Here is a 72,089-nt window from a genome sequence, read left to right on the forward strand (position 1 = left end):
CAGATATTACTCTTTAAACCTGTGCAAAAAATCAAGACATCATCGGCATATAATATATGAGTTGGAAGAGTAGTACCACGGCAGTAAGACATAGGAATGAGGCGGCCTCTTGCTGCTGAAGCCGAGAGCGCCCTACTAAGCACCTCCTCTGCTAGACAAAAAAGAAGAGGAGATAGAGGATCTCCTTGACGAACTCCACGAGAACAACTGAAAAAACCCACCGCTTTCCCATTGATCAAAATAGACAGGCGAGCTGATTTTAAAATTTCCAGAATCCAATTAACAAACACACTAGAGAATCCGAAGTTGTTCAGCACCAATACTAGAAAATTCCAATCTAACGTGTCAAATGCTTTTGCAATGTCAACTTTGAGAGCAATGTTACCACCGTATTGTTTCCGATCAAGAGAATTTATCGCTTCTGAAGCAAGAATGATGCACTCTGAAATATTTCGATCCCGCACAAAACCCCGTTGCTCAGCAGAAATGATCCTAGAGGTTATAATAGAAAGCCTATCCGCCACAATCTTTGTAACTATCTTAAACTGAAAATTTGCGAGAGCTATAGGTCTGTAGTCTCCCATAGAGTTAGCCCCAGGAATCTTCGGAATTAGAACAATCATATTAGAATTAAGATTTGCGGGAAGTATACCATTCAAAAAGAAATCTTCAACCAAATGCACCACATCATCGCCAATAATATCCCAAAAGGTTTGGTAGAAATGCCCACCGAAGCCATCTGGACCCGGAGCCCCATCACCATTAAGGGAAAACACGACATCTTTAATCTCTTGTCGCAAAGGAAGTCGCAACAACATATCATTGTCAGCATCAGTCACCAAACGTGGAATAACCTCATCCACCAAAGTATTTTGACCACAATTGTTATCCATGCTGAAAATTGCCTGAAAATAAGAATGAGCATGCAATTCTATCTCCGTGGGGTCAGTAAGAACATTGTCATCATCCTGTAAAAAAAAATAGACTTTGTTGCTGCCCGAATTTTAGCTACCCTATGAAAATAAGCATTGTTGCGGTCACCATTGACAAAATTTTGATCACGGGCCTTTTCCTTCCACAATTGCTCCTGCAAATTTAAAGCTTTCGTTAGAAGAAGCTGCGCCTCAAGGTCTTGCATATAGAGCTGATCTGAGAACCCTTCAGAGTCAATTAAGTGCTGAATTCGGTTCACTTCATCCACAGCAAGTTTCACCTGTCTATCAACATCACCAAATACCGTACGGTTCCAAACTTTAAAAACATTTTTTACATTGCGAAGCTTTGCTTGTAACCGAGCCATACCCTGCCCTCTAACACCTTTAGACCAAGTCTCCAGCACCATTTTGCGACAATCATCATGTGCTGTCCACATTTGAAAAAATTTGAAAGGGGTTGCGTGTTTCACCACAGAGTACACAACCGATACCAATAAAGGATTGTGGTCGGATTGATGTCTCACCAAAGCTGTACAAGCGGAGTTACGCCAAAAATTTAATCATTCATCATTACAAACAGCCCTATCGAGTCGAAGTGCTACATTTACATCACCAAATCTGCCGTTAGTCCAAGTGAAAAAAGAACCCAACGTTGGAAGATGATGGAGAATATTTGCATTTGACCAATTTAAAAAATCTTCACAAGATAAATTTGGTGGAGGACGCCTACCCCTTTTCTCATGAGCTCCTAAAACCGCATTAAAATCAGCAATAAACATCCACGGCCCTTGGAAACAACCTTGAAGATGAGTAAGATCTGACCATAGTTGCCGACGATTCAAATAATAGGTACTCGCATAAACCGCAGCAATAAAAATAGTTGACTGATAGCAGGAGATCTCCAAAGCAATGCATTGGTCAGACACAAATATAACTGTAACTAATAAATCATTTCCCCAAAGGGCCCAAAGATTAGGTAACAAGGGACCCCTATTATTAATGCAATATTTAGAAACACCTATAGACGGCCAATACCAAGAAGGAATACTATCAAAATTAACCATTGGCTCCGCAATAAAAATAACCATAGGTTTGTGAGACAAAAATAAATTTTTTAAAGCAATCCGAGTATCATTGTTACCGATACCTCTAGCATTCCAATAAAGAAAATTCATTGGGCAGGCGGTTGCTTGTCTCCCCGAGCACGGGGTTTAGGTGTCTGCTGATGTAGGACATGCTGAACCTTAAGCTTCTGTTTCTGATTTCTTGTGAGAACAGGCAGGTGACCCTCCGAAGCTTCAGCTGCTGATCGTGCATCATACTCACGAAATCGCTCCCACAAATCTAACCCATGTTGGATGTTCTTACTGGGGTGGACCTCCTATTTTTGCAAAACCACCACAGTCTGTTCCTGAGTTGCGCTCATGCCCTCTACTACAACACTAGCAGTAGCTACGGGTGGCCTAGGTGGAGTAAATGAATGAAGATCAGGAATCATGTCAATTGCACCTTCCGAAGACCCATCAAAAGTCGCAATAGAGTCATTAATATTTCGAGCAGAATTTTCATGGTCTTCCTGGAAATCATCCAACTCTTCGTGCATGTCCTCTTGTTCATCCGGGGATGGCCTTGAAACAATTTCACGAGCACCCATGGGACTCTCCTCCAGCTCCCGTGGGCTCACATGATCATGTTCCACACCACCCTGAAGTGTTTCAGACGTATCATCGATCACGGGGTTCTCCAACACCTCCCGCGATGTCTGATGTGTCTGAGCCACTCCGTTGGGCCGTACGTCCTCACGCCCAAGAGGGGATGAGTGTACGTCACGCTCATTAGAAACCTTAGGACTCTCCCCCAGCTCCGTAGGTCTCTCATGATTGTGTTGCACACTATCCAGAAGCGGCTTGGCCACATTAGTTACGACGGGGTTCTCCAACACCTCCCGCGGTAGCTGATGTAACCTCCCCACTTCTACAGGTTGCACGTCAACGTGCTCTTCAGGGGAAACAACTTTCTCCAACACAGGTGCAAATAATTCTTCAGTCGGAATACGATCAATGCGGTCAAACACGTTATGAAGTGGTAAACTGAAAGAATTGGACGAAATGTCTGATACCGATACTACCGGCAATGAAACCGGAATTGATTGAGTAAAAGTGTTGGCTGGAATCTGTATATCCTGTGTTGTCTGTGGAACTGGAACCGTAGCCCTGGAAATGGTAGTGACTGTGGAGTTGATAGAAATAGGAACCCACGAACTATTACCTCCGGAGGCCGAGGTCGAGGCACCCCCCACAAAGTGTTGCGGTTTGGGGGCTGCCACAACAATATCTTTGGCAGGTTGTTTCCCACGATCTCCTTTATCCGTTGGAGCAGCTTTTGGCTTTAACCATCTGCAATTGGCTAAATTGTGTCCAATGGAGTAACAATGATTGCAAAACAAAGGTCTACGCTCATATTGAACCTCCACCATGAAAGCAAAACCATCTCGTTCGACAAGAATCTCATCATATGCTGTCCTCGATAAATCAATGTCTACTAGAATGCGAGCATAATGACCGAAAGAACGATTTCTTGTTGGGCCATCGATATCAATGGGCGTACCAACTGCACTTGCAATTTCCTTCAAAATTCTCTCCCGCCAATACTCTTGCGGTAGCTCCACCAATCGAATCCAAATCGAAGCGTGAGTTTGCTTTTGCTCCATAAGTTTAAAATCTTTTGTCCATTGTGAAAACCTCAACAGTCCAGGCTTTAGATTGATAGTGCCAGAAGCCCAGATTCTCTTACGGTCATCCGACGAATCAAAGTGAAAATCGTAATATCCTTTGCCCAAAGGCACCATCTTCCACCCCGCCGCAGTCTTCCAAATTTTATCAATTTTGATGCTTAGGTCGCGAGCAGAATAGGGCTTATCCCCTTTGCTAAGAGTCAGCCGACCCCTTAACACCATCTGACAATCCTCAACTCCCTTACAATATTCATCCTGACAAATTTTTATGCTCAACGCCCCACCTTTAAGACATGGAGAAGGATAGGGCCTGTCATCGGATACCTTCTTTCCCGCAACCGCTGCTGCAAAGGAAATTGCTGGGGCTGAAACTGAATGCTGCACCAGAGTTGTAGTTGGACCAGAATTCTGCACAGGAGCTGTCGACTTATTCACCTCCGAAACACATGGCCATTGACACTCAAAAGCCATGAATGGTGCTGCTTGAAAACCACCCAACCGATTCTAGTAATGGTACACGCGTGAATCAACCTTTGTAATGCCAAAAGGCATTAACGCGGTTGCGCGACCCCAAAATTGAAGAACCAGTCGTAGTGAGTACAATTAGGTCACATGAATGGAAAAAAAGAGACAGGAATTCTTTAATGAATTGCAGTTTTGAAGAATAGAAACAATGAAGGAACACGTTTCCACCACTAATGAGAGGAAACAGATCAAAAACGATGGTCACCAAGGAAGAAGATTGCTTGCGATAGAAACCCTAACAGAGCCATCAAACGTCCAATCCCGAATCAAAAATTAACAGAGCCATCGATATTATGTTGTGTTCAATGTTTCTTTTTGTGTTTTCTAAAAGGAAGGCTTTCAAGATATCAATAGTAAAGTAGTGATGTTATCTTGCATTCCATATTTCCGATTCAGGGGTTTATTTCTTACAAGTAAGCTTTAGTGTGGAGAATTTCTTTATTTTTTAAGAAGCATGTTGACTGAGAGAGTAATGTGTTGTATAGTTGCTTAAAATTACATAGGCTAAAATATGGTTTTGGTCCCTGCAAAATAGGCCAGTTTTGGTTTTAGTCCCTGCAAATTTTTTTTTTATAGCTTTTTGTCCCTGCAAAAATAGGCCAGTTTTGGTTTTAGTCCCTGCAAAAATTTTTTATAGCTTTTGGTCCCTGCAAAAATAGGCCAGTTTTGGTTTTAGTCCCTGCAATTTTTTTTTATAGTTTTTGGTCCCTGCAAAAATAGGCCAGTTTTGGTTTTAGTCCCTGCAAATCTTTTATAGTTTTTTTTTAAAAAAAAAAACTAAAAATTCTGGAAAATTGAAAAATTAATAAAAAAATTTAAAAATTCTGGAAAAATTAAAAATTAATAAAAAAATTGAAAAAAATATTAAAAAATTCTGGAAAAATGAAAAATCAATAAAAAAAATCTAAAACATAATAAAAAATTGAAAAAATATTAAAAAAATCTGGAAAATTGAAAAATTAATAAAAATGAAAAAAACGGAAAAAATTAAAAAAATCTGGAAAAAATAAAATTTCGAAAATTTTCTAAAAAAATTAAAATTCTGGAAAAATGAAATTTTCGAAATTTTAAATTTTAATGAAATTCTGGAAAATAAAAATTCTGGAAAATAAATTTTAATGAAATTTTAAATTTTCGAAAATAAAAATGAAATTCTGGAAAAATGAAATTTTTTTGAAATTTTCATTAGTATTTCTCAAAAATTTTCCGAGAATTTTTGTGTATTTATAAACCGAGAATAAGGGAAAAAATATGTGTATTTATAAACCAAGCTTAGGTTTTTTATGTATTTTTTCGAAATTTCGAAATTTTCATTAGTATTTTTTCCGGGAATTTTTGTGTATTTATAAAGCGGGAACTTTTGTGTATTTATAAACCGAGAATAAGGGAAAAAATATACTGAAAAAACCTAAGCTCGACATATATACTAATCAAAATTTCAAAATTTCGAAAAATACATTTTTTCCGGAATTTCGAAATTTCGACATATATACTAATCAGAATATTTTTTATTTTCCAGAATTTTTTCATTATTTTTCATTTTATTAGATTATTTTATTTTTTTAATCATTTTTTATTTTTATTAATTTTTCCAGATTTTTTTAATTTTTTCCGTTTTTTTCAATTTTTTTCATTTTTATTAATTTTTCAATTTTCCAGAATTTTTTAATATTTTTTCAATTTTTTTATTGATTTTTCATTTTTCCAGAATTTTTTAATATTTTTTTCAATTTTTTTATTAATTTTTAATTTTTCCAGAATTTTTAAATGTTTTTAAATTTTTTTATTAATTTTTCGATTTTCCTGAATTTTTTAATATTTTTTTTCAAATTTTTATTAATTTTTAATTTTTCCCGAATTTTTTTATTAGTTTTTCAATTTTCCAGAATTTTTTAATTTTTTTTTTTAAAAAGAAAACTATAAAAAAAATTATAAAAGATTTGCAGGGACTAAAAGCAAAACTGACATATTTTTGGAGGGACCAAAAACTATAAAAAAATTTTGCAGGGACTTAAACTAAAACTAGCCTATTTTTGCAGGGACCAAAAGCTATAAAAAATTTTTGCAGGGACTAAAACCAAAACTGACCTATTTTTGCAGGGACCAAAAGCTATAAAAAAAATTTGCAGGGACTAAAACCAAAACTGGCCTATTTTGTAGGGACCACAACCATATTTTAGCCAATTACATAATATGTTTTAGGTATGGTGAAATCGATAGGGATACTTGATAGAATTATATTCTATTCAACTTTCGGTCAAACTCTGAATACCAATACCTCTTTCTCCAAATCGAGAATCACAGGGTTAAGGAAAAAAAAATCCAACTTATACTATTTTAACACATAGGCTAAGTTGATAATGTAAGGAAAAAAAGATGTTGTAGGGTCATTTTTTGAATTTGTGTGATCCAAAATTGGAAAGGTAGTGAAGCTACCAAACAAACAAGGATTCCACAAAGTCAACCTATAATTAAATGATAAGGTCTACTTTGAATGCTTTCAATCTTTATGGGTCTTGTTCAACTTAACTTTTTAAGATCTGATGGTTCACAAGCTAACTAGGAAGTATAGTATTCAAGGATTCAATCTGAACAAAGGAAACCAAAATATCAATAGCGAACCCACCCATATTCGGCTGACTAGTCATGGTTACAACTGTGAATGTTAATTTTGGTACATGACTTGGTTCATTTCCATAATTCATAGTAGTAGTTTAAATTAGTGTAATTAGGTTCAATGCATCAGTGTAATTATATAAAATCTTAAAAGACATTTTCACCAATCAATACTCTCCTTGGTCTTCAAAATAAACAAAAAATTAAATATATTTATTTAAAATTTGGACCAAATACATTTGACTTTTTATTTATATTAAGACCGGAGGAATATGAATTGGTCTTAATCTTTTGTCGTGAGATCACAAATCAAAATCACGAGGGGACAAAGATGGGTTCCTAAAAAAGAGAAACGGAGCTTCACAAACTATATAGGCACACTAACCATAAAAAATCAAAAAGAAAAGGATTTCATGCAATCATTTATAGTCGCATAGTAAACAATCTCAATTGATGACGAATATCAGACAATTGAAATTATGATTTTTTTATTTTACCGAATTATAATTCGAGTCATTTGATCTGTATCCAACAACAAAAATCGCACGATCTAACACATGATCCTAATATGACTCATAAAATGAACGACAACAACTAAAAATCAATAGTGAAAAACATAAACATTGTACTCAACAATAGCATCTCCAGTTTTGAGATCAAACCAATGAGTACTAGCTTGAGCATACCCTCTAGCAAATCTGAAAAGTCCACTACCACCAACAATAGGCATCTCCCTAGCCTTATTAATACCAGAATTCATCCCCAAGATAGTAATAGTACTACCATTATACTTTCCTTCAATGAAAGCAAAATTCATAGCCATGAGAAAACCAAAATCATCTTGTGATGCAGATGCATAGAAACCTTGAGCTTTTCCAACAAGCTTTGAACTCAATTGTGGTCCTAAAGTCAAAGGGTCATCAAACATGTTGACTGAACCAAAAGAAGTGGTTGTGTTTAGCTTCAATGTTGGTGGAACAATTGTAATTGCAGTGGGATTTTTCCCACTCAAGATATCATGCCAATAGAATCTGAAGTGACTTAGTTTTTCTTTCTCGTTTAGGCCTAACAACTTGCGGTCTATTGGACGAACAAAATCAAAAGTTTCTTGTTTTTCTAAAGATTGTAATGAAGTTGAAGTGAGAGTGTTGCAAGAGAGGAGAAGGAAGAAGAACAAATTGAGAAAATGATGGGAAAGCATTGTTGTGATGCTAACTGTAGAGAAAGTAAAGTAGTGGAGGAGATATATATAAGAGAATAATGAAAAGGTGAAAGGTTTGTTTATGAGACATCAAAGATAAAAAGAGGGATGGGAACATTGATAAAGCCAATGAGTTTTGTATAGTCAAATGTATACAACAAATCTTTACTAACACAGTTGAAATATGTGATTATTTACCTTCGACACACGATTAATACCCGGTGTTAAAACTATTTAACCACCAAGTGTTCAATGACACAAGTAGATGAACATTTGAAAATTATGCTAACCACACTTAAATTTGTGGTTAACAAAGCTACGTTAACAATTGAATAATTTTGCTATCTACTAATCAAGATTAATGATATTCATTGACGGAGCCACTCATAAACATAGGTGGGCCATGGTCAACCCTAAATTTATTTTTGAGAAAATCATATGTAATGTAGCGTGGGTGTTAAACCCCGCAAAATGGTTTATGAGTTTTCTTTTTAGTCTTGCTTGTATCGCGATTCACGATTATATTAGCAAGAGATTTACAAACGTTCTCAAAAGTTTACAACCCCTCTGTTTTGTTAGCGCTTCAAAGCTTCCTTCTCAATCAAGCAATCAAGTTTTGGAGAGAATTAAGAGAGAAAAGAGAGAGATACAATGTGATTGCAATTCTATATTAATTCTCATTGGTGAATGAAATTGGTGGTTACAATGATTCATACTAGTACTTCATATGTAACTAACTTGCAAAGCAAGTAGTTATCCTTTCTAACTAAATTCCACAAAATAGGTAACTGACTTGCTAACGGTTTTAACTAGTTCTTAACTTACTTAAATTATCAAAATAGAACATATTTTACGGGGGGTTGTAGCCTCTTTTATAAGTAATAGTGTACATTGGATCCAGGCCCTGTGGGTATCCGCAAAAAATACCCACAATGGGTAGGGTAAAACCCCACTTTCTGTTAGCGCAGCAAGCTTGTTGAACAAGCAATCAGAAAACCAGAAGCAGTTTTCTATCAGAAGCAGTTTCTATCAGAAGCAGTAACCAGAAGCAGTTTCTGGTTATGGGGTATTTGAGAGAAATTAAGAGAAGAGAAAGAGTATGAATTGATGAAAGTAAAGTTGTTTATTGAATGATGTCAAATATGTACAATGAGTTGTAGCTTATATACACAACTAGTTAGGTAGCTTAAAGCATAAACAATGTAACAAACCCTAACCTCTTATTGGCTACACTCTAACAAACTTGTAACAAATTTTAAAACAAACTAAAACAAACTGTGAATAATCATTTAAACACGATTACCACTAAACTAAACTTGAATTAGTAACAAAACTAACATCCTCCCTTAATTCAAGTTTCCACTTCCTTCATTCCAATCAAGCTTCTGAGCTTGATGAACCTGTCAACCTTCAAGGCTTTAGTGAATATGTCTGCAAGCTGCAGCTCAGTAGAGCAGTGAACAATCTGCAGTGCTCCTTTGTTTACTTGCTCCCTTAGAAAATGAAACTTAGCCTCTATATGCTTGCTTCTCCCATGCAGAACTGGGTTTCTTGCCAAGCTTATAGCAGATTTGTTGTCTATGAACAATGCTATAGGTCTGCTAACCTCTATCTCCATTTCCTTGAGTACATTCTCCAGCCAGACTGCCTGACATGCTGCCATACATCCTGCAATGTACTCAGATTCACAGGTTGACAATGCTACAATTGGTTGCTTCTTAGCACACCATGAAATTGGAGCATTTAAGAACTTGAATAGGTACCCTGAAGTGCTCTTTCTATCCTGTTTGTCTCCACACCAGTCAGCATCAGAATATGCTATCAGTTCCATAGAACTATCATTCAAGCCTTTTGGAAATAGAATACCATACTGCAGTGTCCCTTTGATGTATCTCATCACCCTTTTGGCTGCTAGCAGGTGAGATACTCTTGGTTCACTCATGAATCTACTGATTATACCAACTGCATATGCAATATCAGGCCTACTATTGCATAGATACCTCAATGACCCTACAATTTGTTTGAACAATGTAGGATCCACCAGTTCTTCATCTTCATTCATCACAAGCTTTACATTTGTCTCAGCAGGTGATGATGATGGATTGCAGTCACTCATATTGAACCTTTTCAATATGTCAGATGCATATTTCCTTTGATGCATCACCAGACCCTCTGCATCTTCAGTAAATTCCATGCCTAAAAAGTATGTCAATCTTCCTAAATCTGACATTTCAAACTCATTCATCATCTGAGTTTTGAATGCTTCTATTTCAGCTTCATCACTACCAGTCACTATCAGGTCATCAACATATAGACAGATAAGAAGTTGATTACCTTCATTTCCTTTCTTCACATAAACACCATATTCAGACTTGCATTTGACAAATTCTTGCTGCACAAGAAAACTGTCAATTCTCTTGTTCCAAGCTCTTGGTGCCTGTTTCAAACCATAGAGGGCTTTGTGTAATCTGTACACCATATTCTCCTTCCCTTTGATTTTGAAACCTGGTGGCTGTGTCACATATACTTCTTCATCTAAAGGACCATTTAGAAAGGCAGATTTTACATCCAGATGATGCATTGGCCAGTTTCTGCCATAAGCTATAGCCACTATCAATCTCACAGTCTCCAGTCTTGCTACTGGAGCATATATTTCAAAGTAATCCATACCAGCCTTTTGCATGAATCCTCTAGCCACTAGTCTTGCTTTGTGCTTGGCTACTTCACCATTTGGTTTCAATTTCAACTTGAAAACCCACTTCACATCTATTGGTTTCTTGTTTGCAGGCAGTTCTGTGAGTTCCCATGTGTTGTTTCTGTTGATTGAATTCAACTCTTCAATCATTGCACCTTTCCACACACTCTCATTCAGTGCCTCTTCATGATTGATTGGTTCAGCATCTGCTAATAGTGCAAAGTGCACAAATTCCCCATCTTCATTAACTAAATTATCTGGAGTGACTTCATGTCCAGCTAATCTAGTTGAAGCAAATCTCTGTCTAGTTGAAGTTCTGATGACTGGATTTTCTTCAGCTTGCACTTCAGGTTGAACTTCAGTATCAAGTTGAACTTGTTCAGCTTGATCATCTTCTACAATTGCAGTGGGAATTGTATGACTGGAACTCTTCTCTTTCCTATTCCAATCCCATGCTTCATTTTCACAGATTTTAACATCTCTACTAATCACTATTGAATGATTTAGAGGATGATATAATCTGTAAGCACCTGTTTCATGATAACCAACCAATATCATAGGCTCACTCTTGTCTCCCAGCTTTCTTCTCTTTGCATCAGGGATATGCATATAACATAGTGAACCAAACACTCTTAAGTGTTTTGCTGACTGCTTGCGACCAGTCCAAATCTCTTCAGGAATCTGATCAAGTCTCTTAGTGGGGCATCTGTTCAAGATGTAGGCTGCAGTTCTTACTGCTTCTCCCCAGAAAGTGTTAGGCATCTTCTTCAGCTTGAGCATGCTTCTGGTCATGTCAAGCAGACTTCTATTCCTTCTCTCAGCCAAACCATTATGTTGTGGAGTGTATGGAGCAGTGACTTCATGCACAATACCATTGTCTTCACAAAACTTCTCAAACACCTTTGAGGTATACTCTCCACCACCATCAGTTCTTAAAATCTTAATAGACTTTCCACTTTGCTTTTCTACCAAGATTTTAAACTTCTGAAACATTTCAAATGCTTCACTTTTGGCCTTGATCAGATATAACCAGATTTTTCTGCTGAACTCATCAACAAAACTAATAAAGTATTTGTTGCCCCCTAATGAAGGAACCTCTAAAGGACCACAAACATCTGAATACACAATGTCGCGTCATTTTTCGGAGATCAAGGCTATTTGATTAGCGTTTGACTCACTAATTTATTTCACGACTGAACATTTAATTTTTTTTAAGAGAAGGGGAAAAAAGTTCAAACTACCCCATGTTTTGAAAAGATTTAGGGTTCGGGGGTTAGTTACATAAAGGGAAGGTATTAGCACCCTTTATGTCCGTAGTACTCTACGGGAACCTCTTGGTTTTATTTAATTAGTGCGCTATAACTTGCTTATTTTTTGAGAAAAAAAAGAAGGGAATTTAAAATGGAAAAGGGAGGACCTAATTATCTACATTTTATTGATTTGGAAGAACAAAGTCCTCTGCCTACGTACCCGTGAGGGATCAAAATCACGTAGTTCGTGGTTGAAAAACTGACGTTTGATTGGTTGTGTGTTTTTTATCAGTTTGAAAAAGGTTTTGAAATAAAAAAAGCCAAGTGGCAAAGTGAATTTGTTTGTATTTTTTATATTAAAGAAAAAATGACTTGAAATATAATTAGATTGATTGAAATTTGATTAAAGAAAGAAAATAAAAAAACGGTCACTTGATTTAAGATCAAGGTTTATTTAAGAAAATTTTGTGTTTTTTGTAATATGCATGTTTTTGTTGTTTTTTGAATGATAACTAACGGAGCATAAAGAATAAAAGCGTAGGCACTTCGTGGTGACGTTGGATCACCACAAGGGCCATTAACCTAAACTAGCAAGAGATAAAGGCATACACACACGCACGCACCCATTCACCTAAACTATTACAAAAAAAACCTATTAATACATTCTACGGTCTGCGATAAAAATAAATAAATTACATTTAGGCCTATTTACATCCTAATTTCTTTGCATGAAATAAATTAAATTACATTAAAACCTAATTACATTCTAATAAATAAAAGAAACTAAATTAAAATATGCCATGCTAAAACTAAGATAAAAATGCATGAATTATCTAAACCTAATATGCAATCTAAATTTCACGTGATAGATAATGAATGATATAAAATAAAATATACACAAATAAATAAATAAATAAATAAATAATGTATATGAAGTCTAATTTAAGAAATTAAAAATGCAAGAACAAATTAAAATGCATGAATAAGAATAAAAAATGATGCAGAAAGGGGGTGCGTGAAGCAGGTAGGGGGTACAGAAATTAAGCAAAAAGTGGAACTGGGCTTAGGAATAGGCTAGACGGGTCGGATTTGGACCCTGGAGCGGGTTACTGGGTGCGTGAAACCAAAGGATTCGCAATAGGCCGTCCGATTGATCGGACGGCCTGAGTTTGATTAGGAGGGAGGCTTTGGTGGCCACAGGATTTAAAAGAAGAAGGATCAAAGGGAAGGGATGCGTGGGTGCACGCCATCGCGTGTACGTGAGCATACTAGATCAATCCAGCCTATATAAAGGCTGTAGAACACTTTCCCATTCATTTCTATCATTTTTTCTCTTTCTTCACTTCTATCTTACTCGGTTCTCTCTCTTCTCTCTCATGGTCCCTATCTTCTTTCTTGAGTGTTCATCTTTCAAGCAAAAAAACCGATGGTGTTCATACGGTCCCAGAAACCGGCGACGGTAGGTGGGGGTTCCGGCGGCGGTGCGGCAGCCGGTGGGGCAGCGCCACCGCGTCGGAACCCTAATTTTTTTTAATAATTTTTTGTTTCGGATTCTTCCTTTTCTATTCTTCTTTTTTCAATTTCAAAACGGCAAGAAGGAAAAAAAAACACTTCCAGTACCCAACTAAAACGAATCCCTACCCCAATACAGTCTTAGATCTAAACAGCAGTACAACAATGATAAAAGATGTACCCTTTAGTCCTGGATCGAGTTCGATGATGACTGGAGTCGGTCTTTGACTGGTTTCGTGAAGACCGTTCCTTCGAAGGACGGTTTGGATTTGGTTGCAACGGCTGTCCTTTTATGATGAGCGGTTCTTGGCTTATGGTGCGTGTTCTGGCCTTCTTCTCTGTCTCTGCAGGTTTTTGCGTGTCCGTCCTCTGCTCTGCCGGTTCCTTTTTGCGTCTCTGCTGGTTTTCTTGCGCGTCCCTCTGCAAATTTTTTTCCGTCCTTTTGTGTTTGTGTAGGTGTCTATTTATAGGGTGAGGCTGAGGCTCTTAGGGTTTGTTAAAATGAGGCCAGAAGTTAGTAGCTTGGGGAGGAGAAAACGAGAATGCAGTTGCTGGGTTGATGAGGATGAACATGTGAATGAACTTGGACTTCGATTGAGGAAATATTCCGAACTGAATTTGGACTGATCGACGAACACGTACTTGGCTAGCTTGAAGCGTGTGACAGACTATTTTTTTTGGATTGAGACCATTTTGAATTTACCACTTAATAAATAAAAAAAAAGAAAGGGATAAATATATACATAATTTTCGACTTTATCGTTTAAATAAATTAAAGAAAAATAAAAGAATTAAAAGAAGTAATAACTAAATTAAAAAAGTTAAAATTAATTTAATTAACAATAAAACAAGATGGAAATAAAGATAAAATTAAATAATAAAGAATAAAGAGAAAAGGGGGCCGACTCGAAATCAAATATGAGGTATTTTAAAATACCTCTCTGCCGGATTTTTAAATGAAACCTCGGATCGACTAGGGTCACGTGACGCGTGTCAGTGGGACCTTAGGTCAAAAATTGGGGTATGACAGATGCCCCTATTTAAGTTTCTTCGTCTGGAGATTTGAAGATGGAATCTTTAATTCGATCGGAGCGAAGAGACTTAAATACAAAGTACACCAATTTTGGACCTAAGATGCTATGAATGCTCGTGAAATGCTTGTATGAATGCAGGACGACAAAGTTGACTTGACTGAGACGAGAAACAAACGACGGGATACCCAAATTTGTTGAAGAATGGGATCCGACTCCGCTAGGGGGAATGTAGTTTTACTGGGGAGCGGATTGTCTACTACCGTATTAGTTTGAGACGATAGCTTAATAAAGACGAGACTCTTAGCGACATCTCTAGAGCAGCTAACGCTGTGGAGGACACTGCTAGAATTGAAATTGATATTGAAATTGATTAGTGACATCATTGGAATAGCTAACGCTGGGGATGACACCATTGAAATTGAAATTGAAATTTGAATTTGATTAGCGACATCACCGGAACAGCTAACGCTGGGGATGACACTATTGAAATTGAAATTGAAATTGAAATTGATTGAAATTGAAATTGAAATGGAAATTCATTAGTGACATCACTAGAACAGCTAACGCTGGGGATGACACCATTGACATTGAAATTGAAATGGAAATTGATTAGTGACATCACTAGAACAGCTAATGCTGGGGATGACACCATTGAAGTTGAAATTGAAATTGAAATTGATTAGCGACATCACTAGAACAGCTAACGCTGGGGATGACACCATTGAAATTGAAATTGAAATTGAAATTGAAATTGATTAGCGACATCACTAGAACAGCTAACGCTGGGGATGACACTTTTGAACTTGAAATTTGAAATTGAAATTGATTGAAATTGAAATTGAAATTGATTAGTGACGTCGTGATAAATACGACCATGCATGAATGATGTTGTGTATGATGTGTATGAATGAAAGTAATAATGCGTGAATGTGTGAATGGATGAATGAATATAATGAGTGCATAGACTGGATTGTGCTAGATGAATTTGATGAAACGAGACAAGGCAGGTAAGATGGGAAGCGGATTGACATCACAGTACATACACTCGGCAAACTTCATTGGAGATGATATTATTGCGATCAAAATCGAGCCGTTGACGGGGTGGAGTCTGGCACAAGGTAGCAATTGATGCCCCTGGGGATAAAGCTCATTGTTGACCAAAAATCTGGGAGAAGTCGCCATTTGTAAACCAACACAGAATGCTCTTCCAATGACCCACCTTAGTCGTCGTGCCTTTTCTTGATTTGTTCGTTTCTTTTGTTTTTTTTTTTTTTTTTTGAATCCCTATCTTTTGCCTGGATCGCCCTTTCGGGTTTTCAATCCACCGGGAGTATATTCCTTTTTTGTGCCCCTAATTTTTGCCTGGACCGCCCTTTCGGGTTTTCAGTCCACCGGGACGCTCTCTATTGCCTAAGTCGCCTTTTCAGGTTTTCGACTTAGCGAGCTCGATTTTTTTTTTGAAGGCTTCCCACAGTGTCTAGCCATATGCCCGTTTTAGTAGGATCTAACCACCCTTGAGGGGAGTGTCGATGCACACTTCTTTTACTCTCGAGCTTTATAATGCACTTATTCGTTTATGCCTTTTAGAAATGTGAAAAAGTTTTAAGAATTTTGCTTCAAAATATTATCATCAAAGAAATAGAAGAAATTTTGGAAAAATGAAATAAATGAGAATTCCAAGTAAAGGGCAAAGGCTCAAATTTTATTGATTGAATGGTGGTCCGCTAAAGGCGCGACTCCATAGATATTTACAAAATTTGGAAAAATGGTAATTTAAAATGGAGAGGTACTTTGAACTTCATAACCCTAAATTTCAAACAACTTTGAATTCCGCTGCTTTTGATGCTTCAGATTGGAGATTTTTGATAGCAGGTATGCCCCAAATGGGTGTGCCAGATCGGATGCAGTTACTTTGTCTTTTCTTTTTATCCTTAACTTTTGCATAGACCGCCCTTTCGGGTTTTCAGCCTATCAGGATGATTTTCTGTTTAATGTCTCTAACTTTTGCCTGGACCGCCCTTTCGGGTTTTCAGTCCACCGAGACGCTCATTCTTGCCTAAGCCGCCCTTTCGGGTTTTCGACTTACCGAGCTGTTCTTATAATTTTTAGACAAAGTATTTCTTGACTGCATCCGCGTTTACAGTACGTGGAAGTTCTTCACCATCCATGGTTTGAAGAGTCATGGCACCACCGGAGAAGGCTCTTTTGACAACATATGGACCTTCGTAGTTAGGCGCCCACTTGCCCCTGGAGTCTGGTTGGAAAGTAAAAATCTTTTTGAGCACAAGATCACCTTCTTTGAATTCACGGGGACGAACTTTCTTGTCAAAAGCCTGCTTCATCCTCTTTTGATATAGTTGACCATGACACAGGGCAGTCATGCGCTTTTCCTCAATCAGATTCAATTGATCATACCTACTTTGGACCCATTCAGCCTCTGATAACTCAGCTTCCATCAGAACTCTCATTGAAGGAATCTCAACTTCTACGGGAAGTACAGCCTCCATACCATATACCAAAGAGAAAGGAGTTGCCCCTGTCGACGTGCGTATGGAAGTACGATATCCGTGTAATGCAAAGGGAAGCATCTCATGCCAATCTTTATATGTCACCACCATCTTCTGGACGATCTTCTTTATGTTCTTATTTGCAGCTTCGACAGCACCATTCATCTGAGGTCTGTAAGGCGAAGAATTATGATGCTCAATCTTGAAATCATCACATAACTCTTTCATCATCTTGTTGTTTAGATTTGTCCCATTGTCTGTAATGATCCGGTTAGGGACACCGTAGCGACAGATAATATGATTCTTGATAAACTTGACCACCACTTGCTTGGTCACATTAGCATATGATGCTGCTTCAACCAACTTGGTGAAATAGTCAATAGCCACTAGAATGAAGCGGTGCCCGTTTGACGCTTTTGGTTCAATCCTTCCAATCATGTCAATGCCCCACATAGAGAAAGGCCAGGGAGACAAAAGAACATTGAGTGCAGTCGGCGGCACATGAATCTTATCGGCATAGATCTGACACTTATGACATTTTCTGGCGTGTTTGTAACAATCAGCTTCCATCGTCATCCAATAATAACCCGCTCTCAATAGCTTCTTAGTCATTGCATGCCCGCTTAAATGAGTTCCGAAGGAGCCTTCATGTATTTCATGCATCAATAGATCAGCCTCGTGCTTGTCCACACATCTAAGCAATACCATGTCAAAGTTTCTTTTATACAAAACGTCCCCGTTCAGGAAGAAATTGCCAGACAGTCTTCTTAGAGTCTTCTTGTCTTTATTGGATGCCCCGAGTGGATACTCTTGACTCCGAAGGAAACACTTGATATCATGGAACCATGGCTTGTCATCAACAACTTCTTCAGCAGCGAATACATGAGCAGGTCTTTCAAGACGTCTGATACGGATCAAAGGCACTTCATTCCAACGATTTACTTGGTACATCGAAGACAAGGTAGCTAGAGCATCTGCCATCTGGTTCTCATCACGAGGAATGTGGTGCAGCTCGACTTTGTTGAAGAAGGTCGGTAATCGTCTTGCATAATCTTTGTAGGGGATCAAGCCAGGGTGGCGAGTTTCCCATTCTCCTGTGATTTGATTGATTACGAGGGCCGAGTCACCATAAATGTCGAGGATCTTGATTCTCAAATCAATAGCTTCTTCGAGACCCATAATACATGCTTCGTATTCTGCCATGTTGTTTGTACAGTCAAATGTCAGTCTGGCAGTGAAGGGGATATGTGCACCCTCAGGAGTAATAATGATTGCCCCTATTCCGCTTCCATAAACATTAACAGCTCCGTCGAAGATTAGACCCCATCTTGATTCAGGATCTGGACCTTCTCCGAATAACGGCTCGTCACAATCTTTCGTCTTCAGATACATAATTTCTTCATCAGGAAAGTCGAACTTGATAGGCTGATAATCCTCAACTGGTTGGTGAGCTAAATGATCTGCAATGATACTCCCTTTGATTGCTTTCTGGGTACGGTACTCGATGTCATATTCAGATAACAACATCTGCCACCGGGCGATTCTTCCTGTTACTGCAGCTTTCTCGAAGACGTACTTGATCGGATCCATTTTAGAAATCAACCAAGTAGTATGATTAATCATATAGTGACGAAGGCATTTGGCAGCCCAAGCTAGAGCACAACATGTCTTTTCGAGCATGGAATATCGAGACTCACAATCAGTAAACTTCTTGCTTAAGTAATAAATAGCGTGCTCCTTTCTTCCAGTTTCATCTTGTTGCCCGAGTACACAACCCATAGAATCTTCTAACACAGTCAGGTACATGATCAGAGGTCTTCCTTCAACTGGAGGGATAAGGATTGGAGGTTCTAGCAAATACTCTTTGATGCTGTCAAAGGCTTTCTGGCACTCTTCTGTCCACACAATACCTTGCTCTTTGCGGAGTAGCTTGAATATCGGCCCACATGTTGCAGTCATATGAGAAATAAAACGGGAGATGTAGTTCAGTCGTCCGAGAAACCCTCTTACTTGTTTTTCTGTTTGTGGAGCGGGCATTTCTCTGATAGCTCTGACCTTGTCGGGATCTACTTCAATACCTTTCTGGCTGACAATGAAGCCCAAGAGCTTTCCGGATCTGACGCCAAAGGTGCACTTGTTAGGATTCAAACGGAGTTGATACTTTCTCAGTCGTTGGAACATCTTCAGCAAATACTCGACATGCTCATCTTCAGTACCTGACTTGACAATCATATCATCTACATAAACCTCAATCTCTTTGTGCATCATGTCATGGAAAAGAGTAGTCATACCTCTCTGATAAGTAGCACCTGCATTTATTAACCCAAACGGCATTACTCTGTAACAAAAAGTGCCCCAAGGGGTAATGAAAGATGTCTTCTCTCTATCTTCTGGTGCCATTTTGATCTGATTGTAACCGGAGAAACCATCCATGAAGGAGAAAACTTTGGACTTTGCAGTGTTGTCAACTAATACATCAATGTGAGGTAGTGGAAAATCATCTTTGGGACTAGCTTTGTTCAAATCACGTTAATCGACACACATTCTGACTTTACCATCCTTCTTCGGAACAGGCACAATGTTGGCGACCCACTGCGGGTATTCTGATGTGACAAGGAAACCTGCATCAATCTGTTTCTGTACTTCTTCTTTAATCTTGAGGGCCATATCAGGACGGGCTCTTCTCAACTTCTGCTTGACTGGTGGACATTCAGGCTTCAACGGCAGACGGTGCACCACAATGTCAGTATCCAGGCCTGGCATATCTTTGTACGACCAAGCAAATATATCAACATATTCTCTGAGAAGTTCTATCACTCGCTTCTTGACACTTGCTTCAAGTGATGCCCCAATCTTGACCTCTTTCCTGTCTTCTTCAGTACCCAAGTTGATCACCTCTATTGCTTCCCCATAAGGTTGAATGGCTTTTCTTTCTTGTTCAAGTAGCCGAGAGATTTCGTCGGGAATCTCTTCATTCTCTTCCTCTTCCGCCTCATACACAGGGGATTCAAAGTTGGGAGAGATCATAGGGGTATGTTGTTCAAAGGGTTCATTGATGTTTAATCTGCACATATGATTGATGATTTTAGAAAATAAGTAAATGCAGATTTTTTGAAGGTGATTATATTTTTTTGGTTTTTTGTATTACCATTTTTCAGAAAAAAGCACAAAAGAAAAATAAAACAAAAGTCGGGAACAAAACGACATTTTTATTTAATTGACAATAATTTTTTGAAGCAAATGGCCCTAGATAAATTCACTTTCGCTTGGGGCGGGGCGAAAGGATTTTTTGAAAAAACATAAAACGAACAAATGCATTACTTTGACAAGTGAGCGACAAAAGGAACATCTACAGCGACCCAATTGCGGCTAGACCCTCCATGAGTCACGAAGCTTCGTGGTATCCCCTCAGGATTGTCTTCAATGATATCATTGGCTTCTGACAGGGCATTAATAAAACCCGCGCTGTGGAACGTATGTCTTGCTGGCACGACGACATTCCAAGGCAAATCAGTTGACGGAGTGAAACCCAGACCTTCTCGACGCTTGTTCTCTGGCAATTCTATCAACTTCCCCCAGCTTGCAGATCCTCCAGCTTGCACTATGCTCTGAGCATCTTTTAGAGAGGAAATAGATGCTTCACTCTTCTTGGTATTCTCTTTTTCCACGGCAAGTCCCTGGAATGACGTCCCCTCAACACTGTCGGCCTTGATAAAAGAGAAAGACGACAAATGGCTTACTAACATGGCTTCCTCCCCATTCACAGTTATCAGCTTCCCATTATGCACAAACTTCAGCTTCTGGTGCAATGTAGAGGTTACTGCCCCAGCTTTATGAATCCAAGGGCGACCTAGCAAGCAACTGTATGATGCCCGGATGTCTATCACTTGAAATGTAATCTGGAAGATCTGCGGCCCAACTGTAATAGGCAGATCCACCTCCCCATGGACATTTTTCCTCGAACCATCAAAAGCTTTTACCATTACCTCACTTCGTCTTAAAGGTGTACCCTTGTAAGAGAGCTGGTCATAAGTTGTTTTGGCCATCACATTTAGAGACGAACCGGTGTCTATCAGCACATTTGACAAAGTGTCGGTCTTACAATTCACAGATATGTGCAAAGCCAGATTATGGTTCCTTCCTTCTTTCGGAAGCTCTTCATCACTGAAACTCAGGTTGTTGCATGCAGTGATGTTCCCCACTATTCCTCCGAATTGACCAACTGTCACATCGTAGTCCACAAAAGCTTGTTCCAGGACCTTCATTAAAGCCTCCTTGTGAGCATCAGAATTCAGCAATAGCGACATTATGGATATCTTTGATGGAGTCTGCATCAGTTGATCAACCACCTTGTACTCACTCTTCTTGATTAGCTTGAGAACCTCATCAATCTCAGAACTTGCATTGGTCCCACTAGACTGACCGATATCTTTGACTGCACTGGGATCTTTAGCTTGGGTCTCCTCGATTATCGGAGCACTAGCTTTCTTTGGGAGCACCACAGGAACAATACGCCCATTTCTTAGCACTCTACTGACTTCAGCGACATTCCCTGCAGACGGCAAAGGTGGTATTGGAACTTCACGACCGTCCTCTATCATAGTGGCATTGTACTTATAAGGAATGGCTTTCTCAGAAGCATAAGGCATCGGACCAGGCAAACAGATCACTAGAGGAGCAGCAACTGACTTTCGACTGTCGTAGAATATCTCCAAAGGCTCCTCTGAAGTTATAACACATACATCATCGCACTTTCTTTCAACAACAAGTTCCCCTTGGTCTAGTAGTCCTTGAATATCATCTTTTACTTTCTGACAACCTCGAGGATCTAGAAGACACACTTCACAGGCGGCATGATCATGTTCAAAGAGAGACGCTTGACACATCTTGGTATGTATAGGGACCAAAGGTGTTCGGATGTGTTGGACGTTCAGGATGAGATGAGTCTTCTGGCAATCTTCGATCATGTTGACAGTTGTGGTACCATGGTTTGGCAACGGATTGGTTTGAACATTCGGTGCTGAGTCTGTGAAGGTTATCTTCTTGTCATTGATTAGCTTCTGAACTGCATACTTAAAGTTATAGCAATTTTCGATATTATGACCTCGGCCTCCCTGATGAAAATCACAAGTCTGGTCAAGTCTATACCATGCTGGCAATTTTTCTGGCACTGGAGAAGGTGCTCTGGTCTGGACCAAATTCTTTTTGAGTAACCCTGGGAGTAATTCGGCATAGGTGACGGGGATCGGGTCAATTTGCATTTTTCGTGGTTGAGAATGTTGTGGTTGATAGGGTTGTTGTTGATATGGACGTTGTTGGGGATATTGTTGAGGGTATTGTTGTGGAGGATATTGTTGTGGATGATGATATTGTTGTGGAGGATATTGTTGTGGATGATGATATTGTTGTGGAGGATATTGTTGAGGGTATTGTGATTGTTGTGGATATTGTGGGAATTGAGGTTGTTGTGGATATAGTGGGAATTGAGGTTGGCCATTTGGTGGTTGGATGGTATTGGCAGCAGGTGTGATGGCAGCAACGTGTTGATAGGCTGAGTAATTTTGTTGAGGTCTCCCATGAGTCACCATACCGACCTCTTGTTCTTTCTTTTTCGGGAGGTGATTCCCAGACTTCTTGGTTCCACTTGCATATGTCCCTTCTTTTACTAGACGTCCTTCTCGGACTCCTTCTTCCAGCCGTACACCCGTAGCAACCATCTCAGCAAAGTCCTTTGGAGTACCTCCGACCATATTCACATAATAAAACTGATTGAGAGTTTTTAAGAAGAGCTTGGTCATCTCCTTCTCTTCTATGCGCGGGCTGACTTGGGCAGCGGCATCCCTCCACCGCTGGGCATACTCTTTGAATGTTTCTTTGTCTCCCTGAGTCATAGCTTGTAGGTCACTTCGATCTGGGGCCATATCCACATTGTAACTGTATTGCTCCACAAAAGCATCACACAGATCTTGGAAAGTTTGGATATTTGTTTTATCTAGATTCATGTACCATTTTGAGGCAGGATTAGCCAAACTTTCATGGAAGAAATAGATAAGGACTGAATCATCCTTGGAATAGGCAGACATTCTTCTCACATACATTGTTAGATGTTCCTCAGGACAGGATTTTCCCTTATACTTCTCGAAGTCTGGTACTTTGAACTTGTGGGGTATTTGAACATTTGGCACCAAACAGAGATCATAAGCAGTCTTCCCAAATACTTTCTTCTTGTGGAGGGCTTTCACATCTCGCTGAATTTCATCATATTTTTGCTGCAAGTCATTCATTCTATCATAGGCTTCCATATCCCCTGAATGGTAGATGGGCTCTTCTTCTTGTGGAATGGTATGCATCACCAGAGCCGAATAGGTCATAGCGGCTGGAGGGGCTCCTACCAGAGGTGGGGGAACATGAGTTGCATTTTGACGAGTAGGCATCGGAACTTCGGTCATGATAGGGCGGAATACTTCACTGAGGCAAACTGGCACGCCCCAAGAACGACCTTCTGGCATAGAACTTGAAGCTTCACACACAATGGGACGGAGTATTTCGCCGGCAGTGAAAGGCGAGAACCGAGGTGCAGAACGTTGCGGAGCAGAGTGCATCGGAGTATCTGCACATATTGTCCATCCAGGGGTAGCAGAGGCAGCTGCAGAGGCGGAGGTTTCGGCCTGAGTTCTGACTGGAGGAGGAGGCGGTGGTGCTTGTGCCTGAGATTGTGCTTGAGCTTGTGCTTGAGCCTGAGCCAGTGCTTGAGCTTGAGCTTGTGCTTGAGCTTGTGCTTGAACGAGTGCTTGAGCTTGTGCTTCAGCTTGTGCTTGAGCTTGAGCCTGTGCTTCTGCCATTGTCTTCATCACTTCAGCCATCTCGTCCATCTTAGTTTGCATGGTTGACACCTCTTCGCGGAGCACTCGATTTTCTTGTTCGAGATAATCCATCTTCTTCTTAACGTTTGCTCGAGTGTAGATAGTGCGGGTGGGCTTGTAGATGATACGTGGGGCCACCTTTTGAAACGGGCTGACCTTTTTCTGGAAAAGAAAACTTGTGTGAGACTCTGGATTTGAAACTGTGAAATGCAAAATGATGCATGATGTTATGCAAAAATAGACACTTTTTTTTTATCGAAGGACTTATAAAAGCAAATTTGTAAACATCATAATTGAAAATTTCATTGACTAATTCAAGTACTGCAAGATAATTCCCTTCTAACAAAACTGAGCCAAGGGATAGACTCCAAAGTTCATCACAAAAAGCTAGAAAATAACATAAAGTGGTGAAACATCTGGGAAACTCTTGAGCTCTTGTAGTGGACTACTCCTCAAAATCTGAGTGTGGACCGTCAAACAAATCCATGGAATCCATGCGCTGCTTCTTAGTGATATGCTTTTTAAGCAGCCTGTCCTTCTCCTGGAGTAGATCATCTCTCTCGATCACCTGTTGCCCTAATTTGAGAATCACACTTTCCTGCTTCCTTATTTCTTCATTTTTGTCTTCCATCATGAGCATAGCCTCGTCATATTTCCTTTTCCAAGTGGCAATTTCTCGATCTTTATCAGCCAATCATTCTTGGTGCTCCCCCATAGTCTTAGAGGGTAAGGGTAAAGATGATGATGGAATTGTTGCGGATACGAGCCTCGGTACGGTGTAAGGCATCTGATTCTGGACAGCTTTACTAATGACCCACTGAATATAAGATCCATGCAGAAAATTATCCCTTTTTCCCAGTTGGTTCCTGTTAAGTCTGTGAATACTCCGCCAAGCTTGCACAAATTCCTCCCTTTTACCTAGGTGATTACCGTCATTGTGGTAGAACTCATTGGTTAAAGCAAGGTTACTTGGTTGGGTCTTCATTGGGTATCCCAATTGATGTCGGGCAAGGACGGGATTGTAGCTAATTCCTCCCTCCATACCAATTAGAGGTACATTGGGATAGTCACCACATCTGATAATGACTGTCCCGTCATCCCAGGTTGGATGGTACCAAACTATATCAGCTGTTGTCAAGGCCATGATTTTTTTAGACCAGGGGGTACCTTCAAGGTTGGCTATGAATGAGCGGGGTTGAGGTAGATGAGAGACGAACCATTTGTAGAGTAAAGGTGCACAACAAAGGATAGCTCCACGAGTTGCAAGAGTTCGATCATGGATGGAATGGTAGGTGTTTGCTAGAAGAGTAGGGACGGGGTTTTTGGTAAGAAAAACTTGGATGGCACGGATGTCAACAAAATTAGGAATGTTCGGGAAAAGCACAAGACCATAGATAAGTAGGGCTAAGACAGAGTAAAAGGCATGGTTGGCGCCAGATTTCTCAAAAATGGAGGCCTGATCGTAAAGGAAATCAGTGGAGAAACCCGAGGGACCCCCTTTGGTTTGGACAATAAGATTATCTCTTACAATGGAGGCTTCAAGATGGAGGGATTTAGCAATGGTTGAGACCTTAGGATTGGGTTCAAGGCCGCTGAAAGGTACTTTGTTAAGCACGGTTATACCGGTCAAATGAGAGTACTCTTCTAGTGTAGGGACAAGCTGATAGTCTGGGAAAGTAAAACAGTGACAATGACGGTCATAAAATTGAACCAAAGTCTCCAAGACGCCTTTTGTAACATCTACCTTGAGGATATCCAGCAGTTTCCCATGAAGTTCGCGAAAATCATCCTGGCTAGCTACCTTCCTCCCTAGCTCCCTTAATTTAGCCACATCTGGCTTCTGGGAAGTATACTTCCTAGTGTTTCTTGTAGGAATTTCCATCTATGATGTTTACAAAAGAAAAAAAGTTCATATAAGTCCTTCGATATTTTGATGATGAAAAAGAAAGTTTTATGAATGAATGCATGTATGCATGAATATGCTACACAAACGGTGAAAACACAGTGAGGTTAGGCCCATAATGATGGAGTCAAGGGTAAACGCCATTGGTGAGGACTATGGTTTTCAAATGTACCTGTATCACGGGTTCTACCAAGTTCCCAGAGTTATCAACCACTTCCGAACACTATCAGGTTACGGAAATACTTCCGTTCCAATAATATTCGTAAGAAAGTCTCGTCTGAGTGTGGTATCGCGTGTCAACTAAACCAAGATTACTCATGATTAGCCACCGCACCACGTCCTAAAAGGCCAAGAGGGGTTAAAGGTAACTAAAGGTCCTCAACTTTCGACAGTCACCTGAAAATAACATGTCAAACACGAATACTCATGCCAACATAGTATACTTCCAAGATTCCTAAGTTGAGTGGGGTTATCACATGTGTCACAAACCAAAATTCACTCTTGGCAAGGCACTATGATTATACCACCGTCCTATCTTAAATTTCTCTCAAGTCCGGGTGTAGGACTTATCTCACCACTCACGTTAGAAAGGAGAAAGAAGAAGGATGAACGGATATACACGTATTTCCATCTTTTATTTTTGTTTTTTAAAGCAAGTTATAGCACAATAGTTAAATAAGACCAAGTTAGGCTCAACCCTCTTAGGGGGTACTCCCCAGTGAAGTCGCCATTTCTGTCGCGTCATTTTTCGGAGATCAAGGCTATTTGATTAGCGTTTGACTCACTAATTTATTTCACGACTGAACATTTAATTTTTTTTAAGAGAAGGGGAAAAAAGTTCAAACTACCCCATGTTTTGAAAAGATTTAGGGTTCGGGGGTTAGTTACATAAAGGGAAGGTATTAGCACCCTTTATGTCCGTAGTACTCTACGGGAACCTCTTGGTTTTATTTAATTAGTGCGCTATAACTTGCTTATTTTTTGAGAAAAAAAGAAGGGAATTTAAAATGGAAAAGGGAGGACCTAATTATCTACATTTTATTGATTTGGAAGAACAAAGTCCTCTGCCTACGTACCCGTGAGGGATCAAAATCACGTAGTTCGTGGTTGAAAAACTGACGTTTGATTGGTTGTGTGTTTTTTATCAGTTTGAAAAAGGTTTTGAAATAAAAAAAGCCAAGTGGCAAAGTGAATTTGTTTGTATTTTTTATATTAAAGAAAAAATGACTTGAAATATAATTAGATTGATTGAAATTTGATTAAAGAAAGAAAATAAAAAAACGGTCACTTGATTTAAGATCAAGGTTTATTTAAGAAAATTTTGTGTTTTTTGTAATATGCATGTTTTTGTTGTTTTTTGAATGATAACTAACGGAGCATAAAGAATAAAAGCGTAGGCACTTCGTGGTGACGTTGGATCACCACAAGGGCCATTAACCTAAACTAGCAAGAGATAAAGGCATACACACACGCACGCACCCATTCACCTAAACTATTACAAAAAAAACCTATTAATACATTCTACGGTCTGCGATAAAAATAAATAAATTACATTTAGGCCTATTTACATCCTAATTTCTTTGCATGAAATAAATTAAATTACATTAAAACCTAATTACATTCTAATAAATAAAAGAAACTAAATTAAAATATGCCATGCTAAAACTAAGATAAAAATGCATGAATTATCTAAACCTAATATGCAATCTAAATTTCACGTGATAGATAATGAATGATATAAAATAAAATATACACAAATAAATAAATAAATAAATAAATAATGTATATGAAGTCTAATTTAAGAAATTAAAAATGCAAGAACAAATTAAAATGCATGAATAAGAATAAAAAATGATGCAGAAAGGGGGTGCGTGAAGCAGGTAGGGGGTACAGAAATTAAGCAAAAAGTGGAACTGGGCTTAGGAATAGGCTAGACGGGTCGGATTTGGACCCTGGAGCGGGTTACTGGGTGCGTGAAACCAAAGGATTCGCAATAGGCCGTCCGATTGATCGGACGGCCTGAGTTTGATTAGGAGGGAGGCTTTGGTGGCCACAGGATTTAAAAGAAGAAGGATCAAAGGGAAGGGATGCGTGGGTGCACGCCATCGCGTGTACGTGAGCATACTAGATCAATCCAGCCTATATAAAGGCTGTAGAACACTTTCCCATTCATTTCTCTCATTTTTTCTCTTTCTTCACTTCTATCTTACTCGGTTCTCTCTCTTCTCTCTCATGGTCCCTATCTTCTTTCTTGAGTGTTCATCTTTCAAGCAAAAAAACCGATGGTGTTCATACGGTCCCAGAAACCGGCGACGGTAGGTGGGGGTTCCGGCGGCGGTGCGGCAGCCGGTGGGGCAGCGCCACCGCGTCGGAACCCTAATTTTTTTTAATAATTTTTTGTTTCGGATTCTTCCTTTTCTATTCTTCTTTTTTCAATTTCAAAACGGCAAGAAGGAAAAAAAACACTTCCAGTACCCAACTAAAACGAATCCCTACCCCAATACAGTCTTAGATCTAAACAGCAGTACAACAATGATAAAAGATGTACCCTTTAGTCCTGGATCGAGTTCGATGATGACTGGAGTCGGTCTTTGACTGGTTTCGTGAAGACCGTTCCTTCGAAGGACGGTTTGGATTTGGTTGCAACGGCTGTCCTTTTATGATGAGCGGTTCTTGGCTTATGGTGCGTGTTCTGGCCTTCTTCTCTGTCTCTGCAGGTTTTTGCGTGTCCGTCCTCTGCTCTGCCGGTTCCTTTTTGCGTCTCTGCTGGTTTTCTTGCGCGTCCCTCTGCAAATTTTTTTCCGTCCTTTTGTGTTTGTGCAGGTGTCTATTTATAGGGTGAGGCTGAGGCTCTTAGGGTTTGTTAAAATGAGGCCAGAAGTTAGTAGCTTGGGGAGGAGAAAACGAGAATGCAGTTGCTGGGTTGATGAGGATGAACATGTGAATGAACTTGGACTTCGATTGAGGAAATATTCCGAACTGAATTTGGACTGATCGACGAACACGTACTTGGCTAGCTTGAAGCGTGTGACAGACTATTTTTTTTGGATTGAGACCATTTTGAATTTACCACTTAATAAATAAAAAAAAAAGAAAGGGATAAATATATACATAATTTTCGACTTTATCGTTTAAATAAATTAAAGAAAAATAAAAGAATTAAAAGAAGTAATAACTAAATTAAAAAAGTTAAAATTAATTTAATTAACAATAAAACAAGATGGAAATAAAGATAAAATTAAATAATAAAGAATAAAGAGAAAAGGGGGCCGACTCGAAATCAAATATGAGGTATTTTAAAATACCTCTCTGCCGGATTTTTAAATGAAACCTCGGATCGACTAGGGTCACGTGACGCGTGTCAGTGGGACCTTAGGTCAAAAATTGGGGTATGACACACAACATTAAGTGGTTCCTTTGATCTACTAGCCATACTAGAACTGAATGCATTTCTGGGTTGCTTTCCCAATAAGCAAGTACCACAGACAGTGTTTGGTATTTCAATTTTAGGTACACCAAGTATCATTTCTTTATCAACCAAATGATTAAGACCTCTAAAATTGAGATGACCATACCTATAATGCCAGAGCCAGCTATCTTCATCTTTCACTATAGCTAATAAGCAATTCAGTTCCACAGCTTTCATATTGGTCTGAAAAGTTCTATTCTTTGCAAGAGGAGTTTTTAACACTAACCTTTGATCTTTATCAAACAATTTGAAGGTGTTGTCCTTCATAACCACTGAGTATCCTTTCTGAATGAATTGACCCACACTCAGTAAATTGCACTACATTCCAGGAACATAGAGAACTTCTTCAATTATTGCCCTTTTTCCATTCTTCCCTTCAATAGCAATATTCCCCATTCCTTCTGCAACTAAGACTCTATGATCTGCAAGCTTCACTTTTGTATTCCTTCCAGGATCCACTTGCCTTAACCATGTCTTGTTACCAGTCATGTGATTAGAACACCCAGTATCTAAGAACCAACTTTCTGAATTGCAGCTCTCATTACTGGTTGTTGTAACCATCATGAGTAATGACTCTGAATCTGAATCATCTTGTGCAATTTTTGCTTCCTCTTCATCATTCTTTGATTGCTTTCCTTTACCAGACCAACACTCTGAAGCATAGTGCCCAAATTTCTCACATTTGAAACATTGAATCTTCTTCTTATCAGTTTTCTTCTTCTGATTAGAATTTCCTTCCTTTGAAAATTCACCCTTTTCAGATCCATTGTTCTTGCCTTTAGATCCATTTCCTCCCTTAGAGTTTTTCCTCCCTTTCTTGGAATTCTTTCTATCATTTTCATCCTTCTTGATAGTTTGAACTTGCAAGGCTTGTTGAATTGATCTTTCACTGCTCCTTTCTGAAACCATCAATTCATGAGCTTCTAAAGAACTCTGCAACTCCTCAATCTTCAATGTCTTGACATCTTTTGATTCCTGAATTGCTACCACAATGAAATCAAATCTTGGAGATAGAGTCCTCATGATTTTTTCAACAATCTGTTGATCTGTCATTGCTTCCCCACAAGCCTTCATCTGATTCACAAGATTGATAAGTTTGGAGATGTATTCAGCAATTTTCTGATCATCTTCCATCTGCATCAACTCAAACTTCCTTCTTAGTGATTGAAGTTTAATCATCTTCACCTTATCATCACCTTCATGGTACTTTGAAAGAATATCCCAGGCTTCCTTGGAACTAACCGTCTTTGAGATTCTTTCAAAGTTGGCTTCATCAAGACTTTGTTGAATCAAGAACAGAGCCTTGCAATCTTTCTTCTTCAGATCTCTGTGTGCGTTCCTTTGCACTTCTGTCGCATTCGCTGCTAAATCAGCTACACCATTCTGCACAATTTCAAGCAAATCTTGTGCACCAAACAGGTTCTTCATCACTGCACTCCATCGTTCCCAATTACGTGCTTCAAGAATTGGAAGATGCGTATTGAAACTGCTGCTACCGTTCATGGTGATTCCTTCAGCGTTTCTTTCTGCAATTGCGTGATTGAAGATCTTGTTTAACCCCTTTTATCGAAACCACATGCTCTAGATGCCAATTTGTTAGCGCAGCAAGCTTGTTGAACAAGCAATCAGAAAACCAGAAGCAGTTTTCTATCAGAAGCAGTTTCTATCAGAAGCAGTAACCAGAAGCAGTTTCTGGTTATGGGGTATTTGAGAGAAATTAAGAGAAGAGAAAGAGTATAAATTGATGAAAATAAAGTTGTTTATTGAATGATGTCAAATATGTACAATGAGTTGTAGCTTATATACACAACTAGTTAGGTAGCTTAAAGCATAAACAATGTAACAAACCCTAACCTCTTATTGGCTACACTTTAACAAACTTGTAACAAATTTTAAAACAAACTAAAACAAACTGTGAATAATCATTTAAACACGATTACCACTAAACTAAACTTGAATTAGTAACAAAACTAACACTTTCATGGGTTTGGGCATGGGTCCGGGTAATACCCACAAATTTTAATGGGTATGGGCACGGGTAAGGGTACTATACTGTCCATCCCCGCAACCCTGCATATACATATTTATATAATATCACAAATAATTTATTTATTTTTGGTGTATAATTAATTAATTAATTTAGCTATTTAAGCCTAAACCTTAATATAAAGCAAAAAACTACTTAATACAATAACAACTCCATCCTGCCGATGTACAATATTTTAGGGATATTTTGGATGTTTTTTATTTGACTAAATACTACGATTCGTACTATTTTATGAGTTAATTTTAAAAATTTTGGATCATAGTTTTATTTCAATTGTGATGTTTTTATTGTCTTTTCATATTTGAAGTGCGGTTAATGGGAGCGGGTATGGACACTTAGGTACCCATAGGGTATGGGGAAGGACACTAAAGTTGTTGCTCACGAGGGTACGAGCACCGGTACGGGTATTTTTTACAAATGTGAGTATGGGAAAAGGCATTGTAGTACCCTACCCATAGGGTACCCATTGCCATCCCTTAATTGTACGCATATTTAAATGCATATTTAATGCATTTATAGTTTAAGACCATCCACAATGGTGGGTGCTTCACCTATTTAACACCACATTAAATAGGCACCCCCATTGTGGAGTATAATATATGAGTGCTTATGGAGGAGGGTGGCTATGGAAGCACCCTCCCTCTCTTCATTTTTCATGGGGTCACATTTAATAAATCTTAGTAAAATGAATAAATTTTGTTAAAAATGTAATGATATAGAGTTATTTGTAGGACCTATTTAATACTTTCTTTTGAGGTACTAGGTTGGAGAAAATTGGTGTTTATTAAGTACTACTGTAAAATTGGTGATGTGGACATAGAGACCCACTTAAGCACCCAATGTTGGGTGCTCTATTGTGGATACAAATTAAATTCCCAGTTTCTTGATAAAAGTCCTATATCGAAGGAGCATAAAATATCTAATATAGTTAGAACCATAGGATCATCTAGCATCTATCGTCTTGATCACTTACAACATCAATTTCTTGAAAAAATTACTCTACTTTCAAGATTTTTTTAGTAATTTTTTTTTGTATACAATACAAAATTTGTGTATTTAATTTAAATATTATAGTTTATTTTGATGACATGTACAATTTTTTTCTGGCTCCACCACTTATTGTCTTAATCACTTAGATTTTTGTCGCAAAAGTTATGTCTTTATTATTGTTTTATTTTATGAGAACCAAATATGCTCTACGCGCAATTGAAGAGACTAATCCTTCAAACTATTATTATTATTATTATTGAAATAACCATATATGCTCTACCTGGATATGATATACGCGCAGTTGGAGAGACTAATCCTTTTAAATTTAATTTCCTATTTCATTATTAGAATATCTTGATAACATGAGTAAAAGGAAAAAAAAAATTCCCTAAACCTTTCACTTCTTGATAAAAATACACCGAACTGCTCAACTCTGCAAAAGTGCAAAGTATGCGTTTAAATATTGGAGGTGTTGCTTTGAAGGTAAGAAACAGTTATAGGATCACGCACGTTGCAGACAAAAACTGAGAACATATATATTCCGTATGAGGTTAATTGGTGTATAATAATGTGGTTTTTGAGCTCATGAATTGAGATCAAATTAGTGTGATCAATTAGTTGGTAAGAAGTTGACTCATCCATAAAGTTGTACACTCAACTTTTTATTGTTAATGTGATAACGTTTTTAGTGGATGATTTATAAATATCCTTGTAAATACTCTATAAACTTTGAGGTTTGATTATGATGAACTCCTAAAGTTCAACCTAGATAAACTTTTTTTTCTATAAAAAAAAAATTATAACATTAGTGCGACAATGCGTGGGGTTTCAGAAGGTATTATAGTACTCATACCCATCGGTCTAGTGGTAGTAATAAAAAATTAAAAAAGAACTTTAATAACTATATTCATCACAAATTTATTTAAATAAAAATGAAACAAAATTAGAAAATACGTAGCAATTTTTTTAGGAAGAAAATAAGTAGCGTCGTTTACAAAGTAATTGTTAATTGTTCTCGTGAGCTTATCTCAGTTGGTAGGGATAATGCATAAAATATGCAAGGTCCGGGGTTCAAACTCCGACCACCACAAAAAAAACAAAGTAATTGTTAATTATTATTTGATTTATATTGATTATGAAATATTTTTATCAAGCCCCCTAACAAATTTATATTGATTATGAAATATTTTTATCAAGCCCCCTAACAAAATTTGTTTTTTTAAAGACCCTAACAAAATTTGTTGTGAATAGAAAAATTCAAATGTTGAAATTATTTGAGCACCACCAAACACAACATCACATGACAAGAAAACTTGTAAAATGGGGAGGGGGACGTAACATACAATTTCGTTTGACTCATTTAACATTCAACTAATAAGAAAAGAGTGTATGTTACTTTTAACTTTAGAGACACGTTTTTTCTTCTTCTTGGTAACAGAGGTCGTCCCATGCCTTTAATGATCTTGGTAAAAGAGGGTCGTCCCATGTCGTTAATGAAGAAGTTTTTTTTTTTTTAGTTGCAGGGCATTTTATATATTTCAGAAGACTGACTAAGGGGGGTAGTCTAATTTTATTTGGAAAGGTTTGATTTGTTTAGACACCATTTTGTGCTTATAGTTAATGAGGAATGATATTTTGTTCAAAGGTATTGTAGGGGTTGTGTTGTGTCGATTGTATTCGATAGCATCAAAACCTAATCTTGGGTGTGGTTTGTAGCTAGAGCTAAATCTAGTTTTAATTTTTTTTCTTTTTGGTGTTCTAACCCTTTGGCATGTCTTCAAATGGTTAACACTTTTATTTTATAATGGGTTCGAGTATCCCTTCTACTTTATATTACAAAAAAAAAAAAAAAAAAATCCTTCTACTCTCATTAATGATTTTGCTTATAAAAAAAATGGGTTAAATATGTTTTTAATCCCTATAAATATACAAATTTTTTGTTTTAGTCCTTCTAAAATTTTACTTCAACTTTTACTCTCTATAAAATTTTCAATCATTAATTTTGGTCCCTATTTTTAAGTTAATTTTTGTATTTTTTTAATGAAATTGTGCAGAAATGTGTAGAATATTGTAAAAATCTCTCCAGAAAAAAATAGAATTGTTTAACAAAACATAAATTAAATATGTTTTTTAACCGTCAAAAATATAAAAATTCATATTAAATTCATATTTTGTTAAAAAATTCTAATTTTTTTTGGGAGAGATCATACATATAATATAATGAATTTTTCTGCAAAATTTTATTCAAAAATTTGAATTCTACATAGGAGTTTACTTTAAAGGAGAGATCAAAAGTGAAAATGGAAAAAATTTTAGGGACTAAAAGTTGAAGAAATTATTTAGAAGGACTGAAACGAAAAACTGACATATTTATAGGGACCAAAAACATATTTAACCCTAAAAAAATTGCTCAAACTTGATGTGGAACTGTTGGTAGACAATGACATCGACACTAAACCCAGGGTGGAACTGTTGTGTTACAGAACTAATTCCAACTCCTTCCGTTCCGTTGTTTCTAAACCAATGATGGTAGGACTGTTGCTAATATTTCATTGAAAATGGATACAGTACGTCAGTACCACATGACCTCAAAGAATGAAAGATATAGTGCCCTTTGCCATTATGAACTTTCATTTCTTTAGAACCATAAACTAATGAGCAAAATGAACACAAATTTTTAAGGATTGTATACTTATTATGGACCAAAATTTAATGTACATTTGAGGTTAGATTATGACATAACATAGTAGGACTCTATGAGTTGTTATGAGCTATTATTATAAATTTAAAAGTAAAGCAATTCATTACAGATAATTTGTCCTTTCAATCTTTGTGTAAAAATGATATAACAAATCAAAATGAGCTGTTTGATGTGAGCACAAATCAAAATCAAGAGGGCAGTTTAAATTAGTATCTCAATTATAACACCAACCACTAATAATTAAATGTAAAAAAAATAGATCTGATGCAATCAGTCATCATTGTATTCAATAATCTCAATTGATGATGAGTATCAAACAATTGAAATTCTAAATTTCTGATTTGTCCATCTACAATTTGAGTAATCCCGTCTTTATCCAACGAGTGTTTGTTTGATTATATCAAATTCACCACGAATCCATATATATAGCTAGATTATTTGATTACAACAACAACAGATTTATTAATTAATAACCATAGTAAATCCAAATCTAACACCAACAACAATAATTAACAATCAATAGTGAAAAACATAAACATTATACTCAACAATAGCATCCCCGGTTTTGATATCAAACCAATGAGTATTAGATGTTAGATGTGATCACAAATCAAAATCAAGAGGGCAGTTTAAATTAGTATCTCAATTATAACACCAACCACTAATAATTAAAGAGGGAACAAAGATGTGTTCCTAAAAAAAAGGAAAGTCAAACTTCACAAGCAAACCCTCAAAAACAAGAAGAAAAAAAAATAGATCTGATGCAATCAGTCATCATTGTATTCAATAATCTCAATTGATGATGAGTATCAAACAATTGAAATTCTAAATTTCTGATTTGTCCATCTACAATTTGAGTAATCCCGTCTTTATCCAACGAGTGTTTGTTTGTTTGATTATATCAAATTCACCACGAATCCATATATTTAGCTAGATTATTTGATTACAACAACAACAGATTTATTAATTAATAACCATAGTAAATCCAAATCTAACACCAACAACAATAATTAACAATCAATAGTGAAAAACATAAACATTATACTCAACAATAGCATCCCCGGTTTTGATATCAAACCAATGAGTATTAGCTTCAGCATATCCTCTAGCAAATCTGAAAACTCCACTTCCACCAATCACAGGCATCTCTCTAACTTTATGAAAAACAGCATTCCTTCCCAAAATAGTAAGTGTACTTCCATTATATTTTCCTTCAGTAAAGGCAAAATTCATAGCCATAAGCAAATCAACTTCATCTTTGCATGCAGATGCATAGAACCCTTGAGCTTTTCCAACAACCTTAGAACTCAGTTCTGGTCCTAATGTTAAAGGGTTATCAATCATGCGAACTGTTCCAAAAGCAGTTGTCGTGTTTAGTTTCAATGGTGGTGGAACAACTGCAACTGAAGTAGGGTTTTTTCCACTCACTATGTCGTGCCAGTAGAATCTGAAATGACTTAGTTTTTCCTTCTTTAGGTTTAATAATTTGCGGTCTATAGGACGAACAAATTCAAAAGTGTCATCATTTTCTGATGATGATGATGTTAAAGTGATGGTGTTGCAAGATAGGAGAAGGAAGAAGAACAAAGTGATGAAGTGTTGGGTTTGCATTGTAGTTTGTGGTGGGGTTATTGAGATTTTTTGTGATGCTAACTGTGGAGAAGGTAAAGTAGTGGTGGAGAGAAGAGAATAACGAAAACGTGAATGAATTGTGAGTGGAAGAGGTGAGGGGTTTGTTTATAAGAGAACAAATGTAGGTGGGTGTAAAGTGTAGGACAAAGGACACAAATAATGGAGTAGATTAGTAGAATGTACAAGAAAAGAAATATTTTTCTATTTCATGGTTTCAAATTTGTAAATAATAAATAAAATAGAATAGAAAGTATACATTACGCAAAGTTTTTTTCCTCTTGTTTTTTTACAATTTTTTTCTTTTTATTAATTTGTTTATTTTAGTTGTCATTTCTACACATATTTAAGCGATCAATGAATTTTCAATTTTAGAAATGATAGAAATTGGGTTTTGTTATTAGAGAGAATTGTAAGTGTCCTCGTGAGCTTAACTCAGTTGGTAGAGACAATGCATAAAATATGCAAAGTCTAGGGTTCAAACCCTGGCCACCACCAAAAAAAAACTCAATGATAATGTATTGAATAGTCGTTCTATTTTTCAGACGTAAGTCAATTTGGTTTGAACTGGGTAAACAATCTTTTGTTGTGTTTGTTCCTTTACGCAGTTGCGGAGCCTCTCTAGGGCATGGGTAGACCACGACCACCTGATCCAAAAAAATATAATTTTTTATAGGGGAAATTACTAAAATATTTTTGACTTTTAAATAAAATTAGCTTCCATCTCACCCTTTTCTCCATTTGAGCACGATTTACTATCAAACTTTCAAATCACTCAAAATACGTAGATAATTATTTTGAATTTCTAAGATATGTAATTTAATTTTTTGATGTTCAACTTTGTGATTTAAGACGATGGGAGAAGTCTATAACTACCTTTTGAGAAAAAATGCATATATCTTCTTTAACTTAATTTTTAAGTTTTGAATTAGCTCTCTATTTTTTTCAAACAAAAATAAGTCATTGAGGCTAGTTTGCCTACCTTTTGAGTATTGATATTTGCCTTAGCCTTGATATATTCGTTCATCTCTTTTCAATACAATGATATTTTTCATTTATATTTCCATACTTTTTTAGTATTGATTTGCCTTAGTCCTATTTATTATTACAAGAGTAAAGGACTCAAACTATTAAAACAATATTGCAAAATCGAAATTAAACATAATTCAAACTAAATGACCCAACCCTGCAATTTAAATTACGAGTCACCATCCATCCGTTGACACCAAATATTAAACTTAAATTTAATATTAAAAATTTGAATAATTAAAATAAACTCTGACACCACTTTTTTTTTTAAAACCATTTAAGTTATTTGGATCTCTTCTCTTTGGTGGTGAAATTTTTTATTCTATATATTTTTCATGAAATTTTAATATCATTAGCTAAATTTCTTATAATACTCAAAATTAAGTATTTTAAAAAATAAGATAGGAAAAATGATAATCATTTGGTTCGATGTCTAAGTGGGTGAATGTGGTGTGTTTGTTGGACTTGCAGACATCACTTTTCTTTCTTTCTTTACTAGGCGGCAGGACCATAGACCGACAGCCAGGGAAAATGCCACTTAGTCTTTGTGGTGGCAAAAGTGTTCCACATTTGTTGTGAGTTTTGTTCTTCAATAAAAAAATGCACTCCAACAAAGCTTTTCTAGAAGACTTTTGGTTTGTTCATACTCAAAATATCTTCTTTTTTCAAATCAGCATTCATATGCAAAATAAATTACTGCACTGAAAACTCATATTAGTTAATTGATTTATCTGCACAATTTTACCTTATGTAAATATATGAGATTTGTGGAAAGAAAAACTTCTTATAATATGTAAATAATTAGCCCATGTATTTTATAGCTTCCATGGAACAAATAAAAGATTGGAAAAAACCTAGACCGTCAATAAATAATCACATTCCATACAAATAAACATCCAACCTCTATTACGAGCCATCTAATGAATGGACCTCATAGCAATACATATTTAAAACTAGACTTTTGACCCATGCGTCGCATGGGTTTTCTCGACTATAATAGAGACCAATAAATAATCTTTAACCTGTAAGATCATTGATATGGTAGAAAATATTTTCTTCAAAAAAAAAGGCAAGAGGATAGGAATGAAATTGGTGTGCAATACATTTTTTGAGATGGAATTTGTTAGGTTAAAAAATTGCAAACCTAATAAAGCAAATGAGCAGGAAAAAATTAGGTTAAGTTACTACAGACGTAACAAAATTAATAAATAAGGATATCTTTAAAATTGTTATCATGTTTACATCTCTTATCAAATACTTCACTGATAAATGATCTCTTCCAATTTAATCCGAAGTTATGGATTTGAAACTAACTTTAGGTATGCAACAATGTTAAATCTCTTATATGGGAGTTTTGCTACCCATTGTAGACCTATCCAAATCGAGTGATTAACCTCTACAACCATATATAGAAGATACTCAGTTCACACTAAAAATACATCACTCATAGGGATGAGAATAGGTCTAGCAGTCTGACAGAGGCCTATGATCTAGCCTACATAAATATACACTTAGCCTAGCTCGTTTAGTATAGACATATCAAGCTGATATAACATTATAATCAGGTAACTAGGTTCAAGTGACGGGTTAATGAGTTACCTGAGTTTGATTCATGAGTGGAACAATTTTTGGTTAGACTTTACTTACCTCCCGATTGATTGTTGGATTACAAAGACCATTTTCGCCTAAGAACAAGAAGGTGAACAAAACTAAATAAAAGCAAACAACAATTTCAGTTTTTCTTAAAATTTTAGAACCTTGTAACGAAGCAATTGGGTTCAAATGGCTGGTAAATGAACTCCACCAAAGACGAATGTTCTGGTAAACTTAAGTTCAATTCCTAAGTAGAACAATTCTTGGTCCAAACTTTACTTACATCCCGATCAATTTTTGGATTACAAGTCTGTTAAATAGGTTTATATCAGTCCATGTGACATTAGCTCAGTTGGTAGTGACATTGCGTAATATATGCAGAGGTTGGATTTGAACTCCAGACTCCCCACATATTCACTGTTAAAAAAAAAAAAAATTAACCACTGATTGATAAAAGAAAGTTTATACCAAACCTAGATTCTCTACCCACATTCAAGGAAAACCTAAATTTCTAACTTACACCAATAATTATACCAAAAATTTGTGTCTATGCAAGACTATCTTGTATCAAGGGACAAATTTCAAATCCTTTTAGGTTTTCATTCATTATAATTTATTTATTTTCAAAATTTTTAGAATAATAAATTAATAATAGTACTCCCCCTTCGTAAATTATATGTCACTTTGGAAAAAAAAATTGTCTTAAATTATAAGTCGTTTTACAATAACAATGAAACATTAATGTTATTTTTTCTACGATGTCCTTAACTAACTATTTGAGTAAATAGGCAAATACCCCCCGAAATTGCAAGTTTCATCAAATACCCCCCTGAAGTTAACGAAACATCAATTAAGCCCCGAAATTGCTTAACGCTAGTCAATTTCGTCCATCCGTCCATTTCTGCAGTTTGAATGGTGACGTGGTCGTTAACTGGCCAAATGGCACATCCACGTGAGACAGTCGATTAAGACACGTCATAGGGGTTTTTTTTGCCTAGTTTTGATTTATTTATTTTTTAAGTTTTGTTTTGTATCTGCAACGGTAACTTCTTCTTTGCTATGTACATAATCATAGCTTCATCTTCTTCCTCATTCTTCTCCATCTCAATTCAGTTTCTTCCTTCTAAACTGTTTGAAAATGATGGGTGGTGGATTTGGATATACAAATCAAAGGAAAATGAAAGAAACAACAAGTTCTCATTCCATGGGTGAAAGCATGAACATTATTACCCTCAAATGTCACTGTGAACGAGTATCTGTGGTCAGAGTTGCTGGAACTGAATATAATTTTGGTAGAGAATTTTTCTCATGCCCATTTCCAAAGGTAATTGAACCCTAATTTTAGTTTTTCCATTTTTTCCCAAATTCATTTACCCCTTTCTGTAATTTTAGGGATTTACCCCATTATTATACCCAAATTTGAGGTTTATTAAGTTGTTGGGTAATTTTGATATGTTGGGTAACTTTGATTTTGATTTTCAGGATCATAAGTACAATTGTAATTTTTTTGTATGGGTTGATGAGGTTGAGGCTTTGGGGCTGCTTAATAGGACACTTGATCAAGATGTCTGGAAGGCTGGACTGTTGAGGAAGAAGGATAATTTGAAGAAAAGAAATGCATGTAATGATTGTCAAAATGGTGGTGATGGTATTTGGAAGCCACATTTGATGGAGAAAATGCAAATTTCAAGCCAAGATAGAAACAATGAAGAGGTGAGGAAGACAAGGTTGCTGGATAGAATTGATGCATTGATGAATTAAGTCAAGTTATTGAAGTACATGATATTGTTGTGTATCTTGTTAGTTTTGATTAAAATTCTTGGTTCATAATAGTTATATGAAATATGTATGGTTGTTCTAAGTATTTTCTTATGTGTATTGAAAACAAATGTAAGAGGCAATTACTATCACTTGGTGATAACACAGACCTCTTCCTTCGAATAACCCTTTTCACCTTTTTTTTCCCCTTCCGTTTAACCTCCTTTCTCATCTTCGAAAGCTACTCATTCAAAGTTTGTTCTTGTTGGATTAATTCATCAGCGCATGGAAAATCATTTGGATTTTGATTTTGTCCTGGACCTTCTTGCCTTGCTTGAGACTCTTGACCAGATACATCTTTTGGCTCTAAATCAACTCTTGTTTGAGTACGTATTTCAACTTCTCTAACAAGTCTTTCGACAAATTCCATGTCAGCATTCTTCACTGGCTCTTTGGATACTTCACATGCACTTATCTGAGTTTCAGCCAACATCATTGCTTCTTCAATCTCTAACCTTTCAGCTTCAGTGATATGCTCCACCTCTACACACTCCATAACATAATGTGTAACGTATACGTCAACACAATTTCCATTTCGCTTTGCAGCGTCAACCATGTTGATTACGTCACTATCAACAGACAATGGCCTCAACCCCAAATCATAATCTTCACCAAATTCTTTCCTCATCCACTGCACACCCTCAACATTCCCATAATTACCACACTGCACAACCATTTTTTTAATATCAGGTATGCAAACGAGGTCTGGGTCTACATCCCACACACGTCTTCCTTTCCCTGTATATTCACGGTTACCTCTTCCATTTCTTACAAACCTCCCTCCATGATACATGACAAGTGATATGTCCCCATTCATCCTATACATCCAGAAAAATAACATTGAATCAGAATAATAACAACTTAACCCTAAAAAAATAAACATCAGATAAACATGCAAAATCAAAGAAATTAATAACATTCAAATACTATAATACCACATATAAACAATAATAGGATGATTAAAATTGTAAAAGAGATCATTTCCATATCAACATTATTTGTCAAAAAAATCTAATCTTTAACATGCAAACTCATTCAAACGGTAAGATTAAGATATAAAACAGTAAGATTTTCACCATTTTGGTAGTTTTTTTAGAGCAAAAACAGAGCAACAAAGTTTAGAACTTAAGAGAACCGTACCTTTCGTACGTGTTGCCTTACGGTGACACGAACAAGAACAAACGCGAGCAACAACAGTGTTACACGACGGCAACGAGCATAACGGCGACGATTACGGTGGTTCCGGTGACTTTTGGTGTACACGGTTGAAAGGGAGAGAGTTATTTTGGAACTGAAGGGTGAAATTAGGGATGTAATTGGGGGGGAAAATAATAAAAAAGTATTAAAGTAACTTTTCACATTCAGTCATTTACCCCCCTGCCAGCAAGTAGTGACACGTCAGCATCAAATAGCCACATCATCACCTTTAACAGAACCATTTAACAGAAGGACGAAAACAACAACAATCTTTATACTAACAATTTAGAATTTTTAGAAATAGCCTATTCCAAAATCCTCTCCTCTAAAGATGTCCACATCATCATAATCCTACTTGGCATTTGTTCCAAAAAATTCTCCTAATTTTTAATACAAGCTTAATAATTATTATTAAAAACCGTTTTTTATTTAACATTAAATTGTACAGAAAATACATAGTTGGTTACAATCAAATAATTATTAATTAATTATTGTTTCGATTAAAATTTATATGTTATATTAAAAAATTGGTATGTTACAATCAAATAATTATTAATATAATTATTTTTTCGATTAAAATTTATATGTTACAATAAAAATTTGTACGTTACAATCAAATAATTAATAATATAATTAGTATTCGAGTAACATTTATACGGTACATTAAAAATTGGTAGGTTACAAAATTATAATAAATAACTTGAATAAATTATATTCTGAATTTTGATCCGTTACACTATGACAATAACCTACTAATTAAAAATTTAATTGTAGTAATTAGTTTTTAAGGTTATATAATTAATTTTTATCCGTTACAAAATTATATTACTTAATATTGATAAGATATTATTAAATTTCAAATGTTATGAAGTTAATTTTTTGTAGGTTACATGAAATATAATCTAATCGTTTAATGCACATTTTATAATATTAAAGACGTTGATAATATTAATTTTAAAACGGTCAAATTAATAATTAATAGATATTAACCGTTATGGTACTATTTTTCTATATAAATAGTAGCGTTTTTTGGGTACGAGTACACAACAATCACAAAATATAGTTTTTCTTTTTTCTGTTCTCTGGTTCTCTGATATCTATATTCTAAGTTATTTCTGTAATTTATTCTATTGCAAAGAAAAATGTCTACGAAACACGACTTCATCTCTGATATTTCGCCAAGAAAACAATCGTGGACATTGTTTGTGAGGGTTGTTCGTGCTTGGTTTGTTCAAGACTACAAAAATAAAAATAAAAACTACCATTTTCCATGGGGTTGATTCTAATGGATCCAAAGCTACTTTTTTCATATCGTTTTATTTTTTTTGTTTAAAGTATAGTGTTTTAATCATTGTTATCTAGGGTGATCGAATTGGTGTGTCTATACGAAGAACATTGATCTACAAGTTCAAGGAGCAGCTCCAAAAGGGAATGGTGTTCACGATTTTCTCATTTGATGTTGCTTGCAACAGTGGTTCGTATCGACCACCACGCAACAAATACAAACTGAATTTCACAATCAACACAAAAGTCAAACTATATAAAACAGCTTTGGTCCCAACAAACGTGTACTCTTTTACACCTGCACCTGATGTTTTCAATGAATCTTACGACAACAACTACTAGGTTGTAAGTGACTATAATTTTCTTCCTATAAATTAGAAGAAATATTATTGTTTGTTTACAAAAATAACACAATAATTTAATTTTTTTTGTAACGAAGATAGTTTTATTTTTCAATGTTGCAGTTTATTTTTAGACGTTATATAATTATCTTAACGGTTGAATTAATAAAATATTTTGTTTAAAATGATTCAATTATATGTTATATTCAATCATTAAATTATGGAGACAAAAATAACTAAAGAAAATGTATGCTTATTTTGATGGAGGAATTTTTTTTTCACAATCATGTTAGTAAATACAGTTTTTAATAATTGGTAATATTTATGACCTTTGTTTTTTACCTTTATTTTTAGTTCCCTGATCTATCTCGCATTAGCATACTAGAAGAGTTTTTTTTAACCTTACTCTTAGGATCACCATTAATGAGTTGAAGAACTTGCATGTAATTGAGTGGGTTAGAATAGATCTCCTACTTTTTTCTAACCCACATTTGGTGGAGGTTTTAGTTTATAGGATTCAGTTAGAAAGTGTTTGTTTGGAAAAAGAGGAAGCAATGAATTCGAAATCAAAATCACATTAAAGTATAATAAAATTAGGTTAGAGTGTTTTAATTTGTGACTCGTGATCTAAAAAAAATGATGGGAGGAGATTAAAGAAAGTTGTTTTCTCAATTATTTCTCACTGGAGATAATTTGCTTCCGAGAGAAATAATCTCTCCAATCTTAATTATAAAAAATAAATAATTATATTTTTTTATCTTAAATTAAAACAAATATAACTTACTTTGACTCTATTTAATGTTATAAGAGAAATTTTGAAGTTAGATATTTTTTTATAATTGAAATCCGAGAATATTTTGATTAAATAAAAAAAGTAATAATTTTATTCATACTGGTAGATTAAAACGGAGGTAATCATACCTGTTTAATATATTGATTAAGTGAGAAACAAAAGTTAATTCGAACTCTTATTAATTAGATATATTTTTAAGAATATATTAATTATTTATAGTGTTTTTATATTTTAAGTATAGTTGTACTTTTGCCCACTCTCTTAAAAATATTCCTTTTAATCAAATGGGATGCAGATAGATCTGCAGCACCCTTATTATATTAAAATATTTTTGTTTGTAAAAAAAAAAAAAAAGACCGAGGGACATAGTGCATAACATAACCCAGTTAAACCAAGAAACTACTCAGCAATATGATAATACAATACATGACTATCCAATGGGTAAAGAAACAAATCGGAATTCATTACTAGACTCACACATCATGTTGCACAATCCAGCGAACCCTCAGTACGGGCACGAAACCAAATTGTAAAAGAAATGTGATGTGTGAACTGACGAGTCCCGAATCCCAATTTTGAAGGCGGTAAGGAACTGATCGCCAACACGAAAATAGATCCACACGCCACCAACCCACTGCATCTAACATGACAACAACAAGCTTCAAAGGCCATTTCTAGCCATACAGTTCATTGTTGACAACGACGACAGCGCCTCCATTTTCGGTGAGACCATAAATGAAAAAACGCAACTTCGAAGCAATGTCGAGCTCATAATTAGAATCAGATCGTGAAGGAAAAATTCAACCACGATTTGTAGGATAACACAAAACCCGATGACAATGGCGGCGAAAAACCCATCCACCGCCGTTGAAACACAACCACAATTGTCGCTAACCCAACCACTGCAAAACAGAGGAGATTCACAGCGATTTCAATAAACCAAGAAAAAAAACTGATCTGCAAAACATGAGACAACCGCACTAGACTGTCTCTATCTAGAAACTAGATTTGAGAGTAACAATCCATGGCAGGTGCTGACTGGTTTGATGGAACCGATCCTAAAAAAGGGGTTCTAGGAGGTGGTCAAAGAATCACACCACCACCTCCTTAATGCGTGGGGTTACATTGTGAAGGGAATGTTTGGATTTGGTAGGATGAGCAAAGAAGGAGGGTGGAGGAGAAGGAAGGCGGTGACTCTCACAAAAATAGTTATATCTTTTTAAAATTTAACTTTTTTGTCCTAATAAACAGTGATTTATTGTTTCAATTTTAAATATGAGGATAAAATACCACATAATATCAAAATTTTGGAATGAAATTAAACTAAAAAATCAAATAATATATGAAAAACCTATTTATGTGTAAACCCTGTTAAATTATTTTAAATAAAATGAATCCTGTGCTTGGCACGGGAAGTTACACTAGTAATTAACAATCAATAGTGAAAAACATGAAGATTGTACTCAACACATGCATCCCCGGATTTGAGATCAACCCAATGAGTACTAGCTTGAGCATATCCTCTAGCAAATCTGAAAAGTCCACTACCACCAACAACAGGCATCTCCCTAACCTTGTTAATGGCAGGATTCCTCCCTACAATAGTAAGAGTACTCCCATTATACTTTCCTTCAATGAAAGCAAAATTCATTGTCATAAGAAAACCTATTTCTTCCTGTGTTGCAGATGCATAGAAACCTTGAGCTTTTCCTACAAGCTTGGAACTCAATTGCGGTCCTAAAGTCAGAGGGCTGTCCATCATGCGGACTAAACCAAAAGCATTAAGGCCGGTTGAGTGTAGTTTCAATGGTGGTTGAACAATTGTAATTGTTGTAGGGTTATTTCCACTTAGTATGTCGTGCCAGTAGAATCTGAAATGGCTTAGTTTTTCCTTCTTGTGTAGGGCTAATAACTTGCGGTCTATTGGACGAACAAAATCATAAGTGTCTTCTTTTTCCGATGAAGTTGAAGCAGAAAGTGTCTTGCAAGATATGAGGAGGAAGAAGAACAAAGTGATGAGGAAATGTTTGGAAGGCATTGTTGTGGATGCAAGAGATTGTTGTGATGCTAACTGTGGAGACAGTAAAGTAGTGGAGGAGAGGAGAGAAGAGAATAATAATGGAAGCTTAATGAAGTGAAGTTAAAGAAAGTGAGGAACAAAAATATAAGAAGAGGAAAGTGAAGGAAAAAGGACAAATGGAGTGGGATGTAGGGTAAGTATTTTTCTAATTATTTCATTCTTTTTTTTTTTAACAAGAAAAAATGGGATTATATATAAAGTGTATTTTTATTTTTACGTTAATTTTTTAAATTAGTGTGTAGAAGATAAAATGTTAAAAAAAAAAAAAAGTACATACAATGTGGTATAATTTCTGTATTTTGATGTTCATCTTACTTTTATTGTTACGCTTCTTTGTTTGTTTTTTTGTATTGCTTGTTTTGGTACCTGTTTGCAGAGGTATTCTTCTATGGTCACAAGATCAAACCAATAGTGTTTGGACACACACACAAAAAGATTATCTTCAAAATACTCAAACATTTTTTTTTTATCAATTTCTTCATTATTATTAAAAAATACTTCTTTATGTGAGTGTGACAAAACACTATTTATTTGGTCTTGCGACCATATTAGAATTCCTCCATGTTTGCATACCATATGTTTGACGAAGTAGTTGAAAACGAACTGTTGCACATGTACTATAGTTCAACAAGAGGGCTTATGGCGACTTTCATTAATTTCAACATCCTTTTAACCACGCAAATGTCTTGTTAAAATGTGGTAAAATTATTGGTCATATCAAAGACCCCGTATAGTCAATTTGAGCGAGCATCTGCAAACTTCTTTTTTTAAAGTTGGATAAATTTAAAAAAGTGGATCTCAACTTAATTATTGTTGATCTTTGATCATATGTGGTACATTTTCGTCTAGTTATTAGGATTTGAATATTGGATTGTTAACGCCTTCGTGTCTTTTGGTAGTTTTATGTATCTAGCTATCTTAATCACTTGTAATGGTCTTAAAATATGTATGGGAAATGTCCCAACTCATGGTCCATTTGATTGTAGTTTTGCTATTTCACCATTTGAATGAATGAAACTTATTTTATTGTAAAAAAAAGTTGTTCAAGTAGAAATTCATTGAACTATTCGTTTTCATGGTTGAGAATTATTTTTTAAGTGAAAGATAGTTTCATTAATACGAAACAAGATGTGAATTACAAATGCATAATGCTAGATACAGCGAAACGTGATTTCGTGAGTGCTTCCTGAATGAGCTGGCAGGTTTTTACCCCTTTGATGTTATATAATTGATTAACTAATAACTGCATCAAAAAAATATAAGAACTGCAACCCCGTTTTTTGTGGCCATTAGCAATTTTTATTGGCTAGACACTTTTTCGGGAGCACTTCGTGACAAAATTTCTCTAGATATATAGCACTTCTCATTACAAATTACAATAGCTAAGTATGTGGGACATGCCCCATCTAAGCCTTGGAACCTCTTCAAACCTGAACACATCTCAGTCGTATGGTTTGGGAGCGGTGAAGCGTCATGGTTGAGATTGTGACTCAGTCTCGAAACATGTGACTTAGAACATCCACAATAGAGACCCTCAATTTTGAGGTTTTAAATGGGTCTCACATGGACACATCACTTTTTAATAATTTTTTAATAATAGTACTTATAATAGTATGCTTTCATTATACTTTCATAATAATAGTACTTAATAATTTTAACATTATGTGTGGTCTTAACATAGTATATTTTCATTATATTTTTCTATTAATATATAAAAACAAATGATAATATATAAAAGTTTGTTGAATTTGTGTCGATGAATATTTTTAAAATATCAACTTTTTATAATTTTTTGTTAATATATAATTAAAGATATTTTAGTATAAAATTGTACATCGTCATTTTAACACGGAGGAGTAATATATTTTTTTAAACAATCAATTTAACATGTTAATTTGTCAGTATTTGTTGGGAGGTGATAATTAAAGTTGAGACGACCCTTATAACTTTCATCTTTAACTCTTTCCTTCCAGCAACCAAGTCAATCTTGTATTCCCTTGTCAATATCAAAACTAAAAAAATACTGTCCATTTTCAAAAAAAAAAAAAAAACTTATCAGATATTTATGTGAAACCAAAATTGCAGCTAATTTAATTTAGAGGAATAAAAAAATAAGATTGAAGATTATATTTTTGTATTTTGGAGTATTGTTATTGGAGTATAATTTTCTTAATCAAAACAATGTATTCATCAGATTTGAGATAATTGCAAGCTTCTTCTTCATGCTTGGTATCTTGACGATGGAACTTTTGTAGGAGATTTAGAGGAGGTGGCTAAAGCTTTAGACATCATTTGCGATTTTGGGTCAGAATTGAATATTTGTAAGACTGAGATCTTTTAGCTTGCATATAATGGTAATAAGCATTGTGGAGGTTTGCTTCCTTTCGATATTGGGAGGTCGACATTGGGGGTGAAATTGATCGGATGGACTGTTAGCCGAGATAAAGGTTTTATTGAGGGGTTTGCCATGAATAGAGCTTTTAGGGCTACTGAGTTAATGCATCTTCTTCCACAGTTACGAGATTCTCAGAGTGAGCTTCTTCTACTTCGAACATGCATGGGTATGGCAAAACATTTCATTGACCTAAGGACTTGCCAACCGATTCACCTGGAGGAGGCGGTTATGTTGTTTGATAAAGAGTTGTGTGGAGCAGCTGAGGACATTGTGGTTGGTGGAGGTCCTTTCTTTGGGGACCTTCAATGGAGGTTGGTTTCTTTACCTATTAGGCTTATGGGGTTGGGTTTGTACTCAGCAGTAGAGGCTTCCTCATACGTTTTTGTGTCTTCCAGGGCACAGTCTTAAGTGGTATGAACTCGGATTTTGATAATGCTTTATATGGTCTTCGTGGTAAAATTCTAGATTTTGATATTAATAGTTTTACTTTCAAGGATATCATCCCTTCTAAAGCACAAGATGTTTTGACGAGTGCCCTTTTTAGTAAAAGTGTTCAAGATATGAAAGTTATATTTGACATGACCACTAGACATGAGGCAATTTTAGGGTGTTTGCTAGCAGCGCATGCTCAGAATTTTCTTCTAGCTATCCTGATTGATGTGTTAGGTCAGTATATGTCACTAGTGAAGTACCATACTATCCTAAGATATCACATTATGACTCGACTATTTCCTATTGATGAAGTGTGTCATGTTTGTCGTAAGGCGTGCCTAGATACTTTTGGGGAGCATGCAGTTCATTGTAAGGAGCTTCCTGGTTTTAAGTGCAGACATGACTCTATTAGAGATGTCTTTTTTAATATATTCAAGAGGGTGGGAGTATCAGTGACGAAGGAAGCCCCTATGAACTTCTTGAATGACCACTCGCTAGAAGATCGATACTTAGGTCTGCAAATGATACGGTGTACGAATGGAAAGGAGGAAACATGCATGTGTGGACTTGACTGGGGTTTCACCACTCGTTGGATTAGGGGTCGGAGCTTTTACGGTAGGAGACAACCCTAAAAGTTGTGTCGAGTAAAGTGATAAAACATGAGAAAATGTGTTCTGACAATCAACATACTTTAATACTATTTGCTTTAGACACATTTGACTTCCTAGCATCAGATGTTGTTGACCTTCTACATAGAGTTCAAAGGGGCATGCACAACAATGTCATGATTCCTAGGTCCATGAATATTGTGTTTATGATGATTAATTTTGCTATACAAAAAGGTATAGCGACACATCTTATCGTCTACTTGTCTTATATTCATGTATAATAATCCTTGATATATCCTATATCTTAAAGTTTATCATTTGGTTCGATAGTACCATGGTTGAATAGGCGTGCGGCGTGGTTGTTGGCTCATGGTTGCATAGCATTGAAAAAAGCATAGTTTTAAAAACCGGACCGGACCAGCCGGTCGGACCGGTCAGACCGGGAACCGGTGGTATGTCCGGTTTGAGCAACTTAATGGATCGGTTGTACACTTGAACCGATGAAAGCCGGTGTGGCTCGGACAAAACCGGTAAAAACTGGCGACTCGCCAGTTTAGTGAACCGGACCGGTGCAATGCATTTAAAAGTAAAAAAAAAAATAGAAGGGATGTATGAAGGCAGTCATCTCTCAGGCATCAAATTTCTTCCCAAAAGCTAAAATTGAGTGGTGACCCATTTTTTCAAACACACCACTTTGTTATTTTAATTACATAGAGTTGAAGAAGATGATGAGAGAAGTTTAGATCTGTTCTTTGTTTTTCAACATGTGTCTTAGATTTGTTGGAGAACTAGAGAGAAGGTGAGTTGAAGAAAAGATGACTAGAGAGGCAGTAAAATAGCAGTGGCGGCAACAAACACTCCCATTTAAGAGATGATAATTTTCAATTAGGGTTATGAGACTGCTCTTTACCCAAATCGTTTCGCTCATTCCCAAAGTAAAAGACCAAACTGCCCCTACGCAACTTAACTTGTGTAGCGTGAGTTAACTCACGCTAAGTATCATTTTTCGTTCAAAACCCAGCAGGGAAGCACAAAGTGCCATTTTTTCTTTCCCTCCACCGCCAAAAACCCAAAAAGTACGAATTTTTAGGTCATAATCTTCATTCCAAATCATTGCAAATCGTCAGGAACACAAGTTTCTACGCTCAACAAGCATCAAAGAACAGGTAATGTACCGTCAAAACTCATCCTTTTTTCCTGGTTTTTCTGCAACTTACGTCATTTTTTTTCCAATAGGTGATAGGGTTGAGTGTGAGTTAACTCACGCTAGTTATAAGTGTTGCGTAAGTTAACTTGCGCGGGAAGATAACACTAGCGTGAGTTAACTCACGCTACTGTGTTGCCCAGATTTTGAAATTTTGCGCCTCTTTTTTTACTTGTTTTGCTTGCTGCACAAGTCATTTATTTATTTTTTCTTTGTTTTTTTAATTGAGTAGACATTGAGTGGCATGGTTGAAAATGTGGCGGAGGATGGCGTTGAGCCGAAACCGGGCAAAAACAAAGCTTCCGGTGAAGCTTCCGGCGTAGGCAAACCAACCAATGATGTGAAGTTTAAATTGAAAATACCTTTCCAAGTTGAAGCTCACATAGTTCACAATCAAGCAAAACTGGTACCTACCGGTATTCGTGTTATTCAAGTAAACACCGGGTCATTTTTTTACAACAAACGAGAGATGGAAAGATCGAGAAGAATTACTTGGTTGGGTTCGTCGACAAGCTGCTAGGGCGGGATTTACTATTTCTATAGATAAATTTAGTACAATAGCGCCATACATGACGATGCAGTGTGAGAGGAGTGGTGAATACAAGCCACCTAAGACGAGGAAGAAACCGAAGCTTGAAGGCACGGGATCAAGGAAGTGCAATTGTCCGTTTAGGTTGAAATGCTTCTTTGAAAAAAAAAACACAAGAATGGTGGATTGCAATGCTTTGTGGAGTTCACAACCATGACTTGGCGCCAAAGTTATCCGGCCACCTTCTTGCGGGTCGACTAAAAGGGGAGGAGAAGCGAAGAGTTATCGACATGACAAAGAGCTTGGCAAAGCCTGGGAATATTCTCACGGATTTGAAGGAAAAAAACAAAGAAAGTGTGACACTCATCAAGCAAGTGTATAATGCACGAACTAGATGGCGCAAGGGGCAAACAAAGGACAAGACCGAGTTGCAATACTGGATTACAAAGTTGGAGAAGCATCAGTATGTCTATTTCACAAGGGCAAATAGCGAGGAAACCACTCTTGAAGATTTATTCTTTGCTCATCCGGATTAAATTGATATGCTCAACACTTTTCCCACCGTTTTGGTCATGGACTCCACCTACAAAACCAGTACATACTGAATGCCATTATTTGAGATTGTTGGTGTCACCTCTACCAAATTGACCTATTCGGTTGTGTTTGCCTTTCTTTCCTTTGAAAGAGAGAATAACTTCATATGGACACTTGAGATGTTGGTTGGTCTTTTGACCTCAAAACACAACATGCCTAAGGTGATTGTCACCGATAGGGACCCCACTTTGATGAAAGCCGTTGCCGAAGTTCTCCCTAAAACGGACCATGTACTTTGCTATTTTCATATTGAGAAGAATGTAAGATCTAGGTGCATCACGGATTGTAAAGTCAATGTCAAGCCTTCGAAAGGAAAAGGAAAAGTTGTTGGCAAAGAAGCATAGGAAGCGGATGATGACAAGCAATGTGAGCTTGTTAAGAAAATAGTGAATGCTTGGAGAGATGTGGTTAACTCTCCTACAGAGGATTCATTTGCAATTGCATGGTTGACATTCAAAGATGAGGTATGCGGACCGTTTCCATTGTTTGTTCAATATGTTGAGGAAACCGTTTTGCCCCTTAAGAAGCATTTTGTCAGGGCATGGACGAATACATACTTGCATCTAGGGTATAGGACCACCAACATTGTTGAATCAGCTCATGCACAATTGAAAAGATACTTGAGGAGTAGTGTGAGAGATTTGGCATCATGTTGGGATGAAATTGATAAAATGTTGAAAAACCAATTCGGTGAGATACATGGGAGTTTTGGGAGGAGCAAAACCGTCATGGTGCACAAATACAAAAAAAAAAAAAGTTATTCTCCGAGTTGGAGCGGTATGTCTCTAAGGCCGCTTTGGGTTTCATCGGTGAAGAATATGAACGCTCTAGGAGATTCGGCTTTGCTAAAGAAGATTGTGGTTGTGTGCAAATGGCAACGTTCGGGTTGCCTTGTGCTTGTATTCTTGTCGAGAAGAGAAAGAAAAATTTCCTATTCTTTTGGATGAAATACACCCTCATTGGTGAAGGTTAAGTGTAATTGGAGAAGAAGTTGATGCCAATTTTTCCGTTACGGAGGAATGGGACGCCGTTCAAGAACGTATCAAGAGGGCCCCTTACAAGATGAAACTCTTCATCAAATACGAGTTGCGTGAACTAGGATTTCCGGAGGAAACAATGTTGAAGCCACCTCCGAGAAAAGTGGCCACCAAGGGGGCACCTAAAAGGGTGAAGTCTACACCAAAAACGAGGTCCACCGGTCGAATCCCCCCTAGGTGGGAGACTATTGATGCTCAAAAGCCCAATAGTCAATGCTCACATGCCAAGAGTAAGTCTCAAAAGACTAAAGGTTCACGTCTTGGCACTTGCTCCCGCTCACAAACTTCGACTCCTACTTCAAAAAAACAACCTTATTTGCAAATACCATACATGTCACAAATTCCAAATCTCATGAGACCTTACGTTGAAGACATTGTGAATGTTAGATGGGATGGTAATTGTGGTTTCCGGGTCGTAGCTAGGCACATGGGATTGAATGAGGAAGATCATGTTTTGGTTCGTCCTGCACTTATTAATGAGTTGAAAACTCACAAGAGTGACTACTTGTCTATATATGATACCGAGAGCCGTTACAAACTTATCTTGGATGGTTTACACCCTCCAACAAGTAAAAGTGGTATTGCGCCTCCAGATAAGTGGTTGACCATTCCGGATATGGGTCACATTATTGCTAGTTGCTACAATAGAGCGGTTGTTCTATTGACTTTGCCCAAAATGGGTGGTTCATGTGAGACATATTTTCCAATCTGGAGTGCTCCGCCACTTAAGCCATATTCCAACATAATGTGCCTTTGCTTGATTCCCGACCACTTTCTTCATGTGAAGTTGAAAGAAAATTGTCCACCTCCTCCTAAGGAGTGGATGACTCAGAAGATTGGTGAGGCAGAGCAATGGCTTTTTGAGTTTTTGGATAGAAACGCCGCCTTCGATGAGCTCATGTCTAAGGAGCCGAAGCCGCCTAAGAAACCAACAAATGAGCACAATCCTATTACTTTGGACACTCTGGAAAAGCCAAAGCAAGAGAACATCATTATTCAACAAATATATATAAAATGGAGGAATAGTGCATGTTGGCCATTGCATATGATAAACTAGGGCAATTCTATCTTCTTTTTTCGGGCATTTGTAAATTATTGTTGGGATGAAGAGTATTAAAAACAAATCCAGCAAATGCACTTGTACTTCCAATCTCCCATAATGCTGCGTTTGCAAACAAAAGTAAAATCATCTTGCACCATCATAAATATGTTTTTTACCATTGAATTAATTAATTATATTATATCTCATTTGATTTAATATTGAGATTTACAAATCAAAATGGTGGAAACTAAGTAATATATGGATGTTTGTCTCATTTGTACATCATATAATTGACTAGTAATTTTTTATTTGTTTTTAAGCAAAAGGAAATATAATAGATAAAAAGAAAGTATAACGGGAGACATAAAAAAAAAACCTGACCCAACAACCACAACTCAGGTGGGATTTAGCTTGGGAAAGGCTACTTTTTTCCCACCATGGGAAAGTTGTTTTTAACCATTTGATTAAATGAAGAACACAATCTTATCATGCTCTTATAACACTGGATTTTTTTCTCACTTTCTTCCCCAACCATTCTCTCTCCCACGTTTCAGTTCTGCACATTTTATCAACCCAACAATTTTCAAACGCCTCATTAATAATGATTGTCTTGTTAATAATGGCAAGGCTCAAGATGTATATCAACCTCTTTTCAGATCTAATTTTTTATCTTGATTTCAACAGAGTTACTACATCCATCAAATAAGAAAAAAAGAAAACCCTTTTTCTAGTTTTGGGACAAAACAAAACCTACAAAAATTGAAACACTATCTTTCCTTTGTGTTTCTTGCAAGCCATTACATAACTCTTGTTAATGACTTGGGTGTTAAGTGCTAACATGTTTAGACCAAGAGTTGAAGATAAAATCAATTTATATTTTGACAGCAAGATAATTAGTATGATGGAATGCACAAATTGGATAACAGAAGCAAACTATTTTGTATCATTTAATAAATGTAATTTGTACAATTTTATTGTCATAAATCATAATTGATATGGAAATATTGCAGAGACAAAACACGAAGAACTGGAAAGGGGAAGATGAAAATAGTGGGTAAAAGAGACATGTGGGAGAGAGAATGGTTTGGGAAGAAAGTGAGAAAAAATCCAGTGTTATAAGAGCATGATAAAATTGTGTTCTTCATTTAATCAAATGGTTAAAAACAACTTTCCCATGGTGGGAAAAAAGTAGCCTTTCCCAGGCTAAATCCCACCCACAAGTCAACCATAAACGACAATGCAACAATGATTAACAAAAGTGGTAAATTAGAAACCAACTGGACAAAAATCCAATTAACAACCCAATGCATAGCATATAGATACACACCTAGGTTCTTTCAAAAAAAAAAAAGATACACACCTAGACACAACCTAGCGAACCCAACGCGGGGCCCGAAACTAGATTGACTAGTGACTAGTAAAATAAACATAACTTCAAGAAAAACAAACCTTTTTTTTTTTTTTTTATGGAAAACAACAACAATAATTAACAATCAATAGTGAAAAACATAAACATTGTACTCAACACAAGCATCCCCAGCTTTGGCATCAATCCAATGAGTACTAGCTTGAGCATATCCTGTAGCAAATCTGAAAAGTCCACTACCACCAACAACAGGCATCTCCCTAACCTTATTACGAGCATGATTCCTCCCCAAGATAGTAATAGTACTCCCATTATACTTTCCTTCAATGAAAGCAAAATTCATTGTCATAAGAAAACCTATTTCTTCCAGTGAAGCAGATGCATAGAATCCTTGAGCTCTACCAACAAGTTTAGAACTCAATTCGGGTCCTAAAGTTAAAGGGTTGTCAATCATGCTGACTAAACCAAAAAAAGTGGTTGAGTTTACTTTTGATGATGGTGGAACAACTGCAACCGAAGTTGGATTTTTTCCACTAACTATGTCATGCCAATATAATTTGAAATGACTTAGCTTTTCCTTCTTGTTTAGGCCTAACAACTTGCGATCTATTGGACGAACAAAATCAAAAGTATCTTCTTTTTCCGATGTTGAAGAAGTGAGTGTGTTACAAGAGATGAGAAGGAAGAAGAACAAAGTGAGGAAATGTTTGGAAGACATTGTGGTAAAAATGTTGATATGCTACTTTGGAGATAGTAAAGTAGTGGAGGAGAGGAAGAATAATAATGGAGGCTTAATGAAGTGAAGTGAAATGAAGGTGATGAACAAATATAAAGAGAGGAAAGTGAACGAAAAAGGAAAAAAGGAGTGGGATGTAGGGTCAAGGTACTTTTCTAATTCTATTTTTTTAGGAAATTACATTAACCTCCCCTGAGGTTTGCTTAAATAACACATAGACCCCCTCTAGTTTAAAAACTAACACTAACCTCCCTTACTTATTTCTATAATTGACACACATCTCCCTTATAAGTTAACATTGTTAGTCTCTTCTTAACGGAAGTTTGAATAAGTCGGAGTGCTCCTTCTTCTACGGTAAGCATAAATAACTCCCTTGAGGTTCAAGACTGCAATTTGTAGTAGGGATTTGTTTCCTACATAAAATTAGATTGTGGATTTTATGTTTGAAAAGGCTACAAGTATCATAATACAGAGAAATATTATTTATCTTTCAAAATCAATGTGAATGGATAGCGTATATATACATGTTATTATGGATGAAGGAATTGCCGCTACATTATCTGCTGCACCAAAATTTATTATTCCCAAAATTCATTATTTATCTTTTAAAATTCATTTCTGCTGCACCAAGATTGTTCAATAGGTGCAAATAAAAAAAAAACAAAAATTGACACAACCTCGTTACATTATCCCCAATTATCAGTAACCAATTCCTTACAAATCAGATATATGAAAAAGAATCCATGAAACTATATAATCCTCGCTCAGAATAACAATCTCAGCATTTTAAAAGTTCAGCAACATCACTTCACTCCATAAATCAAAATGTTGAAAAAGAAGAAGATGAGCGTCAGCGGAGAACTGAGGTAAAGTGAATATTTAAGCACAATAATCAGAGTAAAGCAGAGGTGTGCCATGGTGTAAGGACATTAGAATTGTTAATAAAGAAATTAGGAAAATTGAAGTCTAAACGGTGTTAACAGTTAGTTCATAGAGGGGAGGTGAGTGTTTTTATTAAAATAGAGGGGGTCTATGTGTTGTTTAAGAAAACCTCAGGGGAGGTTAGTGTAATTTTCCCTATTTTTTTTTAGAGACATTTCATTCTTTTTTTTGAAATATATCTAATTCAAAAATAGGAATGCTATGTTTATTGTTCGTTTGTTTTTTATTCATGTGAATTGCTATATATATATATATATATATATATATATATATATATATATATATATATATATATATATATATATAGACAGAGAGAGAGAGAGTGAGTTTTACTAGAAGTCACCCATGAAGGTGTTTTTTAGCAATTCACACCTTAATGTGTGATTTCCACTTTTTAGTTATAACTTTGCTAAAAGACACCTTCATAAAAATTAGTTGGTGTCTTTTAATAAATGTTCATAAAATAACTTGCTAAAAGACACTTTCATAAAATGTGTCTTCTAGCAAAACTCATATATATATATATATATATATATATATAAGACATATCAAGTGAGAGAGTTTTTATTTATGAGAGAAGAGAGAGTTAAATCATAACCTTTAGATCAATCTTTAGCATGGTATTACCTCTTCATGTTTTGAGTAGCGCTTCAAGAGAGACAAACTCTAGAAATCAAAGGAGGTAATTTTAGGGTTGGGTGTATTTGACGAGGGGTTCTTTTGGGTTGGGAAACATTTGCAAACATCTAGGATGAGTGAAATCATTGAGTCATTGGTTCTTGGGAAGAGATTGGGAAAAAGGTAGAAATTAGGTTTTGTTCTTGGAGAACTTGTTGAAGCTAACTTCTTGTTACAATTTTGTACCTCTTTATAAAGAACTCGTTAATAGTTGATTGGAGAGATCAATCTCTCCTTCATAGTAGGTCATTGTTGGATCAAACTGGGTAAATATTTCTTGGTTTGTTTGTTTCTCTTGTCGATCTTTTGTTTATGATTTTGTGTTTTACACTTGATTTCTAGATTATATGTTTGTTATTGTTGTTGTTGCTTAAAGTTACTTTGATATTGGTTACTACTTTCCCATTGCTCTACAAATTTAAATTTATTGGTGTGAGTGTGATTTTGAGTGCAAATTCACAACAATATTTCAGGTTTTACAATGAACAGGATCATGGACCAAAATCTGAAAAGGGAAAAGACTTTTGGACATCAAAGTTTTGATCTTAATTACATTCCATTTTTTATGTTAACTTTTTAAATTAGTGTAAATTCTATAAGATAAAATGTTAAAAAAAATAAAAAGTTGCTCAAATAGTGATTTGCCCTTCAGAAGTTAAATTCCTGTACTCTTTGTTTGTTTTAATAGCTGGGATTGTAACTCTGTCTAAGAACAAGTTAATAATTTAACCGTGTGTATTGTTTTCGTAACCAACTTTGATTATATTTTTTTATTAATATTTTTAAAATATCAACTTTTATAACTTTTGCAAATAGATGATTATAGGTATTAAAAATCAAAATTGTGCATTGTATATATGAAACAGTCAACTAAATCACTCATTTTAGAATGGAGGAAAATACATAAATTTTGTTTTTAAACAATCAATGTTAGTTGTTAGGAGGTAAGCATTAAAATTGATACTGCCCTTATTACTTTCGTCTTTTACTCTTTTGCTCCAACTAGGGTTAGAAAATGAGTTGGGCATATTCGAGCTTGGCTTATTTCGGCTCGAAATTTGAATCGAGTTTGTTTTAAATATTTTTTTAAGTTTGAACTTTACTTGAATCAAGTTTACGAACAACTCAGTTTGACTAGTTAACTCGAATGTTGATCATTTGTTTAACAATTGTACTAAATTATCGTCAAGTAGTAAAATTTAAAAGTTCGTCACCACAAGTATTGCTTCAATTTCAATTCGACAAATCAATTATACTAACGATATCTAAAATTGGGGTGTTGCACAGAGCATAAGTTTTTTATGCAATAAAATAAAGTTTTGACAAAATCCAAAAAGAAATGTGATTATGTCATTTTTGAATCCCTTCTTCTTTGCTACTCGGTAATTGGGTCTAGAGTCTATAATTGATTTACTTAGTTTCATGATGTTCTAAAAAACATAGCTAAGCCCAATATGTCTTGGTGCTTAATCAGCTTTTTTGGTCACAATCTCATAATGTCTTAGATGAGTCTGTAACCATTGAAGGTTTGAATGCACGTTAGTTTTTTTGTCACAAAAGCGATAATATAATATGTTTAAAGCTATTACAAATTGAACAGTTAAAATCAGTCCCATAATAGTCATCGAAACCTAAATCAACTTATGAACATTCGTAAACACATAAAAAGCATTAACAACAAATATTAACCGAATAAAGCTAAGTTGATCAATTGTATTCAAAGGCAACTTAACATACTAGGGAGAAGTTCGTCTATATGACCTATTAAAACAAACCTAGGTACTCATAATCAGAAGAGACGTGACAACAAGATTAAGGAACAGCACATGAATAGATGATGAAGATGTTGATCGAATCTAGTTTCCAAGTTATTTCCCTAGCCTTCACCGCTCAGAAAACGGATTTCTAGCCCTTTCATGTGTATTTGTCGACTCTTAACTAGGTTCTAGTCGTACCCCTTTTATAGATCTCCAAAATTACACTTTTTTAGGAAATGGGTGTGTGCATCGCGCAGTGGTCTATGTGCACCGTGCACAAGGTAGTGGCAGACATATTCAAGGTCCTCAATCATGCGCATCACGCAGCTTACCTCTACCTCGCAAAATTACATTTTTCACCCTTTTGTGAGCCGAATTAAACATTGGTGTTTCATAAAAGTTGTAGATATAGATGTAAGATTTCATATGTCATTGGTCTTACTCCATTCTGAGAGCTCCAACTCCATGTATCATTAAATATCGTAGACATATATAGATATAGGCTCTTTTTTTTTTTTTTGAAGGATTGTTGTTTGGAGCATAATTTTCGTCTTCTTTCTATTTTTTAAGCAATGGAACATAAGTTACTTAATCATAACAATGCAATAGAACATCAGTACTCTTAAGACACTAGTTACCAATGTTAAAAATAGATTTTTTCATTGAAAATAATAAATGTTTGACTTTTGAAAAGTTAAACATACGACTTTTACACATTACCTGATATAATATTTCTATATTGATTTTCTTATGTACTGTAATGTTTTAGCGACACTAATTATCATTTTCCTTTTTATAATAATTACATCGGTTAATTTTTTTTTTTTTAAAGGATAACAATTCTTAACCATAACAATGAGAAAAAACATACTCCTACATAGGAAGGAATAGGTTGGTTGAATGGGTTATGGGGTGTGGCGTGGTTGTTGACTCATGGTTGCGTCATTTCATTGACTCACATGCATCATACTGTATATTCTTTCTTTCCCATAGAGCCACGAATATGGAAAAAAGCACCAAGTCTTTGTGGCGTGGCCAACGTGATATGCGTATGTGGTCGGTATTAATTTAGAAAGGCTAACAAATGCACTTGTAATTCCATTCTCTTGGTGCCGGGTCCTGAACCAAGTTCCTCGAGGTTGAAGAGAGTATCTCTCAACCACGTGGCATCTCGGGAGACTGGCCTTGTAATTCCATTCTCCCATAATATATCACGTTTGCAAACAAAAACAAAATTAGGGTCACTCTCAAATGCCCTAGTTACATATTTTTTCTATGCGAAAATTACTACTTTTTATTCCTTGAATAATATCTCTTTAAATATCTGTTAGCATTTTGCAAAATATTACAACACATTAACACAAACACTAAAATAAACTTAACTTTTTTTGAAGAGGCTAAATAATTCATTCAAATTGGTTCTAGAGAGAATTGAATCTGAGGCTTCAGGGATGAGCACACTCTCAGGTCCAAAGTTAATACCACCAAACCAACACAAGTGGATTCTAAAATAAACATAACTCGAACAACAATTTTTTTAATGGAAAACAACTACAATAACTAACAATCAATAGTGAAAAACATGGACATTGTACTCAACACAAGCATCCCCAGTTTTGAAATCAATCCAATGAGTATTAGCTTGAGCATATCCTCTAGCAAATCTGAAAAGTCCACTACCACCAACAACAGGCATCTCCCTAACCATATTAATAGCAGGATTCCTCCCTACAATAGTAAGAGTACTCCCATTATACTTTCCTTCAATGAAAGCAAAATTCATTGTCATAAGAAAACCTAGTTCTTCCTGTGATGCAGATGCATAGAATCCTTGAGCTCTTCCAACAAGTTTAGAACTCAGTTCTGGTCCTAAAGTTAAAGGGTTGTCAATCATGTTGACTAAACCAAAAGCAGTGGTTGAATTTACTTTTGATGATGGTGGAACAATTGCAACCGAAGTTGGATTTTTTCCACTCAAGATATCATGCCAATAGAATCTGAAATGACTTAGCTTTTCTTTCTTGTTTAAGCCTAACAACTTGCGATCTATTGGACGAACAAAATCGAAAGTGTCTTGCTTTTCTGACGAAGTTGAAGCAGTGAGTGTGTTGCAAGATATGAGAAGGAAGAAGAACAAAGTCATGATGAAATGTTGGGAAGGCATTGTGGTGGGGTTTGTGAGATTTTTGTTAAGATGATGAATGTGGAGAAAGTAAAGTAGTGGAGGAGAAAAGAATAATAATGGAGGTAAATGAAGTGATGGTGAGGTGATGAGGGGTTTGTCTTGTTTATAAAGAGAACAAATATCATAAAGCAAGTAAACGAAAAAGAACAAACAAATCGAGTAGAACGTTGGAAAAGTATTTTTCTTTATTTCATTCTTAAAATATATAACTAAAAAAACAAATGAAATGCTATCTATTGTTTTTAGCGCATTCTTTAACAACCTTTAAATAGTAAATTTTATAAAAATTGATACATTTAATACATCAATTCTATTAACTAGAAATCTTTAAAGAGTGTCTTTAAGACACTTGTAGCAAGACCCATGTAATATTGAATTATTTAACTTTTTCTATAAACATCTTCTTAACTAAAAATCGTTAAAGAGTATTTTAAAGCACTTGTAGCAATAACCATATAATAAAAAGAAGACAAATTCGATCTTTAAATTAAGGGTAACTTTCACTTCCCTCCTCTCAAAGATGCTTGAATTACATTCTCCTTCCATCTTACTTTAAATTAAAAGTAATTTTCCTTCTCTTAATGGTTCTTGGCCTGAGTGGGGTATGTGTGTAGCGTGGTTGTTGGTTCATGGTTGAATCATTTCATTGACTCGCATGCATCACTTTGCTTTCTTTCTTTCTTTCATGTTGGACCAGAGAGACACAAACATGGAAAAGAGGTGTACACTCAAGTACTCATAAGTCTTTGTGCGTGTGTAATGTGTTCTGCGTTTGTTGTCGGTTTTATTTTAGAAAGGTAAACAAATGCTCTTCTACTTCCATTCTTCCATTATATATGGCCACGTTTGATGAACAAAATCTTAAAAAGTGTATTAAGAGCATCTATATTGGTGAAGTCTTCACCATTTAAGACTTGATACCTAATAGGTACCCCTATTGTGGAAAAAAAATTGAGGGTCTTAAAAGATGCAAGGTCTAAATTAAGACATCATTCTTAAATGAGTCCACATCACCTTTTTATTAAAATAATAATTAAAAAGTGTATTAAAATAGATAGTGTATTAAATAAATAATATTGGTGGGACCCAATTAGACCTTTTGTTAGAGGATCTCCATTGGAGTGGTTGAGTACCTATTAGGTACTATTATTAAAAAATTATTAAAAAGTGATCTGTTAATATGAGACCCATTTAAGACCTCAAAGATGAGAGTCTCCATTGTGGATACTCTAAGAAGAACATTATATGACACTCCAATTATTAACTGATTTTTTAAGTGGGCTCAAATTTATATCATGTGCATTACTTTCAAGTTCTTAATTTTCAGTTTATATTTTAGGATAGTGAAAATATATCAATAGTTAATAATATTGTTAGTTTGATAAAATGGTCATATATTTTAACAATTTTATTGCTTTTTTAATTTGATTATGAAAACCATTGAAAAAAAACATACGATCATTATTATTATAAACAAGTATTTATTTTAAATATTTATTGAATAACTAATATATCTGAACAATAATAATGAGATACATCAATTATTCAATAAATTTTAAAAATAAATATATTTATTTATAATAATGAACGAAGGAAAAAGAAGATTTCGTTGTCGAACCTTTATTTGGGGCTTTCCATAACTTTTTCCACTGCACGTCTTATTCAATACACTGTACACTAAATTTGACTATATTTTTTTAGTTGAAATTTGAAACTTCATTCCCTGTTATAAAAGACTATTCAATACACTTTCTCTAATATTCATCTTTTTATTTATTTAAATTATTGTGGATCTACATCTTAGAAATAGATCCATACAAAATTGTGGGAGATGCATTAATTTTAACCAATAAAAGAATGAGTATCAAAGAGTGTTCAAAAGTGAATGTTGATAGCATTCCTCGTATCGATATATTTACTTCCGACGCTTCTAGATAAAAAAAACCAATAAATATAGGAAAACAATCGTTTATATATTTACTTAATAAAACATGGTCTGTAAAACTTTCTTTTTATTCGAATATGAAAAAATCTCTTCCACAAACAGAAATTTCAATAAGTCTCCGGAGTCTTTTGTTGACTAATGAACCGCACCCACCCATTTTGATTTAGGTAAAAAGTACACTTTTGTTAATTCATCGTTTCATACAATATCCTTATACTTACTTAATTAATATCACATTGACTTTGTATATCACAACAACAAAAATGGTTTATTTTCCATTCAAGAAGTTTCTACTAGAAGTTGAACTGCATTTTTTAGTTTTTGTTGATCATAATTACTATTTTAATTTTATTGGCCTAATTGCACTTTTCCCCCTATATTTTGTTAATTGTGCGATTTTGCACCCCCTCTTTTTTTGAGTGATTTTGAACCCATCTTTTTCCCCTCTTTCTGGTTAGATGGAACTTCTTGTGTTTTATTGCACTTTTGCCCCCTATCTTTTTGCCAATTGTGCGATTTTGCAACTACTCTTATTTTTTTTGACCGATTTTGCACCCCATCTTTTGCCCCCTTTCCCCTCTTTTAATGATGATTTTGAACAAAATACAATTGGCAAAAGATGGGATGCAAAATCGCTCAAAAAAAAAGAGGGGGTGCAAAATCGCACAATTAACAAAAGATAGGAGGAAAAAGTGCAATTAAACCAATTTTATTTATAGGAAAATGGCACAAAGGTGGATATGAAACCATTGGTCCTAGTTCCAATAAATTTAAAATGCCAAAAAAAAAATTATGGGTTTTTCAATATATAATTGTATTCAAGATGTGTCAAACACTAAAAGTAAATATCTCTTTCAGCTGAAATTCAAATTTTAGTTTATGTTTTATTATTTATTTGAAACTAAAGGTGTTAATCGCCTCCAAACAGGTCATAAGTAGGTACTCGGAAGCAATAAGTTTGACATTTTCAGTAAAAAAGTGGGTAGTTTGGTTGGTATATACCGATGAGTTTTAAGCATAATGACATATTCAAACAAGAAAGCTAACATAACCATCAGTTTATTAATATTTGTCAATGAAAAAAATTAACGAAATACATACATGTGTGTATACATATTATTCTAGAAGAACTATTTTTATTTTTTTTTAAGGGAAGAAGAACTATTTTTCTCGTTTACTACGACTACGGTGGCGTTTTTATAGTTATAACTCATAATATGTATATGCAGGAAACAAACGACCTTCAACGCGTGGAGAGAAAATAATTAAAAATGAAAATGTGTTGCACAAAAAATAGTTTTCTCTCTTTCTTTTTGTTTTGTTTTTGGTAGTGTATTCTCTCTCTTTCTATCAAGAGGCCTGAATACAAAAAATAGTTTTTGAGGAATTGCAATTTATCTGCATTCAGGGACTAAATTGACGACTCATTTCTTATTCAGGGACTAAAGTGACTAATTCCCCATAGTTTTTTCATATGTTCGTTGGCTTTTCCCTTTCTTGTGAGCCATCACCAAAACTCTAATTTATTCTCCTTCATTTACTAAAGAAGGGTGATTTAGTGTCAACTTTTAACCTAAAATCATCTCTCTAACTCGTTTTTCTCTTTCCTTTTTACTGAAATAAGTGATTTTCAAATCCATTTTGTTTCTTATTTTGTGATTTTGTCGTCATAGTGCGACTTTGGTTTGTTCGTCGTCTTTGTGCCGCGTTGTTTGTCTTTCTTGTTTTGTTCAGGTATTTGTTTGGTTCAGATTGTCAGATCATCTTCGATCTAGTGCAGATCCAATCAATGACTTTGACATCGTCTATGTTGCAGATCCAGAGTTGCAAATCCGGAGACATGGGTAATCCGGAGACTTGAATATAATCATATGTGTAGGCTTTTTATATTTTGATGTATGTGTAGGCTTTTATATTTTGATGTTTTATGCTATTAACATGGATGTTGCAAGTTTGTTTGCAAATTCATCCTTTTTGTTTTTAGCAAATTTGCATTGTATCAATGTACTCTATCAATTTAAATGAATGAATATCATTTATTTTTGTAAAAAAATAAAATAAGTTTGTCGACTATGAAGTTTAATCAATCAATTAGCAAAGAACCGTAAGAACGGAACCAAGCATCCTATGCATGTAATGTGCAAGTGGGTGGTGGGATTGATTCCCTCGGATTAGTCGGTCCTTAGATCGAATACCGAGTTTTCATAAAATAAAATAAAAAAGGCAGCAAGCATCCTATGCATGTAGAGCCCGTTTGGTGGGCAGGATATGACAGAGACAAGATAGGATAAGAAGATGGATAAAGATAGGATATGATAGTGGCAGGATAAACATTCATCCTATCATGCGTTTGGTGCACACTTGATAAAGAAATGATAGCATTATTTTATTCTATCCTGCGTTTGGTGTACACTTGCTATTGCATGATAAAAAATATACTCCTTCCGTTTCAAAATGACTGTCGTTTTAGGTGTTTACACACATATTAAGAAATGCAATGATTAAAAGAAAGAGAATGATTATTTTACCAAATTATCCTTATTAACTATTGGTTAGTTTTAAAAGTAATACTTTGGAAGTAGTGTGCAGAGTATTAATTGGAGTGTACAATTGAAAAGAAAAAGTTATTATTGCATTGAAAACTGAAAGTGGCACTCATTTTGAAATAATTTTTTTGGCTAAAACGACACTCATTTTGAAACGGAGGGAGTATTATATTTAAATTACAAAGTTATCCTTGTGAAACACATTCATATTTTCTAAGAAAAAAACAATTTTCATATTTTTAATTGACAATCAGAAAATAATGAGTAAGTAAGAATTAATATTAATATATGCTCATTTAACTGTGAGAGTATTTTAAAGTTTTATCATGTAAATATTTTTAAATAAACTTATATTCAAAATATAAATTTAAAATTGTGTGAAAATATTTAAAATTTTGTACAAGATATATTAATATAATAACTTCAATTTTAAAATGATAAGAAAAATATTTTTTATTATTTGAAAACAATTATTAGAGTATTTTATTGTTTAAAAAAATATGTAATTTTTTTTAATTTCATATATAAAGGTAAACTAATAAAAATCTTTGATAGTTACTCTCAGCCCACATGATTATTGGGCTTGGCCCCGTTTATGCTAATAGTAGTAAGAATTCGAGAATTGCTCTTCTCCCATTTGATTTTGCTCATTCCTATAAAAAGTCGAGTGTAAGTTAATTTTTAACGCGAGTTAAGTTATGTAGATGTATTTTTCAACCCACTTGGTTTGGTCTGATGGTATTGGCTTGGGACTTGGGAGTGTGCTCCTCCTCGAGATCTCAAGTTCGATTCTCTCCTGTGTCAATTTGGATGGACTAATTTACCTTCTTCAAAAAAATTTAGATGCATTTTTCAGCGTGATTTAACTCACGTTGGATTGAAATGAGCAAAACCAAATAGTAGAAGAGCAATTCTCTAAGAATTCCTTTTTTCATCTTACGGTTCTCTTGCATGTCCTCCAAATTTTTATTTTACCCATGTTCTGATTATATAAATATGAAACATTTATTACTCTTTCGAATTATATATACTGGATCATGTAAAAAAACTCAGACGTCAAAGTGTTTTTTCATTAAAGTAGTGTAATTTCTGTTTTAAAACTTTTTGCATTATATAATCTGAATCAAAATAACACTATTTAGATTAGGGTTAATAGTGCTTTACCCTCTGTAATATAGGTCGTTTTCGGGTTTACCATTGGTGCGACGAGTGACACCAGTCCTCCGCACCACCTCTAAACGTCGGATCTGTCGGCGTCGGCGTTAAGTTTGTTGTTCTCCGATGGTCTTGTGTGTTTTGGTTGTTTTTGTTCCTCATCGAAACGGCGGCGACTTTTTTCGTTTTAACCTGTTGCGTGTTTTATTTTCTATTGATGTGTTGTGGTGGAGTAGGGCACGGTTTTTGCGATGATAGAAGGTGAAGGTGGTGATGATGTGGTGGTTTTGCGGTGGTGTCGACGATGCTGTTTTGGTGGCTCGGTGGAGAGAAGAGTCTGACTTGTGGTGGTAGATCTGCGGTGTGGTGGTGGATTTATGTGGTGATGGTGATGAAGTGGTGATAGAGAGCATCGAAAACGTCTTAGGTGTTTTCATTGTTGTTTTCGTGGTGGTTGTGTAGCGGACAGGGGTGTGTAATGGTGGCTGATGGGAGGGTCAGTGGGGTTTATTGGTTTTTGTGGTGGTTGGTGCTGGTTTTTGGTGAGGATTACTGGTGGTTTTTTGGTGGTTAATGGTAGTTTTGGTGGTGGTGCTTGTGGTGGTTATGCTTTTTGTGGGTTTTCTTCTACGAGTTTTGTTGTTGATGAGGTTTTCAAATACACGGATGGGTTTTTGGTAGGTTTGATGATTATTTTGGAAAGGGTTTTTTAACTGTTTGGAGGGTGTTTTTGGTTTGCTTCTAAAAGTTTATATTTTATACATGGGTGCTTGGTTGGGTGTTCCACATATATACGGACACTTTTCCTTTGTATGTTGCTTTTAAGTCTTCTTGCTTAGCATTCCTTGTGCTTGCTAGGATTCTTTGTGTTTTAAATAAATTTCATTTTAGCTTCTTCAAAAAAAAAAATATTATTTTTTTTTATTTACCCCCTGTAATTTTTTTTTCTTCAGAATACCCCATAATAGGTCATTCAAAAACCAATTTTTTTTTTCAGAAATTTTGGATTTTGAATGACTTATTAGTGGGTATTCTGAAGAATTTTTTTACATGGGGATAAATTAATATATTTTTTTTACAGGAGGTAAACCCAAAAATTACTTATATTACAAGGAGGTAAAGCATCATTAACCCTTCAGATTATATAATCCAAAACAACCCCACATATAAGTAACGCTCAAAACTTCCCTCATTAAATTAAAAATTTTGTCCTGAACTTTTCCAAATCAACCAAAATTTGAACCACGGCATATTATACCATTCTTGAAGTAAGGTTGGTATATTTCATCATATTTCAACCCTTTTCATTATATTTTGCTTATAATATGTTTTTCTGCATGCTATAATCTATGTGCTAATACATTTTGGATTATAAAATCTGAACTTATATTTTAGACATTCGGATCAACATATGAACTATTGCTCTTAGATATTGGTCTGATGAGGGGTTTAACACTGTTCGGATTATATAATTTGAATTATTATTAATTTTTTGGATTATGTTTTCCAAACTATTTTGGAAGAAGAGTTGGAGGAACCGTTGTAATTTATATGTGTTTTCCAAGTTTTTATGGGATTCAAGATATTATAGAAATCCTTTGAAACTTACTTAAGGAGTACTAACTTGTGTTTGCAACTTGTAACAAAAAGTACTCGTGTTTACAAGTAGTTGATGCTCAAGTTTCATCTCAAAACATTTAAGATATCCTTCAAAGCTTGCTTGAAGAACATTATTATATTAGAGTTATACCCAAAACAAAAGTATTAGACGAAAAAAAAAAAGGGGCGTGGATAGAAAGCGGCCTAATATTATACATAGTTAGGCCACCCCAGTTACAAACGTTGGGTCTGGCTATCATTTCTGCTTATAATTTTCTTCCCACCCCCATGCCTCTCCTGCACCCCTAAAAAACCTGAAATACTATCCAATTTTCGTATTCTATATTTTGAAATATATTAATCCATCTTTATCAAAAATAAAAAAATTAGTCACGGTAGAACTGAGATTGACTGCACTTTTAGGATTTTTTTATGTTTATATTCTAAAATTTGAACAGAACAAGTAATTCATATCTTTAAGATCTTAACACCTTTTTACATGTTTCGAACTTGTGCCGAAAAAAATTAAATTAAATTTTGCCACAAAAGAGATTCATAACATGTAAAAGAGGTGTTCAGATTCTAAAACATTCATATAACATTCATTTTAGCTATGATTTAGTAAGAATCTCTATTAAAGTTGGATGTTGTATTCTTCTTAAAAAAAACACAATTTGCAACATGTAATGACCAATTGATAGATGTAAATAATAATAACACTTATATTTCATGCAAACAAAGCACTCTCTCACTCTCTAATTGGTCCTCCCATTTTATCTAAATTAATGTTCTATTCCTCCCAATTTTAAAACTATGTTTTTAGGTTTTCTATTTTTTAATATAAAGATTTTTCACCCGATCAAATTTTGAGAGTTCTCTTTTCTGATGTCGCAACATCATCAATGATGATACGACAAAGTGGCGCTTCAAACATGATGTCACATATATTAGCGCATCATATGTTTGTTGCATTGTAAGCAAAGCTAGGTTATGAAAGAATTATGGAGGAAGAAGAATGAGAGAGTAATTAGAGGTTGTTATGGAGAGAGAAGAGAGTATTGGAAAGTTGTTATGATTTCATTGATTGATGAATAGAGAGTTTACATAATATTTTTATACATGACTTAGAGAATAACTCTTCATGTAACTAACTAACTTATCGAAATGTAAAGCTAATCACAACTAACTCTACTAAGCATGATTATGGATTAATAACAAACTAATAACATCAAGAACAAAAACGAACTATAAAATTAAGCGTTTGTGGAAAAATCATAAATTTGTGAAACAGAGGGATCAATTAAAAATCTAATTTCAAAATGAGAGAATTAAAACTTTAATTCAGGCAAAATAGGATGACTGAGAATGTATTAAAGAAAAAAGAAAAGAAAGTATAAGAAGAAATGAATTATTTTCCTTTCATAAAAAATAGAACTATTTTAAGGCAAACAAAAAAATAATCTAATCTAATAGTATAAATTATTATTACTCAAATAATGATACAAATCACAAGTACAATAAACAAGGGTTGAGTTCATGAGATCAAAACCCCACATGAAAAGCAAGCAAAGCTAAACATCACCACAAGTGATTGATGCTAAATGATAGGAAGCTAAGAAACAATGCAACATGACTCACATAAGGAAACAAATATATCTCATACAATGCATATCATATAAATTAAATATAATGAGAAACATAAACATTATACTCAATTGTAGCATCTCCTGTGTTGGGATTAGAAGAGTAAGTACTAGCTTCAGCATATCCCTTAGCAAACCTAAAAACTCCACTTCCACCAATCACAGGCATTTCTCTAACCTTATTTCTAGCAACATTTCTTCCTGAGATAGTAATGGTACTTCCATTATACTTTCCTTCAAACAAAGCAAAGTTCATAATCATAAGAAAATTGAGCTCGGTTTGTGAAGTAGAGGCATATATTCCTTGAGCCCTTCCAACCAATTTCGAGCTTAATTGAGGTCCCAAGGTTAAAGGATTGTCTATGATTTTCACCAAACCAAAGACACTAGTTTTGTTATACTCCGGAAGTGATGAAATGATATCGAATGAGGTTGCGTTGTCTCCGGCCACTATGTCTTGCCAATAAAACCTAAAATGGCTAGCATTTTGTTCCCTTTGGAAAACCTTAGGATCTATTGAGCTCACGAAACCGGTCTCATTTTGTGCGGTGACGGTTGTGTAGGAGTAACAAGATAGGAAAAGAAAGAAAAATATTTTGAAAGCACCCATAACCATTTGATTTTTTTTCTCTCTCTTTTACACCAACAAAAAGGGTAACAAGAGAATGTTTATAAGGATGTGTAATTGAGTGAGTAGTTGTGGTTTATTCATATTTTGCATGACATATATATAGAACCATGCAGCCTTGAATATTCCTTTAAAAAATAATGTAGCTTTGAATATAGTTAATTGTAGTCATTATGATAAAGATGTAAAGTTTTTTTAATCCCTATTCTAAAGAAATTCGGCCTAATTTGCAAGTGAATTGATCAAACTTTGAAAGATCTGTATTTTGCATTGAGTGTAATTGTTTTAATCTATTTTTTATTAAGGAAATTTGATTACTTTT

General features: G+C 35.4%; 5 protein-coding genes and 4 pseudogenes across 8 annotated transcripts; all 9 read right to left on the reverse strand.

The window, feature by feature from the left end:
* Window positions 1–7,219: 7,219 nt before the first annotated feature.
* Window positions 7,220–8,111, reverse strand: LOC146926204 (dirigent protein 22 pseudogene; annotated as a pseudogene). The gene has a single exon (XR_015034045.1). The product of XR_015034045.1 is annotated as a dirigent protein 22 pseudogene (transcript).
* Window positions 8,112–18,233: 10,122 nt separating this feature from the next.
* On the reverse strand, window positions 18,234–24,051 carry LOC146926205 (uncharacterized). Its single transcript, XM_085758582.1, has 2 exons — window positions 20,331–24,051; window positions 18,234–20,073 (listed from the first exon to the last, which is right to left on the reverse strand). The coding sequence occupies exons 1-2, from the start codon at window positions 23,942–23,944 to the stop codon at window positions 19,539–19,541; spliced, it is 4,149 nt and encodes a 1,382-aa protein (XP_085614708.1). The 5' UTR covers window positions 23,945–24,051; the 3' UTR covers window positions 18,234–19,538.
* A 515-nt stretch (window positions 24,052–24,566) lies between these two features.
* On the reverse strand, window positions 24,567–25,754 carry LOC146926206 (uncharacterized). Its single transcript, XM_085706874.1, has one exon. The coding sequence runs from the start codon at window positions 25,752–25,754 to the stop codon at window positions 24,567–24,569; it is 1,188 nt and encodes a 395-aa protein (XP_085563000.1).
* Window positions 25,755–29,562: 3,808 nt separating this feature from the next.
* LOC146926207 (uncharacterized) lies at window positions 29,563–30,747 on the reverse strand. Its single transcript, XM_085706875.1, has one exon. The coding sequence runs from the start codon at window positions 30,745–30,747 to the stop codon at window positions 29,563–29,565; it is 1,185 nt and encodes a 394-aa protein (XP_085563001.1).
* Window positions 30,748–35,244: 4,497 nt separating this feature from the next.
* LOC146926208 (dirigent protein 22-like) lies at window positions 35,245–36,720 on the reverse strand. The gene has a single exon (XM_085758583.1). The coding sequence runs from the start codon at window positions 36,591–36,593 to the stop codon at window positions 36,000–36,002; it is 594 nt and encodes a 197-aa protein (XP_085614709.1). The 5' UTR covers window positions 36,594–36,720; the 3' UTR covers window positions 35,245–35,999.
* An 8,312-nt stretch (window positions 36,721–45,032) lies between these two features.
* LOC146926209 (dirigent protein 20 pseudogene) lies at window positions 45,033–46,831 on the reverse strand (annotated as a pseudogene). The gene has a single exon (XR_015034046.1). The product of XR_015034046.1 is annotated as a dirigent protein 20 pseudogene (transcript).
* Window positions 46,832–55,836: 9,005 nt separating this feature from the next.
* Window positions 55,837–56,757, reverse strand: LOC146926210 (dirigent protein 20 pseudogene; annotated as a pseudogene).
* A 4,576-nt stretch (window positions 56,758–61,333) lies between these two features.
* LOC146926211 (dirigent protein 20-like) lies at window positions 61,334–62,338 on the reverse strand. The gene has a single exon (XM_085758585.1). The coding sequence runs from the start codon at window positions 62,228–62,230 to the stop codon at window positions 61,634–61,636; it is 597 nt and encodes a 198-aa protein (XP_085614711.1). The 5' UTR covers window positions 62,231–62,338; the 3' UTR covers window positions 61,334–61,633.
* An 8,620-nt stretch (window positions 62,339–70,958) lies between these two features.
* On the reverse strand, window positions 70,959–71,823 carry LOC146926212 (dirigent protein 22 pseudogene; annotated as a pseudogene). Its single transcript, XR_015034047.1, has one exon. The product of XR_015034047.1 is annotated as a dirigent protein 22 pseudogene (transcript).
* Window positions 71,824–72,089: the final 266 nt, after the last annotated feature.

This window comes from Medicago sativa, chromosome 4, assembly GCF_051527215.1.
Source record: "Medicago sativa cultivar Bolivia chromosome 4, Bolivia_mono, whole genome shotgun sequence".
NCBI lineage: Eukaryota > Viridiplantae > Streptophyta > Magnoliopsida > Fabales > Fabaceae > Medicago > Medicago sativa.

What these genes read in the sequence shown, in the direction of transcription:
- LOC146926205 (XM_085758582.1), bottom strand. Translation starts at nt 23,944, where the DNA reads ATGGATTATCTCGAACAAGAAAATCGAGTGCTCCGCGAAGAGGTGTCA. An exon ending in TTTGTCGCTCACTTGTCAAA is followed by an intron (nt 20,074 to 20,330) that starts GTAATGCATTTG and finishes TCATATGTGCAG; the next exon opens with ATTAAACATCAATGAACCCT.
- LOC146926206 (XM_085706874.1), bottom strand. Translation starts at nt 25,754, where the DNA reads ATGGAAATTCCTACAAGAAACACTAGGAAGTATACTTCCCAGAAGCCA.
- LOC146926207 (XM_085706875.1), bottom strand. Translation starts at nt 30,747, where the DNA reads ATGAACGGTAGCAGCAGTTTCAATACGCATCTTCCAATTCTTGAAGCA.
- LOC146926208 (XM_085758583.1), bottom strand. Translation starts at nt 36,593, where the DNA reads ATGCAAACCCAACACTTCATCACTTTGTTCTTCTTCCTTCTCCTATCT.
- LOC146926211 (XM_085758585.1), bottom strand. Translation starts at nt 62,230, where the DNA reads ATGCCTTCCCAACATTTCATCATGACTTTGTTCTTCTTCCTTCTCATA.